The sequence below is a fragment of the Parus major genome, chromosome 4 (assembly GCF_001522545.3).
Source record: "Parus major isolate Abel chromosome 4, Parus_major1.1, whole genome shotgun sequence".
Taxonomy (NCBI): domain Eukaryota; kingdom Metazoa; phylum Chordata; class Aves; order Passeriformes; family Paridae; genus Parus; species Parus major.
The window spans coordinates 19,373,582-19,445,670 of record NC_031771.1 but is presented as its reverse complement, the minus strand read 5'-3'; positions in this window follow the sequence as shown (position 1 = coordinate 19,445,670).

Genomic DNA, 72,089 nt, shown 5'->3' with positions numbered 1-72,089 from the left:
ATGTAGACCAGTGGAAAACTTGATATTTAAGAGAGAGAGAGAGAATGCATTAGGATTTTCTTTAGTCCTTTTCTGTTAGCAGCTTTTTAACTATTCATCCATGAATAATTTTTTGTAAGGTTAATAATACTTTCTGGAATGTTTAACAATCATTGTCTGGCCTTCCATCTTAGACAAACCACTTAAAATAATGTCAGTTATAGATGACATTGGAGCACAGCTGGAGCCTGAACAAAATTTTGTTTTTCAAGGGCAGACTTAAGCTTAAGATAACTCTGTTCCTTTGTGTTCCTGAGGGATTTATATTGGGTTGCTCTAGCACTTGAAGATAAAAGGAAAATTCATAGTAGATGATTCATATTATGTAAATTAGTTAGATTCTGTATTTCTTTAATCATGAGGAACAATCACAGTTGTGTTGTACAAAAATACTCTGACTGTGGAAGCAACATTGTTTGAAAGGTGAAGATGAAAGTACAATTGCTCAATACATTTGGAAAGACAGGCACAGGCAGAGATTTTAGAGATACCTGCTAGCCTGTGGTTACACTGCATATGACACATGTACCATGTATATTTCAGAAAGGCTTGGTACCTATCATACAAATTCCAAAACCGAATGATTTTAATAAGGAAATAATTTTGTTGCAGATACGGTGTCTTGGTGTTATATTTTAGCCTAATATGCAGGATCTCTCCTTGGTTAATGTTCCATGTTGGCAATAAAGGCTATAGGTGGATCTTGTCATCAATACTGAGAAGGAACAGCTACTTGATCTATCAAAGCAAAATTATTTCTTCCAGAAATGCTGAGCTCTTCCATAGCAACTGTTGAAATCCTAAAGCTTTGGAAGGCCCATGACTGAAAAAATCCATGGTATAGATATACACATAATTATTGTATGTGTCTATCAGAGTGGACACAAAACTTGGTGTAATGACTTGTGTTGTAACCATGTGTTACACCTATTCTGCTTTAAGAAATGATAGTAAGTTCCTTTAGACACCTGATATACACATGCTAGTAAAAAAAAAGTGTTTATGTACTTTCTGAGAAACAGACATCACAACAGACATCACAGGATTTTATTCATACATAATTTATCTTTCTGGGCTATTATATCAGCTTATCCAGCACATCCAATAAAAGTGTATGTGATCCATTTGGACGAATTGCTTGCCAGGCACTGCTTTCTTGGTTTTCTTTTTTTACTGCTTTAGCCTAGTGAATGTAAAAAACTGCTCAACTTGAGTATGCACACAAACAGAAACAGCAGACAGGAGCATGTTTTACAGCTTATGTTGTGCTGTTGGAAACCTGAAACCTGTAGATCAATGACAGTGTTTTATTTCTTTTTCAATGATGGAAGAGCGAAAAAGATGAACTACAAGATGATCAAAAAGCATTTTTCCACTGCTGCTCCTTGATATACTATTCTCTGTAATATAAATGCTATAATAAATCATACTTTCTGTTTGTTCCATGTCTTGGGGTCAGTGTTCAGCATACTCAGTGGAACTAGCTTTTTTTCTTTATTGTTCCAATGAAAGACTGTGAATATGCTCCAGCCAGCTTATCTGATTGTTTGTTCTGCTCAGCTAAGCAAACCATGCAAGTGTGCCTAAACGAAATTACCTGATGCAAGTCTATACTGATATCATTCCAGTAGAGACTCTTCCATCTGTTTCCTTTTATTCCCTTTCTTGTGTCTTTTTCCCAGACATTGTTCATTAAAAGCCATTGAAGAGAAGAACAGTCATCAAAAGACATACAGCTGCTTGTAGCAAGCATCTCTGACCTAAATGCTAAAATACTTTAAATGCAAAAAATTGTTTCCTGACCTAAAGTGAATTTATTAAAATAGGCAGTATTCTTGGTTTTCAGATTAATAGAGTGAAAGGATTACTAATTTCAGTCATAGATATCTATCAGATTTTTTTCCTAGCTTTTATGTGACTGGACATGATATTTTATGGGTTTCTTCAAGAATAACTGTAGCAAAAAAATCACTACCTTAATTGGGCTTAAACCTCTATGACTAGAAATAAACTGTGGACACATTTCTTGAAAATAAGAGCTGAATGATAGGCCTGGGAAAGTTGGAATGAATGAGCAACAAATTTCAAAAAGCATTATACAGTTTCTAAGGACTTAAAATATTTTTTTTTCTTTTGGGTGTCTGAACCTATGCCAAATCTTTTGGGGAAGTGCATATGTGAAGGGATTCCTAAAGTGACTGTGAGACAGGGCTTAAAGAGCTTCAAATGAGCTCTCATCAGACAGCCCTCTTGAAGACCAGAGCTTAGAAAGAAGTACTCTGGAAAGTATAAAAGAACAATTCACTTTGATAAGGCATATGATCAACCCAAAAATGTACAGGTAGTTGAACAAAAATTGGAAGGATGTTTTTGTACACTTTAATATTTCCTATTGTTGCATCATGCTCTCAGCTCAATATTTTGTACTTTGCATTCCATGATGGTCTGAAAAAAAAAGGAAACTCAGTTTCAAAGAATTCAAGATTATGAGATCCCCATTTTCCCAGGCAAAACAGTCTCATTTGGCTAAGAGTCTCCCTTGCCAGTGAACGTCTAAAATAAATATTGCTGAATTAGGGATCAGTGTTATTTAAAAGCTTCCCTGAATTGCAAAAACACTAATGAAATCTGTGGATGAGATGGTACCTGCCTGGAGTCATAGATGTGTCTGTCTGATTGGGAAGAAATATTAATCCTATTCAATGAAGATGTCGTTTCTCAAGAAAAAAATACAAGTACATATGCATAGCCTGCATCTAAACAACTTGTGGTTTAACCCCAGCTGGCAACTAAGTACCACACACCCACTCACTCACTACCCCCCAACCTCCCTCCTGCCTCTGATGTGATGGAAAGAGAATTAGAAAAAGGTAAAGTCCATGGTTGAGATAAGAACAGTTTAATACTTGAAATAAATTAAAATAAAGTAATAATAATGCAAAAGAGAGATGAATAACACAAGGAAAAAAAGTGATGCGTAATGCAATTACTCACCATACTCTGAATGATGCCCAGCCTGTCCCTTGGAAGCAATCAGCAGCTCTCAGCCAGCTCCCCACAGTTTACATACTGAGTATGATTTCCTATGATGTGAAATAATCCTTTGGCCAGTTTGGATCTGCTGTCCTGGAAGTGCTGTCTCCTCACTGCCAGAGCAAGGAAAACTGAAAAAGCCTTGATTTAGAGTAAACACTACTAAAGCAACAACTAAAATATTTCTGTTCCCATCATTATGCTCATACTAAACCTAAACCATAACAGTGCACCAGATACTAAGAATAAAATTAACTCTATCCCAGCTGAAACCAGGACACAATTGCATGAGGGTAATTTGCCTCTTTTCTTCTGAAAAACTGAACTTCTAGAATTGCAGGATTACTGCTTTTACACAGGAATAGAATGAAAAATTAACTCAGTAATGTTATCAAATTATCAGATTTGAAGGCAAATTCACATCCTTAATATCTATAAAGGATGTTTCCCTTTCCAAAGTCAATTTCTAATAGGACTTTAGAAAAAATGCAATGTTTGTATTAACCAATGGTTTGCTGGTCTATTTTGCAAAATCAAAGATGACATTCTAAATTTTTCACACTCATAAGCTCTCATGGGCAATGTCTGTTTTGTTAAAAGGCAGAGAGAGAAATTAAATGAGAAGCTTGGATCTGAGTCTTAATTGATTTGAAGAGGTTGGTCATACCAGTTGTGGAAATGGTTTGGTACGATATCCAGACAGATATTTGTTGTGAACATCTAAACCTGGATAGCAAATTATTAGTGCTGTACACAGTACTTTGAGATCCATTTGAGGTAAGACAAAAGCAACATAATCAGTAGTACTTTCAACATAAATTTTTATATGGTACAATTTGTACAATTGAGTGACCTCTGAAAAAGTTAAGAAGTTGCTCTTAGTTCCTGTATCAATGCTTAACCACATTTTATACACTTTTCCTAAATAAGCTCAATCTTTTAATAATGTCAAAGGTTCTCAGATAATAAGGTTTTCCAAAATATTTTTGGCAACTCTATCTCATAATTGAATAGATGATTAACAGATTTCCTTCTCCACTGTTTTGGTCTTTCTTATTTTATTACCTAATCTGAAGTCTCCTGAAATTTATGGGTTCCTGCCCCTCAGAATAATGAGTTTTGTTCTGAGATTCTCATGAATGATGGAATCATAAATTCTTTTTTTAATGACTTTTTAAAATTTTGATATCAAAATTTTAACAGGTAGAACTTCTAGTGTTTTAGAAGGAGCTTTGTATTATTTTCTGATGCTGTGATCTATACTTACTCTCTTATAACTAGTTGTTAACCTTCTGCAAGGAAGACACTTGTCATAATGAATTTCATATTTTTTATTAGAATAGGAAGAAGATATCTCTTTTCACTGTGCTTCCCCCAGTAAAGTGTTTTATGCCCAAAACAATGTCATTAAGCTCAAAGTAGAAAATATGAGTAACTGTTTCACATATTTCACACTAATGTAATTACAGAGGGTAATAGGACATCTCCCTGAAAAATCAAGCTTTTTAAAATCAATCTTTCTTTTTTTCCCTTAGATCAATTAACTGGAAAAAATATTTACTGTACCATTTTACAATTAAACTTATAAGTGCTTTTTGACATCTAAAATGAATTTTTGTTTCTCTTTCAAAGCTGATTGATTTGCCTGTAATGTAGTTTTCTCCCTACTGCATCATACTCATACACTTCTGCTGCTGAAGGCCCTCCTGTAATTATTAAGCATTAGCAATATATTTTAGCAGGAGAAAGAAACCCAGCTGCCAGCCTTTCAGTGGGATAGCAGCACTTCAGAACACATTGGTCCAAAGCTGAGGTGGGTTTTCTAAGGAGACTTCATCTGCATAGGTAAATATGAAATCAAAATTTAAATTGAGTGAAAGATTGAACAGAAGATAGAGTGATGATATGATTGACAGATATAAAAGCATTTTCATTGCAAAATTTATTGGCGTTCCATTTGCCAGAGAAAATTCATAATAATCTGAAATTGCAGGTGAGCCAGTCTGATTGAGAGGTAGCACCTATCTCTTGCAGTGAGTGGCACAGTCTTCTAAAAGGGTAAGATACTGACTGCATAAACAAGGCATTCTCTGTCCTTGGTTTTTAGGTGAAGGCTCAAGGTGCAATATGTCTCAAATACCTTTATGTGTCTAAATAACAAACATCCTCCCTCTAGTTAATTGCCTTTGTGGTCAATGGGCAGAAACGGGCACTTCAAGCCAGTGATTCACAGGACAGATTATCCTTGAATGAGACAAATCATGCCTCAGATGTGCCTCTCTAAGTGTCAAAATTTGGCTGAGATGAATCTTGCCCAAATGCCTTCTGCGAAATGTAATTCAGTCATGCTCAAGTGACTACAGTCAGAGCTGGGCTGGTGGACAGATTCTCCAGGCTAACCGAGCCTCTGAGGCTACTGCTGAAAGAAGACCATTGGGCCCTCATGATCTTAACCTCTGTGAGGTGTCAGGGCTTAAGATTCCATTCCCTAAACTTGCTTTTTTACAAAGTGTGTAAGAAAATCAGTGTCTTTCATATCTATACAAGTCAAGACTTACCATACTTGTGGATATTGACATATACCTCCGTATATAGGTTTACTTTAAAAGAAAAAACTTAGTACCAAAGTAACTCATGTATAATAAAAATTATATATGAAACATAAATATAAAACTGGAAAATTTTACTAGGTAAGTGGAAAGCTTCAATTTTTATGCTCCAGCGTTATATATCATAACAATTCTATCCAGTTGTTCATTCCTGAAACTTGGTTAAAGTGTCATTTCTAAACATCTGTGGACTAGTTTTTATACAAATATATAATTATCTGTGACTTAAAGGCAGACTATGACAAAACTTAATCACTGCCATTTATGCCTTGTAAGTCAAAGGTCATGCTATATTTATATTTGCTTAAGTTTATGGTATCATGAACACATGAATTTGATATGAAGTGGTGCAACAATATTTTGTGAAAATTGCAGAATACTCAGCAGAAGCTGAATGTCAGCGATCCACTGTTCTTTGGGAATTGCAAGAATTTGCAATCAGTTTTAATCCTTTCCCCCAGGTGCCTGTGTGTCAATTTTGTTTCCGTTCCTGGGGATACCTAGGTGTCATAAAGGGATAAATCTGTATTAGTATTTAAACTTCCCAAAGTACAGTAGTGGTTGGGAATTCTTTTCCCCTACTTAACAGGTAACTGAGTTGTAAAACATGGAATGAAGGTGACATTTTTGTTCCATATGAATTCCCATAGCAAGTAAGCATAATGGATTCTGATCCACAGCCCAGATTAATAAGATGATAACATGGGAAATGTACTGCCTGATCCTCCTATGTGTTGAGTTTCTGCCTTCTGACTTCTTTTCCTTTTCCTCAGAGTTTTGTGTTTTTTCATGATCTTAGTTTTCTCTTTAGCTCCTTTTAGACCACTGACACTTGCCTATACATCTTACCTACATGTTAATGCAATAACAACAGGTCTACAGCTTCTTACAGTAAAGGTGGGTTAGGCAGTGGATCTTAACAGAGCTAGGCCCTGGGTACTGAGTAGCTAAACAGCACAGGATTGAGTGAATCCCATATTACAACCAGTGCTGAAGAAGATGCCCATAATGCAGAAAATAATTGAGCAGTTATATAAGGAAGTCTTCTGTGAGGGCTCAGATTATTTTTAATTTGGTTGAGTGGTCTTTTATGGACAAGCTGTCAAAGAGGAAACCATGCATTGGACATGCTGGACGTGACCATGTCATCTTTTTAAATGCTGAACAATTTTCAGCTGATCAGTTTTTATCGAGAACTGAATTCATGTAATAAAGTACACCCAGGCAATTATCATTCCATTGCTACTTTCTTCCCCCAGCTTCAGCCTCAAGATATCCTCAGCTGCTGATTCTCAGGTTTTGCATTAGGGCCTGAAATACTGAGCTGTATCTCTCAGATAAAAATAGCAATCTTCTGTCATTTACCAGCCTGGGAGGTCTCCTGGCCAGACTTGCACAGATTGCATTTCATACCTGTGCTTTGAGTGTGTTTCCTGCTGGAATGGCATCAGGGCACCCTTGGCACAGCTTCACTTGGCTACTCTGAAGAAATGCTCTCACTGACAGTGTGTGATGTGAATCAGAAACACACTGTCCTCCATAAAAACTGGCATGGCTGGCCACCATTTCACTGATTCCCTGCTCTAATCATCCCACGACATCCTTTTTTTTCACTCCACCATGGTTTCTTGATCCTTAGCACCAGAGGATGGTCCAGCCACCCCCAGTCATAGGATTGCCTTTTTACCAGGAACCTGTAGGTACATGAACATGGCAAACCTTCTGGCATCTTAAGACACAGTGGCATACATACAGTCATCATCTTCTTTATCATCTTCCTTATCTTGATCAAAGTGACCACTGCCACTATCACCACCTCCTTGAAGTTTTCCCTCTCTGGCATTCCCCCCTCTCTCTGTTCATAACTCCCTGCCACCAGTCATTTGTGCTGTCACAGCACAAGCCTAAACCTTGATATCTTTGTTATTACAGATGATAACTAGCAACAGCACCAGCTGCAGAAAGCTATAGCTCCTTCACTGCTTTTGGAGCCATACCCACTGCTCTGGAAAAAACGGAAAATAAGTTTTCCACTTCAGGAAAAATATGCAGCTGCATTCTTACTTGTGGGACCATTGCCAGGCTCCAGCCTGTGCTGCCTCTAAGTGCACTTTGCTCACAAGTCATTTGGGAGGTTGATACACACATGCAAGCACACAATCCTTGCAGTATGAGTACACAAATACCATTCCAGTGGTAGTGTAGAGAGGGTTCTGAAATTTCATCCAAGCTGTTGCTGACCAAAGAAGGCTGTCCATAAACATTGCTGCCAAGGAACTGCCCAGAAATACCACCTCAGCCCAGCATCACATTGTGCTGGCTAAGATGGCAAGCTGCAGTGCACTAGGGCATGTGACTTAAACATCATGTCCCGTGTGAGTATGTAAACTTGCTTCATTTGCAAGCAAAAGGTAACCTAGCATTGCTCATGTCCTCTATTTATCACAGAATAATAGAAACATATAATCATCAAGGTTGGACAAGATCTCTAAGGTCATCAAGTCCAGCCTTTGAGTGAACACCACTATGCCAACTAAAGCATGGCACTAAATGCCACATCCAATTCTTTCTTAAACACTTCCAGGGAAGGTAACTCCATCACCTCCCTAGGCAGCCTTTTCCAATGCTTAACTACCCTTGCAGTGAAAAAATTGTTCCTGATGTCCACCCTGAACCTCCTTTTGATGTAGCTTTAGGTTATGTCTGCTTGTCATGTTGTTAATAACCTTGGAAAAGAGGCTGAGCCCCATCTTGCTACAATGCACCTTCCTTTTCTTTTGTTTGCAATCAAATCGGTGTAATACTTCTGATTTTCTAACAGGAACTTGATGAACTTTATAGAATTAATGGGTAGAATCCTGAGCTACTGTAAATTTTGATCATTCAGCTGAAGTGAAAAACCTGCTTTGCCTATCTGCATCTGATCTAAGCCATTTTAAGACACTGTATTTTCTTTAGAGGAAAACACATAGCACTGACCAGACTTATGAACGACCTCTTCCTGTAAGGATATTTTTAAGGGATATGATAAGAAGGCAAAGCACTGTTCTTATTCCTTGTAATTATTATTTTTTAAATGTAGAATGTCAGGAATGGTGAAATTTTGCTATGACAGATATATACACGAAAGCATGATTTCTTAATGCACACTGCCACAGAGGGATTCCTCCTGTTATAGCAGATTACGGTGGTGTGAGCGTAATGAGAGGATGACTGATACAGAAGAGGAATGGACATATCTTGGCCAGTAAGTTTTGGTTCTTTTGAAAATTTGTCAGCTGGGTTGACTATTTGGTGAGTAATGGCTCCAGCGCCTTGGCTGGCTTCCTAAAACCATTCAGCAGGCATCCCTGGGAAGTGCCTCTTTAATCCAAGTCCTTTCTTTTCATCTACAAACTGCCTCGGGATAAGTCTCAGTTGGTTGTGGTTTGGGGGCCCTGGTAAAAGTGTTCAGTGTAGGGAGGCATTGTGCAAGACAGATGGCTCTTATTACAGATCTTTGCATTACAAATCGAGGGTAACCAATCACATGACAGGGGGTCTTGCTCTTGCTTTCTCCTTCCACGCAGGTGTCCTTAGCATGAAGGTGGGATTTCAGGCTCTTTCCACAGCCAAAAGCACAGAAAAGTTACAGGAAGTGAGCTGCCCGTTTGATACCATCTGACTCAGTGTTTAGGTTATGAGCACAGGATAGTAGCTTATCCCGAAGGATTTTAAAGGAAAATGAAGCAAAGAAAACTTCTAAGAGAACAAAAAATCTTGATATCTGTCCATCCATGCTGAGTTTGATCAAGTCGTGACAGTAACTGAACTTGGAGAAGAGATATTATCTGTACTTTCTAACACAGAGTGAGGCTTTATCACAATATACTGTATTTTTTGGTAATTGCATTTTATCCCAATTCCCAACAAGAGGGGCTTTATGTGAAGATATGCGGAATGCTGCTTAGCAAACACAATTCCTATGGATGGCAGCACTTAGCAAACAATTAATCATCTTTTACAGAGTCTGTTTTACTCCATTTTATTGCATCTTTGTTTTTTACTATTGGATATTTGATTAAAGAGACAAGATTCAGGTTTGGAGCCACTGTGTCAGGTTCAGCTGAAGACTGCGGAAGTGCAACATGAAATGTTGCTGATATCCTCAGAATCAATACACCCCTTGGATAACACAGCTTTCCAGATTTTAATCTAGTTGGACACAGCTTCAGTGTCTCTCTGTCTCTTCTTGCTTGTACTGATCACAGCACATTCAGCCCCAGCAGATGGGAAATATGCTCACCACTTGTGGTTGATGTGTGGTTATAAAACATTATAGAGAAAGGCTAGGAGGCATAATGATAAAAGACCAAATTCAGTTTTGGTCCTGTTTTCCTTTTTCTGCATGAACAAAGCACATGGAATGACTTTTGAAGCAACATGTGGCTGTTGCCAGGTATGTCTTACAGCTCAGGTGATACACTGGGAGATGCCATAATGCATATATACACTATATTGTATATTCAGTCTTTCTTTGTTGGTTGTTGTGAACATTTTTAACACTCATTTGTATGCAAGTTCAAACCAGGACACCAGCTCTGGCCCTTAACTTTAAAATATCTCAGAGCTGAATTGAAATGTTACCTGTTGGGCCTGTCTGTATCTGGTAATCATGCCTGCATCAGAGGGTATCAAGTTCTCTCCTTTACACTATTAATTTTAAACCCTAGGCAATATATGCAATAGCATAAGCTTTAGTAAGTCATTCTCCTGTTTTGCCAGTTCCCTAATTACTTCAACCTGCAGTAAAATGTCAGTCTACCTAATTATGTGGTTACTCCTCTCCAGAGTCCAATATAGCCTGCAGGTGTGCACAGTAATGTGGATAGCAGGTCTGACTGACCTAGCACCTTCCAGTTATTACACTGGCCTTTTGCAAGGTTGGCCAAACCTCACATGTCTTCAAGATGCTGTTGTTAATTTGAACTTCATCAGACTAGGCTAGATCTGAAACTTTATCAGAGTACAGGGAATTGTGAGAGTAAGGCTGGAGAATCTTATCAAGACCTAGAATATACCCAATTAAGTAGGTAAACCTTAAGCTTTTGAGCTTTTTCTAAATATCTTTGCAATCTGACTCTGAATTATCTGTTTTAATTAATTCTGTGGATCCAATGTACGAAAGAGAATGTACTGCTTTGCTACTCCTGTAAGGAGTCTTGTAGTACAATTGGTTATTATTCTTTTGCTCTTTTAGAGTTTTCATTAAGAAACAAACAAACAACAAAATGTGCTCCTAGAACAACAGCTCTACACTGTCTCTATTTACTGTCTCTCAGTGATAAATAGAGAAGCTGTATTTAAACCAGCTAAAACTGCTAAAAATGCATCAGGCCCTAACAGGAGCCTAACTCTTCTCAGATTAGGTTTGAGATGCAGCTCTTTATGTGTCTCAAATGAATAGGGAAGTGATGTTTCCAGGTATCTCTCCAGGTTTATATTTGGACAGTGAATTCCATGGAGGCCCTATTCTGTATGGGGAAAGGTGTGCTGTGTAGGTCCAGTACCTGGTACATACTTCCTGTACTAAAAAAAATTCGTTTTCATGCTGAAGAACCTGAGGGGAGTGAACACAGCTCAAGCCAGTTGAATTATTTGAGGATTCAGAAGTGCTATGTTAAACTTGAAGGGATGGGAAAAAAATCTGTGCACTTCCTAATTTTGACCAGAAGAGGAAGTACCATCATGTGAAATATCATTCCTACAACAGTTTTCAGCTGACTGAGAGTACAATACAGATTGCCATGCAACTCCACATTCCCAAAATTTAGTGAAGCTTTGTTTAGAAAGCTTTCCTAGGCTCCAAAACAGGGATAATTTATTATATAAATTAATACATAGACACAAACTGAAAAAAAAAAAAGACCCCAAACTAACAGTTGAAGGAGGTCACGAAAGCTAATAATTTTGTGGCCTTTGCAAATTTTTTTGTTGTGAGAGCCTGATCACTTTGAGTGAGTATACTTTAATTAAAACAATTGAGGAATCAGATGTCCAGTACTCAGGGAATGTTTGTATGATTTTTTGATCCCTATGGAGACTTCTGAAATTCTCAGTCCCAATCAGATAATTAAAATCTAACACATTACTCTTCCAGCCTGCGTTTGAAATGTTTTGTTTCAATAAGGAATGCTACAATCCCTAGGTTTTTAAACGTAACATCATAAAACTCAGATTTATTTATATATTTTTAATGGAAAAATGATACCCTAAAGTGTTTTTTTTTTTAGTATCAAGTAAGCATTTGATCAAACAGAGATTTTATGGGTTTTTTTCCTCCATGTATTATTGTAGTCATCCATCCAATTTTCTGATCAGCCATCCTCACTTATTTTGGAAAGGAAAAGAATGTGGGAAAACTATGGACATAAAATCAAAGGCTTTCTGGATATTAGTATTTCCTGTCTTATACTGATAGTGCATTATGCAGCCACATAATACTAGAAATTGTATAATAAGGTAATATTTTAGGCGACTCCAGGCAGAGCTGTTTTATAAGAAGTGAATCCCATACGACAAAAGTAACCATTTCACTTTAAGCATTTTTGGTGCATTTGAAATGAATAGCTACTGACTTAGGGAAAGGAACAATACATTATTTACTCTCTAACATGATACCACTGCCTGTGCAATGAAAACCTCCAACCAAATTGGCAATGGGAGCTGGAACTCTGGGCTGGGCATAGGCTAAGAGCATCATATTAATTACAGATTTAGATGGTAAGAGAACACCTTCCCAATGAGAAAAGCTGCTGAAAAACCCTGGCCTTTATTAATGGGCCTCATGAGTCAATCTGCAGCAGTGATGTATCATCCTCATTTAAGGAAATGATGTGCTGTGAAAATGCATAATTTTAAAGAGCAAGAGAGTGGATTGAAACAAGTATACACCATAAGGAAGCTCAAATCTCTCATGATGTATGCTGATTTTTGGGTGGTCCCCATTTGCACGGCTGTTTAAGCAAGCACTCTAAATGGAAATGCACTTGACATTTTTGTGACTAGCTGTAATCAAACAGCATTAGAATTCAGCTGATCTCACAGAAGACGATTAAACAAATTTCTTGTTTGTTCCCTGTTCTTTCTAATGGGAAAATGGAGGGAAAAGACACGCTGATGAAAATGATCCCAGATGGAAAATGGTGTCTTAAAAGGAGCTTGGAGAGGAATGACAACTTCCCACCCCTTTTCCTAAAGCAAGAATCCCATCACTCTATTACGCCCATAACCACAGGAACTGGCATTCCCTTAAGATTATCAGGCTCTCTTACAGAATAAACATTCAGCGAAAAGCCTTAGGATTTAGCCTTACTCTGACACTGTTGGGTGCTATAGGAGGGAAAAGTAACCCCTCTGGTTTTCAAAGTAGTTGTGTGCATGCTTTTCACACAGTGAGAATAAACTCTGCTACCTGGTAGCACAGCTGCTTGCTTTCTCAGACCGTAATATTTAAAGCAGTGTGTCTCTCAGCATCTGTGAAACTTGTTACTGCAGTATATGAATAAATTTTAGATAGAGTTCAGTATCCAGTATAAAACATCAACTGGTCTTCATAAAACCTCTGAGCTTTCTAAAGGTTCAAAGTCCTGGCCTTGGGCTACAACAGTGTTTGGGTCTCTTGTACAGTACTTTGGGAGATCAGTTTACTTTTCTGGGCATTCATTTACTTCGGTGAGTGTTTTTTCCTGTAGCTGATACCACTGGGATACCAGAGGATGAATGTCATCCTTGTTACGCTGGGAAAGCAGCTTGACAGAAGGAGGTTTTGCAGGGTTTTCTGAAGGCAGAGTTGATGTGCAGCAAGTCTCCTCTGGGGCTGTGGCTGTAGCATTCCTGCAGCTGGCAACACTTGGCTTCCTGCTCCGCTGCCACTGCGGAACTGTCATCTACCTTGTCCCAGAGGGTGGCAACTGTGCTGGCAGCTCATGGGGCAAAATTCAGGCCACAGCTTATAGACACAGGCCTGGTCACTGTCGTGACCTATAGGATCAAGACTTATTTCCAAATGGGGTGATGCTAGGAGCTGCATTCTTGTGTGTGTCTGGGGAGAAGCCACACAAGGGAAATGGAAAATGTTAGTGGTAGTGGGGCAGCAGTGCTGCCCACGTGGGCCCCTGGGAGCATCTCTATTGCTCTGTTTAAGCTAGAAATGCCTGAAAAATCACTTTTCTCTGGCTGAATACCTAAGCTGGTTAATTATAAAGACCACTTAAGGGTGAGAAATGAGTCTTTCACCTGCTGTCTCCAGAGCAGGGTTCTTACAGACCTTTAGGTGATCTTTGAGGTAAGTAAATAAATCCCTGCCCCTGGTGAACATTCACACAAAAAGAAAAAGGCTCAGTGACTGGGTAGATGGGTAGCTGGCATAGCCGATTTCAGTGCCTGCAATGAGGGGAAAAGCATTTTGGGAAGATAGCACATCTTTGATTTACAACCAGGAAACTGCTTCTTACAAAAATGACAAAGCAACTTGTTAGCTGGTCAGAGATCTGCCAAGATTGGGGTTTGTGAAGTTTAATTCTAGTCAGTGCTAGATAAAACCAGTTTCCTCTCACAAACCAGATACCTTTGTGAGAGATGGGTTCTCTGTCCCTCAGCCACAGAGCCATCTTGCTGCCTTGGCTGGGGGACTGTGCCTGGGGAGGTGAAGGATTGTAGGGCTGGAACTGGAAGCTGGAGGTGAGGAGCAGGACTCTTAGAGAATAGAACCTCTGGCTTATATACATGCCAGGGTATTCCAGCTCAGGGGAAGCTCAGAGGCAGGAGATTGTGCCTTCTTCAAGGGCAAGTTGCTGTCAGTCAGATTCCCTTCAGTGTTTTGCTGGGGTAACCACTCTGAGGAATCACAAATCACCTTGCAGCTCCCCAAAGAACTGGGTGAAAGCTATTTATTCCTGCCATAGATGCAGCTATACCTCTCTGAACAATATTTGTGTAACTATCTTAAATTATTTTTAAATGCTACTTCTGCCTACTACCCTACTACCCTGCTACCAGCACTATTGACTTCATCAAATCCTGCTGTTCAGTTGCTACCTCCAGTTGCTGGCTGATTTGGTTGGGACTAGTTTGGTTTCTAACAGTTTTCTCCAGTTCACAGAAAAATATGGTGTAATTTTATTTCCCTGTTTTATCCCCCAGTATTGCATTTTCTTGTTGTTGTTCTTCAAAGATAAATGAATATCTTATGGTAAATTATGAAAAGTCTATTATTCACCTCAGCTCCCAGAACAGCTCCAAGGATGTCACTCTGTTCTCTCAGGATAGATATTATGTAGCAGTAATTGTTTATATTTTTATTTATATAGCACTTGTCATCCTGGAAACTCTAAGCATTCAGCAAGCTTTCACAATTTTGTATGTATTCATTGCAGCTCTAGAATTTATTTGGGAAGATCCTAGTCAAAAGTTCCACTAGAATTAATGGGGTTTCACATGATCACAGGAGTCAGATCTGATTGGAGTTTTGGGAGCCCTGATATCCAAATCTGTTTATATGCCATGTGAAGACAGTACTGAATATCTCATCACAAGTCATGTTGGTTTTGGGGGAACCAACTTCTGAACAAACTGAATTCTAAGTGTTCCTGGAGCAAATCTCAACTTTCATAGTGTCTTTAGAGGTATCAGGGCCAGAATTTTTCATCTTTACTCTTCAGACAGTTGCTCCAGCTGCTTGACTCCTTTGTGCTTTATTTGGTTAAGGCATTTAGAATAACCTGCATCTACTTAATCTGATCTCTGTACATTGTCCATGTCTGGAGAATCAGATCCTAGTGTCCTTCTCCACTGTTTTTCTGATGGGACTGCACAAGTCTTCTCAACTTTGCTAGGACTGAATGAACGTCTGTGAAGGCAGACAGTGGTTCTTTGTTGTTATTAGTAAAAAACTTACCTTCACAAAAATTTAGAAGTTCATCAGGCAATTACATGGCTGGACAAATTTGTATTTTATCCCCAGCAGAAACAATCCTTCCATTGAAGCTGTTCAGGTCCAGAGAATATGGGCTCTGAATTGATTAATACAGATCTAACGGAGAAGCTTGCAGTGTATGCAACACTGATTTTGACTTGTCTGACTTAATTTTGTAAAGGAAATGACTGCTAAATGAAGTTGACATGAAAGAAAATGAGTGTGTGTCTTATCTAAAAAGTTTTAGCAGATGCAGTGATAATTTGCATGTTGTCAGACACCCAATAATCATCTGTTTATTGAGCATGACTGGTTGGAAGTTGAGGTATATTTAAACAATACATTTAAGATAATAGTGGATATAGATATAGATATGATAATAGATAAAAATAACACATTATGCCAATGTTTACTGATCCACATCTCTGTGATCAATTTAGTCTTATCACCACCCGGAGAAGAGGTGGGAAAATTTCTTTATTTTATCTTCTATGCTTTTTATAGTTGCTGTGTTTAAATATATTATCTGTCCTTGTCTGCTGTGCTTCTCTTTTTTCATTACACAACTATTGTTATAAAGTTTTTTTCTGAAAAAATACTTTCTTGTCCAAAAGTTCCACTTGATATAGCATCTAATATAGAACAGAACAACTTCCTCAGTAACAGCCTCTTTTATGGTTATGATAGAGGTGGGTAACTAGTCTGTACACTTCAACATGCAAAGTCTCTTTTCTACATTTGAATATCTGCTCTTTGTAATCTCTGTGAAGAAACCAATAGAGAACATATGTTCTTCATTGATGAAGAATTGATAGTTGAAGTTCTTGAATCTGTGACCTGTCCCATTGAATCTGTGATCTGAGACCTGTCCATCTCTTCCTTTTCTTTTTTCTGTGATTTTATGGAGAAGAATACATGAACCTATTGTTCCAAGATAGGTGGTTGTTCCTCAAACTGGTGCTATTACTACAGCATCGTGTACTTCCTTTGCTTTTGAGGTTCAGTGTGTGCATTACTATTAGAAGACCTGAGTTGCTTTGGCAAACAGTCACAGAGGCTAAGGATTTTGAGAGAAAAGTGTTACCATGCCTCTCAGAAGCTGTGTTTGTTTTGCTTAGTGTGCCAGGGAAGATGTGAGTTCCCTTGATGAGAGAGGGCTAAGCTCCCTTTGACAGGAGGCAGTGGGGTGGTACCATCCATTTGGGAAGTTACCACAAAGAAACTGAGGCAAGGCAAATTCTTTCCATGTAGTACTATTTTGCATATCAAAGCTTTCAAAAATACTGCAAAAAGGCAAAGAACACTCATAGGCAATTATGACAGCTGTTACAGCAGCCTCCCCTATGAAACATCTTTAGAACTGAGAGTAGATGAAAACTTTTCTTCCAAAATTCATTGTTTAATTCTTCTCTAGACTGACTACTTTTCCTAATTAAAACCCTGTTCTTTGGGTAGACACACAATTTTTTTTTTTTCCTCTCTTGTGGGCTGGAAATTTCAAGGAAGTATGGCTTTATTTAAGTGTGGGACAAATCCCCAGTTTGCATGCTTCAGTGCAGAACACATTTTCACTGCATTTGCATCCTAAATTAATCTACATATTTAAAAACATACATGACCAATTTCTCCATAACTCCTTTATGTTATTTTTTCAGAGTCTCAACTAGGACTAGCTACAACAGTAGTAAAATCTTTTGGGGTGAGTTTTCTCTGTCCTCTTTACCCAAAGCACACTGCAGAACTGTCTCTTTCAGTAGCCCTGGTAACTTTGACTCCAGTGCTTCATTGAAGATGCAACTGCAATTTTTTTCAGCAAGGTTTCTTGAGCTTGAATGACACCTATAAGAATTTTGAGAAATTTAATGATGATAAAAGAAAGATATGCTACCCCTAAGGTTCCTCTAAGGAGATGTACTGAGATGTACAGAGGAGATGTACTCTAAGGATGTACTTGACTGCCTTCTTGGGAGATCTGGGGGGGGAAGAAGAAGCAAATAAAGTGTTTTTCAAAACCTATGTCCTGCGTACCCTGCACGCACACAGAAGCCCAAAGTGATTGGTAATTGTCATGGATGAGTATTTGTGCTACATTATGCCCTTTCATTTAGTGCATAGTGAAAAACATGAGTTGATAATTTTCAGGTGGGGATTCCGTGACTATATAAAGTCATTGTGAAGGATAAGGGACACATAACCAGAGGGTGCTGGAAAACTCATGAATCTGTCCAGTTGTTTAGATTACCAATGCTCTAAAAAAACCAGTGGCATTAGCCTAGTTGTCACAAGCTGGAATAATGGCTACAAAATCTTTGTCATTGAGATTTCCTCTTGACACCTGGCATAATTATGTAGTGACCAGAAGCTGATGTTATTCGATTGTTTAGACACAAGGAATGGTAAAACACTGCACTGAAGAAGATTTGTTTCTCTAGTGGCTGAGGATTTTGGTGAGGATGATAGGGGAATATGTTCTGCTGTTGATTATTTGGAACCTATTAGGAAAGGGTGGGTATTGAACATCCAGGTGTCCTTTGTGATTCTCTGTGCTATACCCTGATAGAGGGTGCTGGTGCTTTATTTTAACATCCAAAAATGGGTCAGCTTTGCTTGCCTTTGTTTTTAAATCTCACCGTGTTTTTTGTGTTCATAATAAACCCTTAGGAAAAGGCTGGATTTTGTCCTTGTTTTGTAATGAACTGTCTTAGGATCAGGTCCTGCACCAATGTCTTAAAAATAAAGATCTGTTCTGGAGAGTTTGACTAGTTTGTATTTGCTGAGTATAGCCAAATGCTGAAGTTAGTCCTCATTCCAGTTTTCTCTTGCCTGTTTCCCCTCCATATTTTCCTATGGTAATATAACACCATAGGCCATGCACCCCTTTACTACAAGAAAAGAAAGAGTTTGATCAGAAACCTGCAGGTGGCTCCTGCAACCAGTCACTCCAGGAAGATATGAAGCACCACAAAGACTTTCTTGGACACGGTTTAAGACTGGATTGAACTCCCACAAGGACCAGTGCAAACTAAAGCAACTTCTGTGCAGGGTAAAAGGTGTATGTTTTAACTTGTTTTTCATAACACAACATATACAAGTCTGTGTATAGGTCTGATAATAAAACCAAAAAAACAAGAAAAGAAAGGGCAAAAAATCCGAAAACACTACTGCACATTCTCCTACACCTGAGGAGGGGATGAGGTCATGAAAACAGGACAGATGTTAGTCATGTCACTTCACAAACTACTGGAAAGTACTCAGTTGCTCCAGTGATGACGTGGACATTAGACCTTAATGGAAGAGAATGGAATAGAAAATTGAAAGCCAGTCCGTGGCTTTTATTCCTGGGCCTAAAATATACATAACCCATGAAAGTACACTCCTGAGGAAATGCACAAACCATCTACAAACAGCATGACAAAACAGCTTTTTCCACTCTCTTCCTAGGACTGAACATTTGTTTGTCACTGTCCCTGCTGCAATGGGTTTTGGCATAGATGCATCCACTGGGAAGTGTGATTATGAGGGTAACATGTCTCCTATCAGCTTGTATAATCTTGTTGATGTGCCCCACCAGAATGCATGTGAAGCTAGTTCATTTTCACACCTGAATCCCCTAAGGTCATAACAGCCTGCATTTAGACTGCAATGTGAGGAAGGGTATTAAGACTTGGGACTTGTAAGTGTAGGAATGCAAAGGACTCTGAGGCTAGAGAGGATTTTGCATTAGTTGTCAGTAGCACTGTCTTGTGTCTGTTGTAAAACATGAGGATAAAGAGACCAATGGAACATAGAAGCAGTTGTGATGCCCTGTGGCACAGGTGTTCAGCATTATTATGAAATTACTGTATAGCATTATCTTGGAGCTAGTCATAAATGAATAAAAATGTAAAACTTAAAGGATTTTTCTCCAAGTGAAACCTTTGAAAAATGTAGTTTCCAGCTGATCCAAAATTACTTGTTTCTTCCTGGATTGGAGACGGATTTCTGCTCATCTTAGCAGGGAACTACAGAACATTTTGCTCCTTAGGCTACAATCAGAAGATCAGTTTCTTCTCCCTTATCTGTAATGCCAAAGATCTGGAATAGATACTTTGGCTTATCACCGGTGGTTAGGCAGTTCTAAACAGAACTCAATTTCCTCTGCCAAATGAAGTGGTACAAAGTAATAACGGGTTTGGATGCAAAGGCTAGTCCTGTGATAATTCATAATTTATATGAGCTATTACAAATACTCCTGAACTGCAGACTCTAAGTGCAAGCTCCTTGCCTGCATTGATAGGGTATTTGCTCATGTTTGATATTTTTGGGGAAATGTTTTTAATGTGTATGCCATTGTTAATAGTTTGGATTTACTTGCACTTCTGTTATTACCTTTCAGCTAAGATATCTCTCATGCAGTTTTAGCATCTAAGCTGTTTAATGCAATATTCTCTCTGTATTTTTAATAGGTACTTTTAAAAGCAAGAGATTATACCAGTCTCTACCTGCTCCAAAATACCCTTTGTTGTAAATGAACATCTCTTGCAGCTACTGATTAATGACAGTTACAGCCTCAACTAAATAAAATAATCCTGAAATTAGAAAGATAAATCTTAGCTTTAGAGAGTCTTAATGAGTGCAGTGAGATGTAGAAACCATGGCCATAAGCTTTAAAAAGGAAATCACTAATAGCATTCTTTTCTATATCTAAATAGTATGTGGAACTTCAGCAAATGTAAGACATGTAGCTCTGTAAAATTCAGATGTGTTCCCAAAAGATGAATGAATGGCTTGAGTAAGAACTGTTTTTAGATCATCAAAAGTGCAGAGGTTTCTGTAGTTTTCTAGTTGTTTTTCTTTTTTGTTGTTGTTTTTAATAACAAAATAAACCTTCACATACTTTGTCAGCAATGCTTTCTGTTTTGGGAAATGGAAATTTTTTATGGACTTGGAACCACTGTCACCTTTCTGATGCTTGGTGTTCAAAAAGGTCATTTCAAAAATTGCAAACTAGTGGCTATTATTGTCTTAATCCTTTTAGAAATTGCTAGGATGTGCTTTTGAATGTGCTATTTCCAATTCATCTGATCTGATTATAATATGATAACTGCTCCTCCAAAATGCATTGTGCAAACTTGTACACTCCAGGAAAAGCCTTTATGCAGGCACAGACCATCTAACAAATGGTGCTGAGGTGTTTCATATGCCAAATGCTCTTGCCAATGCATAATGAAGGGCTAGAGATTAGCTCCTGTTTTTAATGTAGGTTTTAGACACAGGGAAGGATGTGGATTAATATAGTGAAAGCACATATTGACATACAGAATAGATGAAAGTGAAATCACAACAAACATTTTTTCATTTCTCCTCGTGGGTCCTGGCTTGGATTTGGACAATGAAAGAGGAAACAGACTGCACATCTTGACTTTCCTCCAGCACTCAGGTACGGAGTCAACAAAATCTCCAACTGTAATATTGTGGACATTATTTATGCAAATGCTTGTGTATTTATTTTGGGAATTAAGAGTAATCCAAAATGTGCTTTTCAGGGACTTCACAGGGAGCTTCTATTAAAGCACTTTGGTGTTTTTTTGGATAGCACTAGGACACACTGAAATATCACCACCCAGCCTGTGCAAACCAAAGACTTTATCTTCAGCAAAGCCAGCAGACGGGATTGCATCCCTGAGGTAGCCAATATACCTCAGCTGGCTCAACAGTATTTGTTTGTGACTGGAGCAAGGGGATTCACTGTCCTTGGAAATCTTTGTTGTGGAGAGCCCTGCCAGATACACTGAACACTTTAAATATCTGAACAGATGCTTCCTGGAAGGAAGCACTGCCACCAGTGTCAGTAAGCAATCTTACTCCTTACTGTATGAAATCTGGATTAAGCTACTGAGTTGCTGGATTTCCTGAAGTTTTGCTTTTTTATCTTCATCAGTTTCACTTCAGGGTAATGTCATTTCACCAAATACAGATATAGCTCTGCCTTCCTTATCCTTCTGCTCTTTTCTTGGTCAAACACTGCCATTTTCTCTTTTAAGACTCTCTTCAGGTCCCAGAATTTTCCATATTTCTGGAAATGTTGCTCTCTATCATTACATATCGCTCACCCTTTTCACTTTTCAGGCCATCATTACTCATTTCAAAGTCATTACAAGACATTACATCTGAGAATTATATAATAGCCAGAAATGTATAGAGTAGGAGAGGGAAATAGGACCTTTGTCTGGCTCTCTGCTTTTTATTAACAAATACCCTTTGGTAATAAAAACTTCAAGGGAGCTTCATTAGGGTTTAAGAAGAGAACAGTGTGAAAGTTAATTACCTGGAGCCAAGATTCTGTATTTTCCCTTCAGCAGTCCAGTACTATGCTTTAAAAGCAATCTGTGGTGAATTGTCTGGCAAACATTCAATCTTCCCTTGAAATGTTCAGTGTAATTAGACCCTCTCCTGTTTATCATGAGAAGACAAATTGTTTGTGGACTGTTAACAGTTGAGTACTGTAGTATGTCTTCAACCTTTATCATAATTATATTACCAATATTCATGGAAATTTCCCAAAGTGAGAAACGGGAACTTATTACTAGAGCTAATTGCTTGATAATGAATTGCTGTTTTTCATGGTGAAATACCCAATTTATTTTTTCCCCTTCATTTTTCTTAGGAGCCTCAGTATTCACAGTGCATATACAAACCCACTTGGAATCTCTCTATAAAGATTCATCTATCCCATTTCTGTGGCTCATTTTTGTTTCTGTCTGGGGTGATGAACCACTGAACTAAAAAGAAAAAAAGCAAGCTAGTCCAGCTCTGTCCAAAATTAACTGATTGAAGAAACACAAAGTAGTCATTAATTTCACAGAAGCTACTGTCAGCTGCTTATGCAAATAATAATTTTGGAGTTTTTCTTTGCTGATACTCTGTTGATGCTTTAAAGCCACTGTGCCTTTGTGTGTCGCTCTTGCCTGATAACTGTAAGTGATAATGTGTTGCTATGATGCAAAGGCATACTGTAGCCTTGGCCCAGCAAGAATGATAGCAGACATGCACATGTGTGGGTTGGAGATGTGGTGGAAGGGTTGATTTGGGTTTAGGGAAGAGTAATAAACACGTCATCATTTCTGGAGTGTTTTGGTGATAACCCTTGTCACTTCAAGCCTTTGAAAAAGAAAAAGAAATTTGACTCAAAGTTCTTCAAAGTTAATTGTATTAATAGGAAAGTCAGGGGATGGATGAGTCACATTGTTTGCTTTGTCACTTTTAAAGCAGTTACTGTTTTGTAACATTCAGTCATTACAGAGTGCATGTGCGGGGGGCGTTAGAAGATTTTTAATGTAATTGTCTGACCAGGTTCAGAGTCAGATGCAGATTAAGTAAATTGTCTGTAAAACAGGATATATAGCATTCTAAGAGAAAAAGAAAACATATCTCTAGGCCAAGCTGACCATGAATTTTTGGTGAAAAAAAGCAAACTGAAATTCAGCTGCCTCCTTCCAAAGGAAGTAAGGTGAAGGGGGAATACTTAAAAATTACAGGTTTCAGTGAGGCTGCAGCTATTTATTCCAACTGAGGATCTAACCTAAAATATACAGGTGCATTGTGATATTTCATTCTGTGAAAGCATTAAACATGAAGTGGTAAGAATGCTGTCCTATTTAGTATATTGGATCAGACCGACTTGGGCATAGGACTTAGAATATTTGTTTTTTCATTGCCTTCTGTGGTGCAGTCCTGTATGTTAAATTTCACACTGGTGGTGTGCAAAACTTTATAGAATGGAACAGAACATGCCAATTTCCTGCCTTAAAAAAGCTGCATATTTCTCTGCATTGCTGTGAAGTAACTGATCTGTATCACACAGTTCTTATAATAATATATCTATTAATAATTTGTCTCTTGTTCCTGGGTGGAGCACACCTCTGATACGGTGGCTCTTCAAAGTTTGGATTAAGACCCATTTCACTGTTCACCTCCACTGGCTGGTTTACATCCAGTCCATCATGTTCTGTGTGTGTCAAGTGCTGTTCAGACCAACCATGTTTAAGCTTTGTTGTAATACATGCAGTCATTTTATTGCTCCCAAGTCATGGCAACTTCTTTTTTCATAAAGCTTTCCACATAAATGTGCTCTCTTCCCCTGTTCTGTGTCCTGTCTCCACATGTTGTCCATGGCTTCTTCTCCATTGTTCCCCTGAGTGGGCAGAGTTCCTTCATGAAAACATCTTTTGTTTTCTTCCCTGCTGTTTTTTGACCACTTATTTTCTCTTATATTCTCCAGGGTTATGCTTGTTTTTTGTTTTTTTTTTTTGTTTTTTTTTTTTTCTGTATGTCTAGTCTATATTGACTTTCTTGAACATTAAAGATGCTTAAAAGCAGTTTGAGAAACATATTCAGAACTCTTAATTTCCTAAATGGTGTTGTCAGCTTTGTTTTCTGCGCTCAGACAATTTCTATTCCCTGTGGAGGCTGAAAGCATGGGACTGCCTATCTTTTTCTTTTTTCTTTTTTTTTTTTTCAAATGTGACTTGCAAATTGATTAGCTATTGCAGAGTAAACCATGCATGAGTATAAGGCAAAGCCTTGACAGATCCTTGTGCAAGGGGTACACAAAATGATTGACGCTGCTCAGGTACACTTTACAGGGTCTATGGTAGTAAACTAAACACCTTCCGGTCTTTTTTTGAAGTCCTCAGCCAACTTCCATGTCATAATCTGCTTCAGAGTAGGATTCCTGTTGCTGGGATGTGGTGTTGGGGTCCATGTTGTTTATCTGGGCTTTCTCAGAATGTGATCCAGAAGATCCAGTGTGGAAATTGTGTGCTAACCATGAGGAGAGACAGAAGGTGTTAGAGCTGGCAGGAGAGCGCAGTGAACCTCTCCTTGCAGCTCTGTTTCTGGCCTGCCAAAACTGCTGTTTCCCATGTCACCAACCTGCCCTCTGCTGTAACTCAAGGCAGCCTACTGGTCTTTAAAGTGTGCATTTTATACCTATTGAGACAGCATCCAGCAAATAGGCCATGGAAAAAAGGAGGGATTCACAGATCCAAGCTATGTGCAGTCCTTACCAGGAAAGGTTAAGAATCTTAATTTTATATTTTGAAGAAAAATCTAGGGCATTAAGACTATATCCTTCATGAGAAAGCAGCCTAAGAAATTATCATTTACAAAGAGGAACAGGCATGACTGACCTTGGAACAAATTTCCCACACCAGGGGGTAGGTTTGGATTTGCACAAAGTACAAAGGCTGTCTGTGTAGTGGAGGACATGCCAGAGTCTCACTGCCAGGAGATATATATGCTGCATATCTTGCCCACATGGCAGGGGAATATCAGACAGACTGACCCATGCAGCTGGAAAAGCACAGGCAGAGTGTGTGACAGCTCTGTTCCTATTCTGGCTGCAGCAAAAGCTGGTGAGGGCAAGTCAGTCTCCCTGGGTCATACCAGCCACATCAGCATGTGAGTGTGTTTTACAAAAGGAGCAACACTAAGCTGCACATAAACAGCCCAGATGCTTCACACTGATTTTGTGAAGTAATCTGGATGACAGTGGGATTTTTAGACACCAGTACAATGAAAGGGTGTAGATATTGTCCCTGTTTTCAAAGATTTGATCTTTTCATGAATAATATATAGTCGTCTTCATATTTTGCTCTGTTCTGTGTACTCAAATTATCTGGGATGTTTCCTTTGCCTGTAAAAAATAGTGAGTCATTGAATAATGACTGCCATAGCTTGTGCCCAGATTCTGCTCTGCTTGTATGTAGTTAGAATTGTGTGCTCCTTTTTACCCATTGATACCAAATGGGAACACTCAGAATGACCTGCCTTTTTACAAAGTAGTGAGTGTAAGATTACTTTTGTAGCTCCAAGCAGGAACTAACACATGCATCATCACTACATGTTCTTTTGCTTTTTTTTTTTTTTTTTTCCTTAAGTGCCTGCTTGATGAAGATCTTCCAACAGCATCAGCTTTTATAAGGCCTGTCTGGGTCTTGGAATAAAAAATACTGGAGCTCAACAGAAAACATTTGAGGACTTTATAAAATGGTGTGGATGACTCTGTTCAGGACAAATGTGTGAAATATTAGGATCACAAAGCATTGTTTAAAAAGGCACAGTGATTATGACAATAACTATTTTGTACTAGAGCTACTGTAGTATCTGCAGGCCAGATGAGGTTTCACAGGAGCGCCATATGAACAAATGTTTGTCTAGGGACTACTGTAAGGCTTAAGTTCTGATTACTTATTTGATTTCCTCCACATTTATTTGTGAAGATTTTTAGGAAATATTTCCTTTGACTAAAACCTTCTACACTCTTCTGCCAGAAGTCAATAAAAAGCATTTGATGATCTATGCAGAATGACAACCACACAGCACAAATAAATGACACAAGTATGATTTAATTTTTCTCAGTCTGAAGCAGGTAACATCAATTGCAGGAAAACTGAGCTACACAGAAGAATTTGGGGCTGAAGAAAGTCTGTGGATTTTTCTGAAGAGGATCCCTCATTTATTTCCTTATTCCTGGGAAGACAGATTGTGATTTTCAGAAGTCTCCAGGAAAGTCTGTAACTGCATTTATGGTACTACAACGGGTGCTCAGTCCAAGACACGATGACCAATCAGACATTTCGTACCTCTCTAGTCCTAACTCTCAAACAATTCTGGATTTTGGAGGTTTCATAAATGCCACCAAAGTGACAGATAACAACTTGCACCCTTGTAGCAGTTCTGCTACTCTTTGCTGTGCTATATCTGTCTCATTCCCAGTATTTCCAACTTGTTCATTTGTTTTCTGCTTCTCACCCAGATATCTGAACTCTGGTGCAATTTCAAAGTTTAAAGAGCATCTGTGATTTTTGGAACTTGTGGAATGGTTTGAATATTTTAATGCTCTTTCTACAGTTTTCAGTGTCAATAAAACTGTTATAGACTTTTAGAGGACAAATTTATCTTCATGAAAGATCTGCAGGCATTGGCAGCAAAGATAGCAAGTGAATTGGCTTATCCAAAATTATCCAGATTTTATTTTGACATTTTAAATGCAACACATTAATACCAAGTACAGACATCCTAAGGTAGACTTTTAAAAAAATTTTGGCATGCAACTGAGTTTGGTCCATCAGTTGTAACTTATGATTCATATTGTCCTGGGATCATGGTATTCAGAAGCTTACTGCATGATTGTATCTTAAAACCTGTCCTGTTTTTTTCTAAACAGGATTTTCAGGACGTTATTGGCATTTGTTTGGGGTTATTTTAGTTGGTTTTTTTTTCTGGTCAAAGGCTTAACTTCTTATTCTCTTTAAAATGGCCTACTTAAAAGTAAGGCATGCTGACCATGTAAATTGTGATACAATTGCCTCACATCCACTACCAGGCTTGAGGGGTAAGTTAATAGCTTTTATTAATAGCTCCTCATCAGCCAACATTTTCCATGGGAAAACATACAATCTCTAGGTAAAAGTTAGCCTTTAAAGTCACATTTACAGGGGCAGATTTTTTTCATGTGAAGCAAGGAGTTGGGTAAAATGACTAGATTATCTAGTGGTTCCACCACTAAAATGCAGCTACAAATACATTTCTACCCTGTATGAAAGTTGATTGATGGATCTTACCCTCCTGTGCACATCTGACTTGGAGATACAGATGGTTCTTCTCTATAACCACCCCTGTTTCTTGCTAGGCTGTAAATTCTTCAGGGAAAATCTTTATCTTGTCTGTCTAGCTTCAGTTTATGATTGTTTCTGTTTCTAAAGGTGTTGCTTTGTTTTTTATTTTTTTTAATATTGTGTTCTGAAAGTCTGAACATAAGAGACATAATTAAAATATTTATCTACAGTATGCCTTGGTTTAGATTTACAAGTCTTTAGCATGTAATACACTACAAATGAAGAATAATACTTTTTGGATGCTCTGTTCTCCTTTCCCCTCTCCTTCATCCCACCACTAGCAAGGAAAATTTGCACTCGGTACCTGAAGTATCTCTTGTGGCACCTTTATAAGAAGCATCTTGAAGGTTAGAAGCCAGGTCCTAGAGCCTGACTAAATGTTATCCAGTCTTTAGGGACAGTGACAAAGATTCCCATTCATGTAGAGCTGGAATCTTTTACATCGTTTAAGTCTGGTAAACCTTATGATAATAAATAAGAAATACTTTCCTGCTAATATTTCATTTTATGCTTTAAAGTAGACCTGTGCTTTACATTCAAAATTAAACACTAGCAGCTTCTCATTAGTATCATAGGACTTCTGGGAACATCAGGTTTCAGGAAAAATTATTTAGGTTGGTCTGTGAATGAGTTTTCAGGATCAAAGAGGCTGACCATCTCAGGAGCATGGTGTGGGACAGTGCACCTTCGGTTTCTTGGTTTGAATCAGGAGCAGCTGAATTTTTCTAATTTTAAACGGTACCTTAAGTTATAAAGAAAAAAATTTAGAAACTTGAAGGTGTAGAAACAAGCCTTGACAGCAGGTAGTACTGCTGGCCTTGGTTGGAGGAGTTGGATCTGCATCACCTGGGCAGGTACTTTCCAAAAGATACCTGGGAAGATGTATGAATTGAGCACCCCAGAAGGCAGGATTTCACAGCCGGAGAGGCTGGCTTGGTGAGTACCCATGGGGTGAGCAGTGGTCTTGCTTGGCTAGGACATATGCTGCAGGACTGTGTGTGTACTGCACACCCTCTGAGGAGTCTGCAAGTGTTGCATGAGGAATCCTGTAGCCACTGATATTTCTTTTGTAGTGTTTCAAATTCGTGTAGGATTTTTAAAGAATGTAAACATGTGTTGTGCTCTACCATGTCAGTTTCAGATTGGAATTGCTCTGAGTGGTGTTACCACATAAAATGCTCTCTGTTTCTAATGGCTTTTATTCCTGGCTAGTTGGGAGAACTTCATTTACAATGTGTATACCTATAAATAGTAGAATTTTTAAATTCATGTAGTCATGATTTTCTGAACATGCAAGTGGTAGCACTATATTTCTGTCTATGAAATTCTGTTGCTGTTGAGATACTTAAGTACATAAATGCCACCACGTGTGTTTGATTTCAAATCATGACAAAGAAACATCACTACCAAGAGAAGCAAGATTTAAAGAGCAAGACAAAATGCATCACAAACCCTAAAATAGTGTAAATTAAAGTATCCTTATTAGATTTATTATCTTAAAATTGACTATTCAATAGATCTGTAGGTATTCTTGTGATTTTGTTGTCGCAACTGGGAAAATCGCCCCATGGTTTCCCACGTGTATTAATAGGATTTCTGAACTCACATTGGGTCATTATTGTCCTGAAATATGACTGTTTGCCAGGGCTAACTAGACGGAAAACCAGATATATTTGGATAGAGACCTTGACAACTGTTTGGCAATTGTTTGTTGTGTTCATATGTGTATAAATACCTCTGTATATAACTGTGCTTTGAATTTTTTGTCAGTCTGGATAATTGTTTACATTAGCTGTAACCTCTGAACAACATCACTGGGTGTTTTCTTTTCAGAGATAAGTACTGTTTATGTATAGAGCCTCATTTCTCACTTTCTTTTTTCATGGTTGAGATATATAATTTGTGGAGAAATAACAGAATTTGGGAATACCAGTACATGGATCTAGATGATGAGAAAAGACTGCATTCTGAAAGGAATGGGGAATTTATGGGTAACTGGATGGGACTTGGGAGAATTGGAGCATGCAGCTATTATTGTTGTGCTCTTTTAGGCCCTTCACTGAGTCTTGACCATAACTAATTCTCACTAATGGGATGTAAGTAGACACCTTGACAGTAGACTTAAAATGTCAACTTTCTGTTTCCTTGGGAAAAAATGTAGGAGGCCTGAGTTACCCCTCTGATTTTTTTGAATGGATAACCTATGTCCCTTCATATACAGATTTTTACAGGCTTTTTAGGGAGCCTAGCAGGGTTTACTATAGCTTTGGTGAGAATAGAACAGTTTTTTCAGTCAGCTGCCTCCACTTGGACTTGTGATTGTCCAATACTTTTGAAGCATGTCCGGCACACTCAAATCTGTTTTCTCCTGTGAAAAGAATATTTTACCAATACTTGATGCACATGAGGGTGTTATGCATGAGCCCATTTGTCTGAAAATAAAGGACATTGGACAGAAAAGTTGTACCATTTAAATTTGTGTGCTCTCTTCAGAGTCAGTTCTGGATTTTTCACAACATGGAAGACCTTGCCTAGAGTTCAAATTGAATTGCACAAAAATGCAGTAAAAATGTACATGAAAACTCTGCTACAGCCATGAGAATCACAGAGTCAACCCGCTTCAACACTATTTCAAAAGCTGAGTTCCAAATTCATCTCTGACACAAACTTTCTGAATAGATGTAAGATATCTCACATATTTCACTGGTAAAGCAAAGTAATTTAAATAAATCTGTGTCAAATCTTCAGGTTTATAACATAAGAGGCTAAAAAAATTTAGGTAATTTTTTTCCATCTGTATGGAAATAGTATTTTTTAATGACATCTCTTCATTAGTTGTACTTTCTTTTTCCTTGCTAATATTTTGGAGATACTGGAATACTTGACAGGGAAATTATTTCTTGCATGCTTTAGAACACTGCATATGTTTCAATGGAAATATGTTGAGTCTACAATAGCTTTTTTTTATTGTGTAGGAATTATGTAAGAAATACCTAAAGAAACTCTTTATGTATTGATTAAAATATAAATTTCACACACAAAAGTTTTTATACTTTATTTTTTGCCCCTAGCTATATATGTCTGATACTTGCATTTGATCAAATGTTGTAGAGAATTCTACATTAAAAGTTCTGGAGGGAATGTTTTAGATATGAGAAAAGCCACAGAAGACTTGCTCAATATGCGATAGTAGTCTTGTTTCTAAATGGCTTTTGGCATATTTTCCTTTAATACTAAAAAGGGAAGAAAACATCTTAGAAGTGTCTTAGAAAAATGATGGTGTTTTGAAGGCAAGCAATATTTATGGGACCTTGCTGAAATTCTCAGGAGTTTGACTTTGTCCTGCTCTGATTTACTGGTCCATCCAGAGATTTAGTGTGATGGTTCATTCCCAAACAAACCTGTGGTCATGCCTTCCACTGTCTTCCAATCCCACATGCTGCACTAGCATTTAGTAATGGAGTGATTTCTCTGATCATTTTGGGGAGCTGGCAACACTTCCCTCTGCGGAAAAAGCTTTTCCAGACTCCTCTGCAAGAATCAACTCTTCTTTCTCCATATCCCTGTAGAAAATTTCTGTGCCATTCCATTATAGGGATTTGAGTGCCTGTTATTTCAAAGGCATTTTCATCATCTAAGTACGGTCTCCCATTCAATAAATTGAGTGGTTGGTTTTTTTGTTTGTTTGTTTTCCCCCTTGAAAATTTTACACTTAAAATTCAATGGAATTATTTGTATTTCTATTTTATGGCTGCAGGATGTTTACACAACAGTAATGGGGAGCAGTAGAGGATAGAACTCTGATGCCCCATCATCTTGAAAGCATGCTGGCTGCATGTCAACTATTCTGATTTGCTGGTAGTCCTGAGTCTGTCCAAAGGCAGTAATCCTTAACCAATTAGGTTTCATAGAGATGAGATGAGAGTTTGTGGTCAGTATATAAATTAAAATGATGGTGTCTGCTAAAGGTCACAGTCATAGAAAGCTCAAGGGAGTGTTGTTTATGGTGCAAAAGCAGTTTAAATACTGTGATTTAGCTTAACAGCTATGATTCACAGAGGGTCATCAGAAGGAAAGATAAAGCAAGAAGTGTTAAATTAAATGAGGTGTGACCATCTGTTTCAATGCTTGTGCAGAGTGGGATTAAGTTTACAGATATGTTGGTGTGACTGGTAAGGAGAGAATTTCAAATATGGTGTTGGAAATTATGTTGGAGCTGCTGTAAAAAAAGGGGAAAAAATTGAGATAAAAAGGCTACTCACAGAGTCAGTCTAATCACACATCCTGGTGCTTGAAGCTTCTCTGATTTCCTTTTGAGAGTCACTGTTAGTAGTTTTATCCAAAATGGGGGAGCAAAAGTGCCTGTTGTGAACTCTGGTTTTGGGCCTACAACTACATTTCATCTTTTTAAAACAGATTGATAAACCTGGTGTGGGAGGTTGTGCACTAGTTTGTTTTGTACAGCATTTGGCATTGTCCCTTCATAGCAGTACACATGTCAAGGAAAATAATCCTTTGATTGCAGCATATCACAGATCAGCATGTGAAAGAATATGGCAAGATGTGCCTTATTTCTTTAGCTATATTTTGAAAATTAATGCAAATAGAGTATCTGCGTAGTTGTTATTTGCAAAACTGAGCTACTTGGCATGAATACTACTATAAATGTACTACTTTTGTGAGTGGAGATGATCAAAAAATGCTATTCTGGTGTTTGGTACATTTGTTAATTTACACTCAGACCAGAATGTCATCCTGGAAAGATGCTGTATCTTGACCATGATTTGTACAAGGGGAGTAAGATTGCTAATACTGACACCTGGAGCTAACCACAAAAATACCGCTGAAAAAATTAAAAGCAAATTGCACTCTATAATTTCTTCTTACACCACCACTTGGCTCAAACACTGTTTTCCAGGGATTTTTCCTCAGTTCCCAAGTTGTCCACAGTCCTGATGAATATGGTGGATAGTAGGAGAAAAGACAGAAACAACATAAGCAATAATATAATTGATTAATCATGCAGTGAACTGTAACTATCCCAATCTTTAAATTGCCAATCCAATTGCAATTATAAACCAAATTCTCATTAGCCACTGCCCCCATCTCATGAGTCCCAAGGACTGGAATGTTCTTTAATGGTTGGGGGGTGTGAGGGATGCCTCAATACCACGTCTGTTGGATGTGGGCCCAGAATGTCTTGAAATTAGCCACAGAATTGCACAGCAGGACTTGATTTTTAAATCCCACGGAGGGGGATCCCTGGCACATCAGGTATTAAAACACATCAGTGTCTGCACCAAGTCTCAGGAGGATCTTCAGGTCCCGTAGCACAACTGATTTCCTTTGCACACTGAAACAAGTGTGAATGGGTTTGTTGAGGAGATGTGTTCACATACTTCAAAGGCTTTAAAATAAAGTTCTCTCTTGACCACATCCTCTTATATCTGGAAGAATTTTATAGGTAATGCTCCTGCCTTGTTGGGTAGTTCATACGCAGTGAAAAATGAAGTGTTAGAGTTCCCCCACTTGGAACTGCTTCCCCTAATATTCAGTGGAAGGGTGCTGCTATACCTAGAAAAAGAAAACACAAACTTCCCTGTGAGTTATCCCTTAGTGATGAAAGTGTTTTAACTGCTTCAATTTGGTATCACTCAGGTGGAGTTTTAACTTATGTCTCATTAAGTGCTTGCTGCACTGCTCTTGTATCTTCCCACATATTACAGGGGGGTCTCCTCCATTATAATGTCATGTCTGGAGGAAGTGAGGTTGTTTGTGAGAAGTGGACAAGCACCTTTGCTTGTGAATTAGGGAGTACTTAAACTAGATTTCTTTTAGGGTTAAGATTATCATTCTGCTTCTCACCCAGGAGCCATGAATTAAGCTTCTCATTTTGGCAAATAACACTTGGTCTGTTTACTCCAGTGATTTTAACTCTGCTGTCCGGGAAGTACATCCAGCTTCTTGGCATTCCACTGCATTAATATTGAATGGATTTGAATCTCACCTGATTTATGGCCAGTCTCGGATATCTTGGTAGCTGTTTTAGTAGCAGTTTGCTGACCCTGGCAATAGTTTGTGGCTTCAGTTTTAATTAAGAGTTAGCATACTACCTCCTTATCATCATATGTCAATACAAATGTTACATTTTGCTTTTTAGTAGAACAGACTTGTTCACCATTTCTCAGCTCCTCCACTGGACATGAAAGGTCTGAATTACAAGACCTTGTTTCAGGGAACATCATGTCCTGCAATTCTTCCTGTGAGAATCTGTCTCATGTGCACCACTAAGTTCCACCTGAAGATTTTGGGCATGATCATGCTTGCCTGCAAGCTGTGCAATGCCTCTGCCTGCAGCTTTTTTTTTTTCATTTTCCTCAATTTACGAAAAGTACAATTCTTTCACCAAATTTTGTAAAGATAGTACTATTTCATGTTCAGATTTTTTCAGTGACTGATTGCTTATTTTCCCAAATTTTTGCCCATACTTTTTGGGAGTGTGACAGCATGGAGGGAGGGGCATTTGACCTTCCCTACTCTCTCCCCCCTGGTTACAGAACAGGTTTGGGATCAGGCTTGAATTAAATGCCACAAGTCTCTCCAAACATACTACTGTTATTTGAATGAAGCCTCACTTTCAAACAAACCAGTCTGTCATGACAGCATTCAATGCTTTCTCCTGTCAGTGTTGTGACTTGGAGCTGGATTTGCCTTCTCTTTCCTGCAGTCAGAACTGCTGGCAGAAGTCTTGGATTCATCCTCCCACAGGTACAGAGAAAAAGAGAGGAAAAACTGCTGTATCAGTGCTTTGTACTACAGAGACAACTACCTGCAAGAAAAAATATCAATAAATTTAGTACTGTCTTGTCTAAAGCTGTCACCTCTGTAGAGAAAGGGTGGGAAAACCAGAAGCTTGCAATCTCAATAAATAACATTTGCTCTTGGGTGGCTTGTTGGTTTGAGTGATCCTATTAACAGTGGACACAAAAAGCAGCATTTGGACCTGACAACATTAAAGTGTTTATGCTATTTTGCAAAGATTGTGCTGGAGAAAATAACCAGCTGTCCTTTGTCTTAGACCTAGGTTAGTAGAAAAAATTAAGCCCAAATTTCATAATAGTGTAAGGAGGTGTTCAGGTTCTGTGGGGACAGAAGTGAGAGAGATTGAACTTTAGTATCTTTGTAAGCCTAATAATGAATTTGTGGGGGGGTGTGGCTGTGTGTGCAAACTCATGATGCCTGGGATTCTATCATGTATTCAGTTAGTGTTTCAGAGACCCAAAATTCTTTCAAACTTTATTTTGGAGGGCAGAAACTGCATACATTGGCCCATCTTCCACTTCTGGCTATGGAAGAGGGAAAAGAGGAGAGCTTTATTTGGTCACTTCTACAATTAGGTGTCCCTCTGCAAACATAGCTCTTCTCTAATTTGTAATTTGACCTGACTGGTGCTGAGTGATCTAAGAGGTGGGAGAAGTGGCCAAATATTTCAAGACTCATTTTATACCACTTTTCATTTCAGACTTATACCAAATACACTGAGTACTTGTGATCTGGATCAAACGGTCTTTTCCAGATCCAGGAACTCATTTTTAGCATATGTAAACCTAACTTCTTTCAGTTTCCAGGGGAAATCTCCACCATAAATCAAAATTCTTTGGTGGTGGAGCTTTCAAAACCATCTGTGGAAATATTAGGGATTTGTTTATGTTTTTTTATTTCCTGAGAGTCAGTTGATATTCCTTGAGGTGCAGAAGAAAGGCAAAAAATAATGGCTTGGCATGGAAGCTGCTACACACTCCTGGTTGCATTTTAGAAAGGACTTGTTAAAGTATAGGATCTAATGCTCCCTGTTCTTATTCCTTGGCAAAAACTTAAGAGTTAAAAAAGTTAAGAGCACTGGAGATATTAGAGGAGACATGGTAATGAAAGAGCTTTGTGCTTAAAATTTATTAACTGTCTAAACATTTTTCTTTTTAATCAATGGTTTTTTTTTTTTCATTAACTTTGTTTCAAATTCTGAAGAGACCAGCCGCAATGTATGTAAGGAAATACAGTTAAAACCAAATTGCTTTGCTCAGGGAAAAAGCCAGATTCTTGTTTTCTATTGATGACTTTTTTTTTTTCAATTTTCTAGTACAAGTTCTTATATAGACTTTTTCATATGGCTTCATAAACTAGTAACTTTTTAATATATATATTCAATTCAGTATTATAAAAACTTCATGATAGTTGCTACTTTCCTGTTTTTATAGAACTCCAACAGCAGATATACACAAGTTTCCAATTTCCTTTCTAACTGCTTTTGGAAGGTTAAATCCATTTTAATATCAGAAGAACTGAAGGGTTATCACTGGAACAAAATAAGAGAAAAAAAAAATCCTTAGAAGGAGCTATAGTAGCATAAAACTGTGTCAGTGGTGTAGTTGCATGCAGTTTAGATGATGCTGTCACAGCCTTGGGTATGAACATTCCAGTCTGTCAAAGTTTCCTGGGAACCAGCAAAGCTTCCTGTGCTAGAAATTCAGCACAGCCAGAAAAACTGGGTATTTCTTTTTCTCAATGTTATCCCCTTCTGGGTACCAGTTCCTAGCAAACATAAAATTGTCATTAAATTAATAGTATTTTTTGAGTTTTATGCTAATTTCCTTGTGTCTTTTGCTCACAGCACGCATGACATATACTAAGATATATGCAAGTTATTTCTGTCTCTTCAGGAAGCGGATGAGGTGATAGTTTTGAGGAATGGAACAGAGACTTCTCTGTTCAGAAACAACCTGCTTACTTTTTCTCAGTGTGTGAGATGCACTCTTAAGGATAGAAAGAAAGGCAGGAGCCATCTCTGAAGACAGGAGAGCTTGGAAGTATTTTTGGCTGGAGCTAGATAAGGCAGATAAACTGATCAAAAATTCAGTTTTCTTGCTGTGTTTAAGGGCCTTGCTATGGGTCCTAGTTTGCAGGAGCTTGTAATACCCATCTGGCCAGGCTTGCTAAGGTGATGTTTATATTACAGTTTTTACCTCTAAGGGTATAACAGTAGTCCTGGTATGAAATATACATTTTGTATAGTATTATTTAAACTGGCCATCTGAAACAAGAATAGAGTAACCAGAAAAGATGAAGAAAACATGTGTCTTTCATCTTCCCTGTCTGTTCTTCCCAGTCTTTGTGGATAAACAGTGCAGATTAATGACAGACCCTAATACACTGCAGTATCAGCTTTTATTGTTTCCATTTGCTTTTAACTTAAATTTGACCCATCCCAACCCTTTAAATAACGATTTGTCTGGTTTTGAAATAATAACTTTTTAAACATTTTGACCTCTTTTTAAATACTTCTTGGTTATTACAGTTCTTGATCTTTCCTGTGGACAGAGAAAGTTATGAGCTAATGGAAAATGTTGTGGTTCCCTGTTATGTGATTCCAGGGTTTCCTACTGCATATGATAATATCTTATTATAATAATATAATATAATAATACCTTATTATTTTAAGGTATATACACACATATGTATATACATAAAAGTTATAGGAGCTGGCCTAATGAAGTAGAGAATTATGTTTCAAATTTAGATACTAGTGAATTATATTTCTAATTAGGAAATAAGACCAACTGGGGATGGGTGAACCTATGTCTAAAGTAACATACTGCACTTCAGTGTGATCTCTTTGTCTTAAAATAGTACAATGAGTATACACACAATTATATAGAGAAAGCACATTTTATAATCACGAAAGCTGGTTAAACTTTTTCTCTCCCATTTTCTTCTCTGTAATAATAACATGAATTAACTGCCTGGCATCATATTTCTCGGGCAGTTTCTACTTCCAGAAAATGATTTATTAACTGGAGTTCAGCTGCTTTTTTGCTTTTGTTGCTGTTGACAAAAGGCATGTTTAAGCATGTTAAATGGGCTTAATGCAGTGGACAAAAATAATGGCTAAGAGTAGCAGAACTTGCTGCCAACACATATTTTTTCTTTGTAACATTTATAAGGAATAGTTAATCTGACCTCAAAGAAAAGAAACATATGCTCCACCAGATAAGGTGCTAGAGATGAATGAATCTGTCTGCTATGGAGCATTTGTTGGAATAAGAGAGGGAATAAAATAAAAGTGGAGCATGACGGAAAGAAGACTAAGACTAAGACAGCCAAGTCCCAGAAGGAAAAAGTGAAGTAAATCTGGGGAGTGACAAAAATAGCAAATTGAAAGAAGAGAAGGTAGATTAATGAGAGAGAAGGTAAAGAATCAGGTCTGTTGGCAGTCAGCTCTCCCTTTATGGCTTCACTTCACTTATTTTGTCCTAGTTCAGGACTGCAGCTTGCACAGGGTGGGTCTTCTAAAGAATTGGGCTAAAACAAAGTAGTGCTTCTTAAGGGGAATAATTTTTTAATTGCATAATATTAATAAACTGCTCTGTCTTTAGGATCTCCTGACTCCACCATTATATACATATAGATGCACATTTTCTGAAGAGATTATTAATTTTCAGTTCAGTGCCAAACATACAGAAAAAGAGACAAAATAGCTGACTGGCTAGAAGCTTCAGATAAAGTATAGGGTTTTAAAAGGAAGGAAATTAAAAATAAGAAAAGCATAAACAGAAAAGAAAGAGGAGAAAATGAATCTGAAGCACGAATCAGTGTGGCTGTGTAGAGGCGGCATTTCATATCCAGGCTGCTGACTTCAGTCTCCTTCAAAGGCAGTGGTAAAGATAAAGGAGTGAGATGATAGTGTTGATGGACCTGATATCTGGGTGTTTGGACCTGATCTGAATTTCAGGTTCTTTTAAGCAAATGGCTTAGAGATTTAATCTCTGTCATGTATTTTTGGTACGTCTCATTCCCCCGTGCATATGACCAGTGGTGTTATTTGGCCTTAATATATATGACCAAGATTTTGCTTTTTGTCTCTGTATTTTATCTGTTTTCCCTCTTTCTGCTATTACTGTGAACTTTTGGTATTTTTAATGCATTCTATTATGATTGGTTATATTTTCTCTCCAAATGGTAAATGTTTTTTACCATTAGTTTGTAAATGTGATTTGTTGGATCATTTAAAAATATCACAGCTACAGACTCAGTTTTGGTGATTGATCTTGTTAATAAATTAATTTGCAAAAATAGTTACTCAAAAATAACTTAAAATTAATGTAGAGCTGGAATTGAACATGCAAACTTGCATTTGTCCTTTCTCAAAAAATCTTGATGAGTATTTGTATCTTTACTGTGTTGTTCAGCTTCTGAGTGAAAGCTGTGGCCACACGTGGTCCCTCAGTCACCTGCGTAGGAAATATGAACATAACAGGGTGTGTAAGTGACTTTTGCTCTGTATCACAAGACATGGTGCTGTCACTAAGAGTGGCAGTACATGTCTCCTCAGAGTGAGGACAGCTGGGTGGCCGGTTCTCCACAGCAGGGCTGACTCCTGGTGTGCTGGGAAGGGACTTTGAAGTACTTCACCAGTGGATGGAAGTAGAGCAAATCAAATAGGCTTTTAGTCTACCTATAAAGAGAGCTGGGTAATTTCCATGAAATGGAATCAAGACCTTGCTTTTGAAGTGGGCTAGTGAATGTTTCCTGGACAAGAATCTGTTAGTGAAGAGAAGGGAACTGTACCATAACTGAAGTAACCCACCCTGTTTGGCTATGAGTCATCTGCAAATTATGGTCAGTGGGATTTAAAAGAAAAAAAAAAAATCAATTAAAGCAAAGGAGAAGCAAGGCAATAAAAAGAATTTGTTGATATCAGCACTGAGCTTGGGTCAGTCCCTGAGGATAGTGCAGCCTGAGGCTAAGCCAGAATTAAATGTTTTCATGTTTAATAGATTTTTTTTCTTTCCTTGTTTTCTACTAGAAATGCTGCCCTGGTTCACAGTTGGCAGCTGTGACCGGACTGTGGTTAAACAAACTGACATTCAAGGAGAAGAAAAATTGTGCTGGAAGGTAGACACAAGGAGTCAGAGTCACTGACAGGCAGATGTCACTATAAAATCTCTCTCTCAGTGATTGGCATCAGCAACTGAACTGCTCAAAATCAATTGACAAGTGAGGAGGACTAGATAGCAATGTCCATCTGCCAGTATGGAGCTGCCTGGTCAGGGCAATTCCAACTGACTGCATGTTTCAGCACTGTGTAGGCAGGAAAAAAGGAGAGGGATGTGCTGACACTAATGGTTAACTTTCACCTATTTTTTATGGAAAAAAAATCAATGTTGGTACTTAAGACTTTAGAAGATCAAGAAATTCCCATTTTTTAAGATTGACACTTGAAATCTGATGAATTTGAAGAATAGATAGTGTCATTCAAATGGCATTTCTTGCAAGTTTATCAAATTCATATTTGCATTCAGCTATGAAAATTGCAGCAAATATTACTACATGTAATGTGCCAGAACTTCAGGCTGATCTTTTGTAACTAAAACTTTTTCTATTTGTGATTATTGGCAGGTATGATACTTTTAAAATAGCAAAAATGTGCACCACGTTGTGTCTGCAGACAATTACTCTGGCATCCCGGTGACAACATTTTCTGTGTCAAAAAGCTTCTTGTTCAAAAACATGGTCTAAATTTAGTAAATTCTCTGTCAATATGTAAAATTTAGCTTAACTCCTGTTGGAGTGGAAACTAATGTGAATGTTCCACTATTTGACTTTCCATTTATGTGGTTGCGTGGTGCCACAACATTTTTATATGCGGTCAGTTGTTGCTATTTGAGTTATGGTATAGTTGGAAATATGAAGAAGAAAATAAAAGCAGTAATTTGCTCTAAATTGACTTGGCCCTGTTAGATCAAAATGTTTGTGCCTTTTCTTTGCTAAATTGCCTATATAGACATCTCAGTTTTAAGTAGTAAGGAAAATAATGTGCTTTAGGCAGAAGTGGTATTGGCTGAGACACCATTAACTGAAGCTCCTGTGACTCCCAAGTTCTGTAGTTACAGAGTCTCACTGTGGGAGGACACTTTCTACACCTTTTTTTGAGGAAAATCATCTTGTTTTTTACAGCTTCTTCACCGTTTTAAAGTGAAGAAACAACGGGGTTGTCTTCAAAAGTGGGAGAGCTGCATCCCAAATTTCTTCTTCTCTCCCAGCCAGCATTAATATAATGCAGAAATTTATGAATGTACACTTATTTTCATAATTATGCATAGTCTTGAACTAAAATTCTTTTGTTGGTTTAAAGGGAAAGATAAAATAAATGTCTCCTCCCCTGCTTTCCCAGTTTGGAAAGTGGGAAGACATCTGATGCAAATGTCTTGGATCAGTCCTTAGGGACCTGAATCTTCCCTTTGAGGAAAGGCTCAGTTTCCTTGCACTGTTTTTCATTAAGGGTAAAAGAGGGGATTTCTAAAACAACACAGAGACCTACTGGCCTTCCTGTGTCCCTTCCTTTACGACAGGAGACCTGTCTAAAACTTTAGTACTTTTCAGTGGACACAGAATTGTTCAATTGCGCTGATTTGTTCCCAGTCTGTCGGGTTTTTTTTCCTCTGTGTAGCTCTGCTCCTTTGGCTTTTGTTGCAATAGGACCATTCTTAAAAACAAAAGAACCCCTTTTAACATGGGAACTCTGATGAGGAATGCCTTTTCCAAAGCCTGTTCCCTTCCTCTCTCCTCCCTTCTCCCTCCTCCCGGTTTCCCAGCTGGCAGACCTGGCATGGTGACATGTTGTGTCAGGTTGCATCAGTCATGTTGTCTTCTGTGACATTATGGCTCAGAAGGAGATGTGACTGATGAGAGGTGATAGTGTCACATCACAACCGAGGCCTCAGCTGGAGAAGTCTGAGCAATTTTCTCATCCATCATTAAAAGGGACATGGGATGGAGCAGCAGAGCTCTGCCTTACATCCCTTCCTTGCTCTCCAGTCCCTTTCACACAGCATGTTTTCCTGTGCCACCCAAGTTGGCTTGGATCAAGAGCTATTTTTGCTGAAGAAGTTTTGAAGGCATGTAAAAAGGAGCTCTGTGACATGTGTACTGGTGGCATAAATTTATCTGTGGGCAACTCTAGTTGCTCTGTGTCTGATGAACCTTGTCGGCATGTCCTCAGTACTGTCCTAACTAATCACAGCCATCATGTTGTGAGCTATTCCTTGCAATCAGGGAAATGAATTAAAAAGCTCACAAGCTTCCTTCAGGCTCTGTCAGAGGTCCACAGCTCACTAATGCTGCTAAATAACAACAGGCAGTTCCTGCTTGTTCCTGTGTAAAAAGAGCAGCAGTACTTGTTGCAAAGCTGGAAAAAGGAATGTCTGAAACAATGATAGCCCTTGTTAAGCTTCCAATTATATCTTTTATATATATTATATCTTTTATATCTTATTTTATATATATCTATTATATCAAATAGCAGAGATTCCCTCCCTGTCTGCGGTATCTCTTTGTGCTCACCTGCAGCAACTGTAGGAAGTGCTCTCCCTACTGTACACACATACATTTTCTGTAAGAGGGTGTAAGTAGGGCTCTGAGCAAGACTGGGCAGGATAAGTTTCTCTGCTTAGATGAGTTCCACTTTTTCAGATGAATAGTTGCTTTTCAAACTGTTTTTCAGCTTCTTTTCAGATTGACAATACAACGCTCATTGGTGAGCAGCCCATGTTTTAAAAAATATTATTCTGAAAATCACCTAATAAAGCTGTGGATTTTTTTCCTAATATGTGACTGGTAAATAAGGCAATTTTGAGAAAATAAAAGCAGCATACTGCTTGTTACTGCTAGGGGAAACTAGATGAATCATTATTTACCTATTTCTATATCATGACCCTGGCTGAAAATTCTCACCACTCTCAACTCCAAACACAGCTACTTTTCCTTCTCTTTTCAGTTCATTTGTTTATGCCAATAAAATAAAATACTTCTCATTTTCTAGCCCTTTCTTTGTTTTGATGCTTTTCTGGACCATCATTTCAGGTTTAGGGCTTATGTTTTTTCAGTATAAAATGTCTTAGTATTTTATTTCTCTTTTTCACATACCTTTTTGTTTAACCATCTTAGAATAGGTTCTTCTTCTCTTGAGACCACTGTATCCTTCCTTAAATTAATTGCTCTTTTTCTGTCTCCAATTCTGCTTCTTCATCTCTCCCCCACCACCTTTCTTCCACCCTCACCAGTTACTGTTAACTTTGTATTGTGGAAAGAGTAGAGCTGTATTTTTTTGCCCATAATTTCCAAATACCTTCCCATTTATGAAAAGAAAGTTAGTCTTCACTTCTGCCTCCCTGCCTTAGGTCTTACTGACTATTAACATTCTGGAGACACAGAGAGAGGTGTTTCCTAATGGAAACACTCGTGGAAGCTGGTGGATCTGACGCCCACTATGCCAGCTAAGCTACTGCAAGGATGGATTTATTGAATTACACTGTCAAATTACTACAGCAGCCTCAGCTGACAAAGACTTCATTGTTCAGAAGCTCTTCTAAACAGTACTTGCTATGGTGAATGTTGCTGGTCTTGATATTTTCTCTTAGACTAACCCTGGGATATACTTTGGCATTGGCAGCTTTCATTTAGGAGTCTGCCAGGTATAAATAGGTTTGCTGTACTTGCATGGGCAAGCAAGTTGAAACAAGAACGTTTGTCTTTTTTTTAAGGAAATGAAAGGAAAAGCCCATATGTTTTTGATGTTGCTCCTTCCTCATCTCCTCCCTAAGTATTGTTTTTCATTTTTCCAGGACTTTGAATTTATTTTCCTGGGAAAACATGCTTTGTATCTTCCTGGGCACCGCAGAGCAGTGGAGAACATGCCAGCATTCTCCAGGGCTAGTTTTTTATTTTGCCCTGCTTTTACATATCCTCACATATTCATGAGCCTGTGCTACAGATACTGGCAGGCTCCACTGTTGAAAGCTGGATTGTCTTTGCTCTTTTCTCTGGGAGGGGCAAGGATGGGGCATGAGGCAGTGCTGAGGCTTGCTGGTCAGGAGATCTGGCTGGGCTGTACAGCCTGCAATCAGTTTGCAGGGTGAGGGTCCATACACAGGATATCAGTCTCTCCCCAGTCTGCAGCTTCTGTTTTCTGCTTGGCTGCACTCACTGCCTTCCTACTGCCCCTCTGGGAATTGCCCTCTTATTACCACAATTACAATCTGTACACATTTCATTAAACTAATATCGCTTCGCACAGACTTTCTCCACCGAAGTGCACAGCTGGAGGCCCATTTCTTTTCCTCAGCTTAAACACTTTGACAGGTTAAGAAAGCTATTATGGCTGAATAACAGGTGTTGCAAAACAATGTGCATTTGATGTTTAAATGAGAGAGCTTCTTTATTGACTGCCTTTATTGCAGCGAAGAATCTCCTTTTTCAAGATGACTGGATTTTTATTGGTTTTACTGCTTTTTAAAGTGTATTCTGTTGTTTCAGAATAGGTCCAGAGTGACTGTCTGCTGTTATTTGTTATTCTGATGTCTTTTGTTATTTGCACATTTTTGCTGCCTTATCCAGGTGTGGGATACTGGTGCTAAATAGAAAAATCTTATTTTGTCTCAATCTAACGCCAGTCCTAAGTGCTTCCTGTTCCTGGGCAGCTCCCAACGGAGCTATAAGCCATTCTGCACCATTACTGTGCTTATTATTTCTAACCAGACTTGATTCACATCCCACCTATGCATATAGCACCATCTATCCATCCATCCATCCATCTATCTATCTATCTATCTATCTATCCATCCATCCATCTATCCATCTATCCATCTGTAAAATATATATGAAGTGTGCATATTTAAGTTAGGGCTGGGCTTTAGAATGGTTTGCAGAGATTTTCAGACTGTTGCAGAAGACCTGGGCATACACTGGCCCGAGTAAATCCCATTTGTTTGGGAAAATCATAATTTGTTATTACTCTGTGGTGCTATGCAACATGATTAATAGAGTGTGTTCACAGATGATCTAAGAATAGCATGGTGCAAAAAAAGGAGTGTGTGAGAATCAGGTATTCAGTGCAACATGTTGTTTAATTAAACACAACCAATATATTGTAACTGAAAGAAATATGAAAAAGATAAAAAAAGAAGGAAAAGAAATATTTTTAATGTTGGCATTAAAAATGTAAGAACTCTCTTAAAAAATAAATTCATTCCTAATTAATATCACCATCTTCTCTCTCCATGCCTCCCACCCGGTACTCAGGCTCTTATTTACTAAAGCTTTCTGCAAAGCAGGAGCGGTATTTTCTTTCCTGCTCCCACAGGTAGATTTTGCCTAATGAAAGCAGTTTGAGAAGGTTCAGGGCAGAAGAGAATTTAACTGTGTGTAACAGTAGAGTAAGGGCATCATGGCTCTGGTATCATCTTTTTTATCTGTCCTGCTAAATATTTTGTACTCCAATATTGTAAAATAATAAATTAATAATGAGACATTTTAGCAGCCAAAAGTTCAGAGGAGATGAAGTCTTATATTGAAAATGAAGGCAAAATCTGTTCAAGCTGGCTTAATTAATCTGAAATCTTTACCCTGCCTGTAACTCCTGCCACAGATCAGGCACTGATGCAAGGTCTGGCACACTGAGAAGGGAGAGAGAATGTCTGTCTGTTTTGAGGGAATCGTAGGCAGTACTGGGGAAATCTCATAGGAGGTCTTGCTGGCTGGGCTTATGACACCATTTCATCTTGACTGATGTGAATGCCACATGAATGATGTGCAGCGCCAAGCTGCAAGTAGAAGGAAAATTGTGTGCAGATGAAGAAGAAGATGGGAAAGCAACTAGCTTTCATCACCACATATTTTTTCCAGTTGGCAATAAATTACTTCTGCAAGCCTCTGGAAAATTACTTTAATAGAGGAATTAGCCATTTCTCATTATTATGTTGATATTTAGTACATTTAAATTTCTCACAATGCTGAAGAAAAGTGAAATGCTAATTGCTACATATTTTTTTTCAATAAATGGCTCTGTCCACAACTGAAGAAGTCTGTCAGGATGTTGTCAAGAGAAAATGGTGCTGTTTCTTTTGTCTCCTCTTTTCTTCTCCCATGTTTCAAAAGTCAGCCTGTGAATATTTAGTTGCTGTTGCCAGCCTGCATATTCAAAAGCTTGTATCTCAATGTATGTGTAGTTGTCTTCAGTGCACCTAACATATAAGCCAGTCCCTACAGTCCAGTGTATGTTAACAAAAGGGACAATTTTTGGATATCTAGTGGAATTTGGCCCCATTTGGAGTAACTGAACACACTACAACTTATCTAGATTGATAATGGTGTTAGTGAGTTTCAGCTGTGTTTCTTCTTCTTCTTCTCTTGTAACAAAACAAAAACAATTTTCTTTCTCTAAGCTAAAATCATATTTACTCTTTCTGAAAATGCAACCCTCCTCAGCAGTTATTGGTTGTTCCTTCCATTTATTCCATATTTGAAAGGGCAAGAGTTGGGATCAAGGCACAGCCAGGAGGCCAGTGAGTTTTCAACTACTCCTTCCTCTCTCAACTTGTCTTGTTTGTGCAGTGTAACAGGATGATCAGGGGAGAGGCCAGAGGGAAGGGACATGGCTCTTCAATGGAGGAACGCCTGAATTCATGTGAGAAGGAGAACTGGATGGAGGTGAGACAGTGAGAGTGGAGAAGGTGCCTGTAAGCTGATGGAGAGACAGTAATATAAGAGAAAGAAGAGAAGGCAGGGCTTGTATGTGTGTTTGTATTGCACACAGCTAAGAGAAACAAGGGCAGAGTGACCGAAAATTAGGAGACTGGCTCTAGCTACTGAAAAAGGCACAGAAATAGCATTAAAGGAGCAGCTAATAAAGAAAAAAAAATAGGGAGGAGAAGGATATGTTAATCAATATGGGGAACAAAGGAGAGACAAGAGGGGAATAGAACAAATTGAATTAAGGTAATGAATTAGGAAAGGATGTTGTTACTCTGCTTTCATTTACATTTATTTCTCTCATGACTGACTAGAAAGAACAAATTACAGTAGAAGAGATGATTGGAATGGTAGAAACAAAATGTGGATAAGATAACCTACGTACTGTAAAAGAACTTGTAAACAAAATAAAAAGGATCAAAGTGCCTCAGTAGGAGCTTGGGGAAGAGTTAACAGTGGGAAGGGAAATAAATAGTAATCCATAATTTGTAAAGAGTCTTTGTTTCTTTATTATTTTTTTTTTAAATATTTATGGCACTATTTTTCTCCAACCTCCCCGCTTCCCCATCAGCAGTTTTTGTTTGGCCACAGGTTTTGGAGATCTCTTGACCACTAGGGATTTTTCTCTTCAAAACACTTCTCAACTTGGATTACAGCCACTTGCACGCTGAGGACACATCCAGCAGCTTCTAGGAGGTCTGGAAGTTGCTCTTTTTGTGGACACACATGTAACAGAACCTTTTCTGTCGTTTACATACACTTATTTCCTTTTTTAACTGCCTTGTCTCTAACCATGTCACTCCCATATATCTCATCAAGTGTCTTTTGGCTTTATCTGTTTCCTGTGAGAAAGCAAGCTGTGGTCAGGCCATGCATACCTGCACCCCTGGCTCTTTAAAGTGCTGTTTCCATGAGTTAGCTGCACCTGCAGGGGCCCACAGGTACTGCCCAGTTTTTTGGTTTGTTTGGTTTTCTGTCCTAGAGTGTGCCCTCAGTGACGTGGGAAGTTCCAGGGGCCGGTTGCTTGTCTTGTGGCTGACAGGACAGCAGGAGTGTGAGGGCAGGTGGGCTTCAGGCTATGCACAGTGGATGTGGGCAGGGGCTGGGTGCAATGAATCAAGAAACATTTCTGTGCCAGGGGCCAGAGCCTTAGAATTTCCTCTACTTGTACCTATGAGCAGCACCAGGCTGTTTGCAGGTACCGGCAGAGGTAAACTCCATGTAACACACACAGGGGATGAGGCTGTGTTTTTGAGCTGGCCCAGCTGATTTGACACGTAGTGTCTTGTGTCCAGCCTGACCCATCCACTGTTAAAAGTACCAACAACCACATGCAGGTGGTGTAATTCTGACCTCTGTATCCTGGTAGAAATAAGGGGCACAGAGGATGTATTGGAAAGAAAAATCAGACCTTGAATTCACAGAGCTGAGAAAAGAAAATCCAAAGATTCATCAATGGGAATTTTGTGTTAGCACCCCATGATAGCTGTCCCCCGAAGTACTGTTTTTTGTCATTAGAATGCTGTACAAAAAAAGGATATGTTGATAGGCTCAGTTGCTACCATGTAGGAATTAAATGTCTTGGGATCTTTCATAATCATTCCAGTCAAAGCTTGGAAAAAAATTGTTGTTCATAAAAAGAATCTCCTATGGGCCTTCAACCGTAATAAGCTTGTTTATGGAATTATAAATTCATAAGCATCATAAAATTATAATGGAAAATCAGGAAAAATACTGCTTAGAACTGTTTTTCACCTTGTTTGCAAATTTTTTTTCTGTAAAGGAGAGAAAACATGATTCTGTGGGGCTTTGGTGGGCGTGTAGATCCTCCCTATAACCTGTAGGCTCAGATCAGGAAAACTGAGGGAAAGAGAAGTGAATACTAACTGTGAAGTTTGGTAAAGGGTTTATTATTTATGCTCTAATTTCAAATAAAGTTTAGTAGCAGTTGCATATAGTGGGGAACACTGAAGTTTAAAACATCTTTGTAATTTGTAGAAGATCAAGTACTGTGGAATACATGCATTTCTCAAATCAGGCTGTAAAATTTTTAATGGTGAATGAAATGCATCAATATAATGTGCTGACATGTTTAGTTTAATTTTTTAGAACACACTTATTATGCAGATGCTTCTTGCTGTTAATATAAGGGTACGAACAGGCGTGTCTTGGTATACTTTTGTGTAGACAAGTAAAATCCAACTTCAGGGGTTTTTTGGAGCTGATCTTGGGCATATTGCCTTTTTTTTTTTTTTTTTACATGGGGCTTTCTGCTCAGAAGCTTTAAGGGAAGATTCTCTTAGACCATACGTAGTTTGTGTAAGTTTGGAAAATTCCTGCTCAAGAGCCTTTAAATTAAGCATGCTGGGAAATGAACAATACCCAGAACTGTAGTCACTGACTCTCATCTTCCCTTGTGAATCACCATCCCAGCAGTGCATAGTGATTCTTTTGCACTCATTATTGTCTTTTCCCTCTGTCTGGTTTCAAAATGTGCATTATCCCACGTACTAAGCATCCTTCTGGGTTAAAAGAGAAGAATTTCTACTGACAGAACATAAGAAAAAGTATTTTAAGTTTCAAGTAATGGTTCTGAAGAAGTTCTGGAGAATGGAAATTCTTTAACTTGTCTAAAATATTCACTGAGATAGAATTTAGGATTTTGGCTGTAGATGATTGTCAGAAAGCAATGAAAGTACTATGAAAGTCACCTGCTTTTTTTAACACTATTTGACATTCATGAAAGGACAAATGAGCTTTGTCATGAAAGCACAGAACTGTTATCAAGTTTTTGGTTCTTCTACAAACTTCCAGTAGAACTTAATAAATGGCTTTAATCTATTCTTTTCCTCCTTTATTAATCTCTTTGCTCCTGTTCTCACACTGTAAAATGGGGAAAATGTTGCTTCTATGACACTTGCACACCTCTTTTAAGCTGCAAACATTTAAAATGGTCATTTTAATTTTAATGGTCATTTTAATTCCTTCAATTTCTTGATGTGGTCCTTGTGGGCCTAGATACAAGTTAGATTTTTGGCACTGAAACAATGATAAAATATTTGCTTAGATTTGTTTAGTTAAACTGACCAATGGCATCTTCTGAACATCACCAAATGCCAAAACATGGCATTTGAAAAAAGGAATATATTACAGGAACCTGCAGTTTTAATAAAAGTTTAAATAAAAATAGAAGGGCCTATACATTAAAAGGTGTGGAAAATGACAAGCTCTGACTTTTGCTTTAGTGACATTGAACATCCATGATGATAAATTACACATGATGAATTTGTCAGGAAATTAAAACACTGAATAGTAGGCATCAAAATGCTATCAGAAGAATCTTCTGTCCAGTGGGATCATTGGCACTAGTGAAAGGATACCTTTGACAATATATAATTTTAAGTGGACTGTGTCATGACAGGCTGACCAGATGCCAAAGAAAAAAGCCTAGGGGAAAAAATTATATGAAAGAAAGGCAAGGTAATTATTTTATTTGTATATCTTCCTATTTCCTTTAAACTGCTGACAGTTTTAAACCATTTTGAATTGTTTTCTGTTCTAGATGTGGTGGCTTTTTTGCTTTTTTTGCTTTTTGTTTTTTTTAATGTCTTCTATGATCAGTACAGGGTTGTCTGATAAGGAGCTGGGTAAAAGTGGACAATGAGTGCAGTGCTCCTATTGAAGAGAATGTAGGAAAGGGCTGCTGCCCTGCAAAAACTCCTGTTAAAACTTCAGTGTTATGGGCAGCTGTACAAAGGGTTACACAAAATATTAACAAAGGCTTGAGCTAAAATCTGCTTGTGAAATCACAGTCTTAAGCCAACAAAGCAACCTCCTGTGTAATCACCTTTGGGCTCTGATGGTCCTTAGTGCACAGACAGGGGAGCTGGGATGTAAGCACCAGCCTCAGCTGTTATTTCAAATCTGCATGAGGAAGCCTCTGGGGCTGAGTCCCATACCTCAAGGACTAGGGAGCTAAGCACAACCTAATGTTGTAGGAAGGTTGTGAGAAAGTTTTTCAGAATTTTTTCCATTTTTTCTATTCCCATGATGAAACCACAAGTGACTTCCACCTTGTTTCTCTTTTGTAGGCTGTTCAGCTGACTTTTAGATGAGACCCAAAATCCAACCAGTGCATAAAATCTGAGTTCAGAACAGATTTTCTTCTTTTGTGTAGGCTTGCATCTTTCCTGATGCACATCACTTGGTCAGAAACTGCCCAAGAGCAAAGAAAAGCAATTTTGTCATCTTCTGCTTTCATAGAGTGTAAACTAATATCTGCAGCAAAAAAGCTATGTCTATGGTTTTATGATCATACTGTGTGTGAATATAATCACTTTATCAAAGTGATTGCAAGGTGCTGCAACTCATATCCTGTTCACCAAAATGTGTATGCCTGTTGATTCCAAAGCTTCTGCTTCATTGTTTGTTATGCTGGCCCAGGATCAAGTTTTGTGTCTGTAAGATGAGCACAGCTTATTTAAAAAGAAGCTCTGCTTTATCAGTTATTGGGGAGTGTTGTCTGTTGTTTCTGGTGAGGGTACTTGGTTCTGTTCCAGGTTCTGTTCCATGTACATTACTGTATTGGGAGCTTGTTGAACTAAAATAATTAAAAAAACTTGACTAAAAGAGATGTACTGGACCATTAAGAAATGGATGTAATATGGTATAAAGAAAGTTTCTACTATGTGAGCTCTTTAAAAAAAAAAAAAAAGAAAAGAGTAGCAATTTTGGTAGTTATGATATTTTTCATTGATGCCTTTGTTTTGAGCCTTGATGTTAGGAAAAAAAAATTGTGCTACTTACTCCTCATTGTAACAATAATAATAAAGCTTATTTTATTCATGGAAACTCATAAAAGAAATATCTACAGATATATTTCTGTATCGATTAGCTCCATACCTTTATTGAAACAACATGAAGTAAATTTCAGAATTTGGTCCTAGGACTTGAAAATATGTCTGTTAGAGGGTCAGCTTCCTCCTTCCAAAGTGCATGCATTATGTGCATTATTTAGAAAAAATCAGTGCTAAAGATAAGGAAAAAGAAATTAAAAGCATAGTTTTGGACTTCTGCAGATCATGGTGTGGCCTGAGGTGGGGGGATGCACCACCACACACAGAGAGCAGAGGCAGGAGGTGTAGGAGTCTACTGTCTTGTACTCTGGCAAAATGGATCCTTTTCTGTAAGAGAGTGTCTAGTCTTTCTCATCAAGCTCCCTTTGCTTGGGTGTCATCTTCTCTTGGCTCTTTATAAGTTTCCTTCAGTGAGGGTGTCATCACCTCTCAGATCACTTGTGTTTCACAGTAAAACTCTGTATGATTATATAGATGTGTCTATATATGTATATACTTGTCTATATAGGTAGACAAGTATATACATATATATACTTGTCTACCTATTTTAGTTTTTCAGAATTGCATAAGGGGCTCTTTCCCCCTTATGCTAATTTTTCCCTGTCAGTCTTTAACATTAATATTTGAGTTTCTGACAATCTTGTCTATTCTGTGCTGCTACCCACATTTGTTTCTTACTTTTGACAGCAGTTTGTTGTGAAGGAGTAACTCCTTGAACATGGGTGCTGTTGACTCTTCTGTAGCTCTGGTAAAGTCATACTTTGTGGTCTGATCTTTACAAAAATTCAGGAGAAAAGACAAATATGGCAGTCAGTCCTGTGGAAATCTGGAGAATATGGAAAAGCTTACGGTGTGCTCACCTATTGCCACTTCACATCTTGTCTGTGGGTTGTGGTTTGGTTGTGGATACTGTGGTGTTGACAAAGACTGGGGATATGGCCCAGCGTTTTACACTTGCATTCAACTCATCTAATTATGAATCACCTTGGCTTAATTTCAAAAGCTCTTTTAGAACAAAAAAGATGCCTCTTTCACTTAATATAGCACACTGCAAAAATCATCCTTCGACTCATTCAGTGGAATGGAAGAAGCAAACCAGAGCTGCACAGCAGTGTTTGCTCTTGGTGAAGCAGGTGGGAGAGGTGCAGAGGGCGAAGTGTTCCCTGCCTCCCCCTCAAACGGCACGTGGCAGGTTATCCTCGGTGGCCATGAGCCCTCTGCCACAGCAATTATTTTAAAATGATTGTTTCTCTCAGACCAAATACTGTGGCACAAGTGTAGGTGCCTTGCTGGTGCCACATTCAATTAAAAGGACACAGCTGGGGCACTCAGGGGGCCGGCAGTGCCCTGTCTGATCTCATCATTCAGCAGAGAGCAGCCTCGGGGGCTGGCTCTGCTGCCAGGTGGCCCAAGCACGCTGCCCATCCCAGGGTGGCTCGGTGGGGTGGTCTCTGTGCCAGGGCAGCGTATGGCAGTGAGGGGTGGCTGTGGTGGGGCTGGCAGGTGGCCGGAATGTGGGGGTTTGGCCCGGGTGTGGTTGGGGTAGCGGTGAGCTCTGATTGCCGCGATGGGCAAACAGATGTCATTTTCCACACTACTGGTCCCAGCATGTGACAGACACCCAGCACTCTTGCAGAGCCAGGAACAGCTTTAGGAATGGGGCAGCAGCCCGAGGACCCGGCTGAAATTGGTTCTTCTGAAGAAAACCATGTGCTGAGGATGGTGCACGTGTGGACATACAGGGAATCAGCCATCTGACTTTTCTGCTTATTGTTTTCCATTTCTTGTCTTTGATTTGGTTGTTTAGTTGTGTTGGTTTTATTGCCCCTGACAATTAGATCCCACTTATTCAAAACTCACCTCAGAAAGTGGCCATGTGAGCCAAAATGCCTCCTGCTGATACACCCAGTGGGCTAACACTGGTTAGCTGAGCTCTCTCCTGTGATTATTTTTTCATGGTAGGGTAGCAAATTTGAAAGCAAATGGTTGACATTGTGTCAAGTTCGAGGCCATTATGATGTCTTAGATGGGGCGAACATGACTGTTATTTTAGAAATCAGTTTGTCAACAAACTGAAATTCAGACCAGAAGTCAATATATGAGTAGTGTTTAAAACTTTGTCATAAGGAGTGAAAGGAGAGAAAAAAACTGATAGAAAACATTCACAGAATCACAGAATTGTTGATAAGAGGTAGTTTCTTAAGCACTAAAGAGTCAAAAATTTGGCTTACTATACCTCAAGTTATTGGGCTGAATGTCATGCGTGCCATGAAATATATTACTGTTACATGACAGATTAATTGGACTATCTCAGGAAAATCTTGCTTGGAAAGTTTTGGGTGTTTTTTCAAAACTAGAAAAAAGCCCTAAGCCAAAAAAACCTCCTAAACTAACCCAAACAAGAAAAAAAATCAACCCCCCCAAGTGTAAAAAAGGAAACAAAAAAGTACTGCTTTCTGAATTTGGCATAAAGAATAGGACACTTCCAAAATAATGAGATAAAGAGATGTGGTTTTTTTTATATCTTTGGCTACTTTTGGAAAGATAAAATAAACACACTGCAACTTATTACTAGAACTGGCAACTGAGATTTGGATTTCAGATGTCTAATCTGTGTCAGTAACTTGTCAATATTAACAGTGTTGGTAGAACTGATTGTTGTGCCTATCAAATGTGCATATCTTCTTGTCTTTACCTCACTTTTGAATACTCTTAGCTTTGGTTGTCATCCTATAAAGATGATATCTACAAACAAAAACATTATGGAAGCATTTCAAAAAACTTTACAATACCTGGAAAACCACATAAAATAAATGTCCATGAAGGAACAATTCCTCAATATTCAGTCAGTGTTCATTTAAAATTATTTTTAATTAAATGAACTTGAAATTTCACATGTATATACAGTGTGCAATCAGAGCAGTGATATGTTTTTAGAATAAACTTTTTTTGGGAATTGCATGACACAAAGTATGATGAATTATTCTTCAGCAGAAAAATTCAGAAAATTCAACTTCCTTGGATATACCTTTTTTTTTTGGAAAATATTTTTTTAATGTTTTGTAACATGATAACATATTCCACTTCTTTGTAATTAAAATAAATAAAACTTAAAGGGACCATGTTAGCCCTTGACCCCAGCAGGGCTGCAACATCAAAAGCATCTTTGGCCACAGTGATTAAAAGCAAGGAATTCCAGGTTAGGATAAAAATGAGTGTATGTTTGACTCACTTTGTGTTCCTGAAACATTGTTGCTCTCTCTGTAGATATCTTTTTGATGTCTCCTACCACTTAGTGCATTTCAAATCAGGTATTTTTTTTTCTCCCAACCTGTAAAAATGAGAAGTCCTGGAAGGAAGAATATGAAAATAAATTCTTCTTTGGGCAAAAAAACCTAAATGTAGTTATTGTGTGCTGAAGTCCTGTTTGGGTAACTTAGAGTAGGCTTTGAATAAATCATTTGCACAGGAAAACATTTCACTGGAAGTGGTGATGATACAGTACAGCACTGAGTCAAAATGAGAGTTCTGATTTAGTTGCCATTATGGTATTCTTTAAACAGGAAAATCTTTGATTGTGTGACATTATTCATACTGTATTCTTCCAAATTATCCAGTTCAAGAGATGTTTAACACTATATCATTTGATAGTGATGAGCATTTCTGATGCAAAATTGACAATGTATTTTAACTGAAGGATATATTACTACATTATGAAAACCCTGAGTTTCACAATGAGGTGTTACCGCTTCTGTTGAAACCACTGGCTGCTCTGCTTACTTCTCTAAGGAGCAGGGAAATCTCCCCCTTGGGTAATGTGACTGCAAATGTGGAAAAAGAGCCAAAAATCCAAACAAAACATCCCCAAAGTCCAACATTCCTTTTCAGTGATTCTACTTTGAGAATGGGCACAAGCACACTTCATATTTTAACTGGTTGTGGTTTTACTGGTTGCCTATAATGGCTGCTTCACCAGTATTTGCTGAAATGGTTCAAAAGTGCAAACCCAAATCCCTGAGTCAACCATCCTTGACTTGTCCTTGAGACTGTGGAACCTCTGAAGACTTACTTCCCTTCCTGTTGGTAGGATTGTGTCATTTGGGAGAAAACCAGGGTGGCCACAATGCATCCTTGGACCAAAAAAATCTAATCTTAAGTGATACTCAATCTTTGCAACCTCCAGCAGAACCTGCAGTACCTGCTCCAATGTATTCATCATTTTACAGCATCAGACAACAAATATGGGTATGTTTGCTGCTGTCTACTGTTGAGGCCCAGGAGTCAGCCACAAGCATGACTGTAGCTGAGCCCTCGAGGCACAAAGGCAGATGGGGAGAGATGCCCCTCAACGATAGAGTGAGAAAAGGCCTCCCTCCCATAGACCTTTGCAGACACATGTAAATAATTCTCAAGATTTGACATTCTATTGGTTCACCAAATCCATGTCATCCCTGTTTCATCCCTGTTTGCCATTTATGGCTAATCCCTAGAATGTTCTTGCTTCCCCTGATTCCTATTGGCCCCAGTTTGCTGCCTTGCCCCACCCCCGTTACTCTATTGGTTTCCCTGGTCCCTAGCCACACCTTTGCACCATTTTCCCTTCTTCCAACTGGACCCTGACAATCTTTATTTAATCCTTTGCTTTAAGATAGTTTTTGTCTTTGTCCCTGGACCCTTTTGGAGATTAAACCCTTTTTGGATATCCAAAAAGGACAAGGGCCTGTCCCTCGCTCCTTTCTCACTGACAGTTTCATTGGTGGTGTGGTCTGGGTCCTGAAGGCACAGGTTGCATCCAGGGATTCACTGTGGCACGCACCACAGCAGTCTACAATGAGAACTCGTCTTTATCTGATAGGCACAAGGCTGCAGACTCTGCTCTCTGCCTGCCCTCTGTAAAGAAATCTTCTGCATTGGTCAGCAGTCAAAGAAAGAACATATGGCAGGCTTTCAAAGTAGTGAAGTAATAAGAGAACCTAAATAATACAAGTGAGTGCAGTAGAAGCACTTTTTTATCTCTCTGGGAAATGCCAAAATGTCAGTTTCACTCCTTTAGTGCTCAGAGTATTGAAGAAAATTCCATCATCAGTTTTGTCTCCATTTTTTACAAACTCAAGTGCTTCTCTTTTCTCCACCTCCTGACTCAACATCCATCTATCCGCAGACACATGGTTCCCAGGTATCCACCTCTCCTGTTTACACATTCACTCCTCTATTTTAACCCATCACGCAGCTAATAAGAAAAGTATATTAAAAAAATATATGTCAAGCAGAGGCATTTTAGATATCCCACACTACCTCAGAGTATATGAATTTTTCATACATTTTCAAAGTTTTCTTCTCAGCTGTCAAGATGAGTTATGTGGGTTTGTAGTACTCCCTGCTGTAGGGATGCAAATACTGTAGCTGGGGGAGTGGTAGGTGAGGAGCTCCGGTTAATAATCTGTGTTGTTTTCTTAGATTGAAGACAACTTAAATTCATAAGAGATCTTGATACTCTTTTTCTAGATGAGAGGGTTGAATGTAACACAGTGAAATGCACAGCCTGTATTGCAATGATACCGTATCCCAGCACTGAAATGCCAAGGAGGTTCTTCACACCAGTTTAACACATGGAAGATTTGAGAAATATAAAATTACAGTGGCATTTCCTCCCTCTGAGGAGGTGAAGGTCAAGTTATAGTTCCCCCACAAAGTAAAACTATTAATATGTAATGCAAAAATAGTTTATAGTATTCAGATGGAGTGAACTAAGGAGAATTTTGGCTTTTTTTATTCTCTTTTTTTTTCTGGAGAAAACAATTCTTTAAATAGTGTGACTATGGTAAAAACTCACTATACAGATTGGTAGAATTTGATACCACACAGAAGGGAAGAGTATGAAAAGTGCATTATCTACTGCAATATACATAACTACCACATGCTAGAGCAGACTGGGAAAAGGAACTGGTGTTTGGACAGTTTCACATCCAGAAATATGAAATGGAGAATTTGACCCCTTGCTATCTTGTCCAAGGGAATGAGACATTCCAGGCACAAAACTTAGTATTTTCAGTTGCTGTATGATAGATAACCTAAAGCCCTTCTCCTCATGTGGGGAACACAGAGATGCCAGTTCCTGAAGCAATAGAGCCATGCACACCCCTGAGCAAAACACTGCAGGAAGCAAAGGGAGTACAAAGTACCAAAGGCAGATTACTGTGAGCTCAGCAAATACAGTACTGTATCTAGTCAAGACATAAATATTCAGGAAGTGGCAGAAATAATCAATATGGATGACTGGAAAACTACAGGAGGAAATGAAGACCAGGAGAAATGCACTTGAGATGTTTAAATTTATTTTTTTTTAAGAAAATATTTTGCCAAAAAATATTCCACTGACAGCTAACATCTTATTTTCAGGAAAGCCCTTGGGATATATCAGAATTGTTAGCTCTGAAAGAGAATGCATAGGAGGCAAAATAAAAAGTACAAAGAATTTATCAAGAAAACAGATCAAAAGTGGAAGGAAAATTACATAGGATGTAAATATAAATTATTAGAAGCAAGAGGTTGATGAGAGACTGCAGTCACTGTGGGGAGACTGCAGTCACTGTGGGGCCATAAGGCCATAAGGAAACTTTTCAAGAGCATGTGATATTTACATCACAGTGACATCTTAGAGCCAATGTTCACTAGGCTAATTGGCAAGGAGGCTTGGAGGCTTTGTGGTTTGAATCATAAACATGATTTTATTTTTGACATGACCTAGATGTCTTATCCTTGGTGGTGTTCAAGGCCATGCTGGATGGGGCCCTGAGCAGCCTGGTCTACTGAAAGTCATCCCTGCCAATGGCAGGGTGGTTGGAATCCCATGGTCTTTAAGGTCCCTTCCAACCCAAACTATTCTGTGACTCTATGATTTTATGTGGCTTGCTGGGTAGTTGGAAAAATAACTTCTTCCACACAGCTTTACACGTTCAAGTATCAATTGATGAAAACAGAGGACATAAAGACACTTACTGAAAGACTTTTGTCTTCATCTTGCTTCTAAGTAGGAACAGTAATGAACAAAACTCCAGTTCTGGAAAACACCTTTACTTTAGGAGGACTTAAAAGCCTGGCAGAGAACAGGGTAAGGGAATTATAATTTGAATTCAAATGCATAATTTAGGGCAAGTTGGCTGTTGTTTTGGCCTTTTTTTTGTTAATTTTAGAGACAGTTTTGGAACCTGGATTGAAGAATACTGGCTTTGAAAATGAAGAGAGATTTGATCCAGTTGTTAGATCAAAGCTTTCAGTACTTGCAATGTTTCTTCTACAGCCATAGTAGCCCAGGACTACAGATGTCTTCCTATGAATCCTACAGGATAGATAAAACCTCAGTAAATCTTCTGGAAATGTCAACTGGATCTCAAGATATGAAAGAACAGTAGAAAACGGATAAAATTGTAGAATTGAGATGAGTTGTAAATGTGATCCAAGTCTACAAAGCTTGGATCAGGATACAGGAAGATGAAGGTAGAAACTTAGATATTTAAGTTGATGATTTCAGCACTGAAGTTCACTAAATTTCAGATTTATGTTCCACAAGTACAATATCTAGAAGCTAATTAGACTTTCTGGTTGTACAGTATTAAAGCAAATGAAGCTGCATTATTAAAGAACCTTAATATTGATACAGAAGTCAACTTCTAGGAAAATGTAATAACAGACTTCTGTAGAGTGTGATTTAATCAAAATATGCTCACTTGGTCCTAACAGTTTTCTCTTTAATCCCTGAAGCTTTGACCCTCCTGTGTGACACGCTGCTGATTTGCTATAGAATCTGAACTCTTGAAAACCTTAGAGAGATATTGGCCAAGCAGGTAATTTAACTGCCAGCATTGTAATATAATGTGGACCTGCTGAGAATAATAGATTGATTAGCTGCTGATTCAAGATAAATAAGATTTATTTTAGCTTTAAATTTTAGCTTTCCAGAGTTTAAAGAAAAAGTGGCTTTTTTTTCTGTTTATTTTCTTTGGAGGCTGTGTGTGTGTATGTTCATGCGTAGGCAGAGGAAAAGGGAGATTCCTCAAGTTGTTATCAGTTGTGAATTCACCATGATGTAAAGCTTTTAGCTGGAAAAGAACTACAGGATAAATGAGAAAATGGCATATGTACACATGTAACCTTTGAATTAGGAGAGATTCAATCCACTAATTAAAATGAAGTTGGGGGAAAGCTGGACAGATACAGGGAGTCAGTGCAGGTTAATGAAAGGAAGGTCATGTTTCACATATCCAATTAACTTCTCTGAGAAGGAGAGATGGTCAATGGGACTTGACAGGGGTAGAGAAAAAGATATAAAGTATTATGGCTTCAGGAAAGCTTTGTGACACAGTACTACCGAAAAGGCAAGTACATTTCATTAGCCAGTATGGGATTGATGGTGGAATTAGTCATTGGATAGAAAAGGGCTTGGAGCTTGGATCACAATGAGCAGCAAACTGCTGTTCACTGGTTAACAAGAAGTGATGAATGAACCACTGCAGAACTGGTGTCCAGACTGGGTCAGCTTTCAGCACAGGGGAGAACTGTAAGCACAGCAGACAGTGAAGCATTAACACTTGTAGAAAACAATAATCTTGGCCTAGACAATTCTCGTCAGTCTGCTAAAGAGAACTGCCTAGAGGTTAATTAAAAAATAGTTTCCTTTGATAACATATTAAATTATAACCTAATGGAGATTTTATGTTAAAAAACAAGGGAAAAATAAAAATTAATTTATTTAAATCACTTTGAGCTACAAGTCCTACTGCATCTGAAAGTTGTGTTAAAGGAAGATAACAAATTTGCTGGAATATTAGAGATTTTCAAGCCCAATGCACAATAGATGTTAGTGATTAAGTACCTTGAAATATTAAGAGTAGATTTAAAAGATTTCACAGCACATGGATTCCTGAGCTCCAGGAAATACTGATTAACTGAAAAACGTGAAGTGTGGAACAGAGTCATTGCTTTATTTTGAGATTCCCTTAGGGTACATGGAGACACTGCATTTGTGGTTGTTGTTGGACACTGCGTTGCACTTTGGGAAAGGTATGCTGTGTTTCTGTCTGCATGGGTTAGTGCTGAACCCCTTGTTTGGTAAAAATAAAGGATATTGAAAAAAATGTACAGAGTAGTATTCCTCTAAAAGTTTCCATGTGCTGTCAGCTATGATGCATTGGAAAATCTGTGTGAAACAAGGGTTTTGTGCTGGATGCCTATGTTCAACCTGCTGGCTTTCCTTACCAGTGCTGTAGCTTTCTGCAGAAGTTGTATCCTGGACAGGCAGCAGGCCCAAGAGTTTTATCTTTTTGCTCTATTGATATTATGCTACCAGCAAAACGTGCAAATTAAGGAGAGAGATTTTTCTAAGCATTTGCAATTGATTTATCTGTGCTCCTTGCTGGAAGTCAATGCTAACATTCTCTTTGGCTTCAATGGGACAAAAGAAATCTGTACTTTTTATGTCTAAAAATTCAGCACTAATGCCTTTTTTCTTGCCTTTGGCCGTATATATAGATACAAAATATTTTGACTGATTTCAGTGGTAGTTATGCGTAGGTAATCAAGGGCAAAATTGACTACAAAATCTACAGAAGTAAGAGAGACCACGGGTGTGTGGGAATTAGACACCTCAGTCTGTGTCCTACTGGGAGTCTTCTATTAAAAATACCAATATTATACAGATTCCAACAATGTTAACTGCATAGAATGAGGTGTATACAGATGTAAGCATCAGGCAGTTGCCTGCACACCACAGCTCCTCTCACCAGCCTAGGAGAATGGAGAAGACAATAAAATAAAAGATGTAAAATTTATGAGTTGAGGTATAGACAATGTAATAGGACAGAAGAGAAAGGGAAATAAATAATAATAACAAGAAAAACAACAACTATAAAAGAATTAGAATATAGAAAACAAGTGATGCACAATGCAATTGTTCATAATCCACCAACAGATGTCCAGCCAGTTCCTGAGCAGTGCCCCTCAGGTATCTTTCTCCCTACTTTATATACTGAGCAAGGTATGATATGGTATGGAATATCCTCGTGATCAGTTTGGGTCAGTTATCCAGGTTGTGTCTCCTCCCAGCATCTTGTGCCTTCTCTGGCAGGATGGCACGAGAAGCTGAAGGTCCTTAATCACTGCTTAGCAACAACCACAACATCAGTGTGTTACAAACCTCATTCTCTCATCCCAAATCCAAACCACAGCTCTATACCACTATCAGGAAGAATATTAACTTTATCACAGCTGAAACCAGGAAACAGGGTGGTATTTCTGCACTCTGTGCTGTTGTGAAAGCAGCATTCGTAAATTAAACTCTTCAGGCTAATGAAGTTTTCTTTTCCTTTTTGCGGAGTAATAACATTCCAGTGAATTGTGCTTGGCTTGGCTGGAGGGTTGGCACATTAGTATTGATCTTTGGATAGCCATAGAAGCCTGTACTTAAGATGATTATCTGTTCTTCTGTGGTGTAGGATGCCCTTCAGTACAACCTCAGTTTGAAAAACTTCTGTTGTGTCTTAATTGACTTGTGCTCTGGAGCTTTGAGAAAATAAAATAAAAGAAAACATTCTCTTCAGAAAAAGTATCATGTCTTGTCATGGCTTGGTTGCAGAATTTCCAGATGTAGTAAAGTCCAACAAGATCCTGTTAGCAGCAGGCGTCTCAAAGTGTCTGAAAGCAAAACTTGAAGCACTTTAATTGAATCCTACAGAGACCAGCAGCTTCTGTTTCTCAGTTCAGTGACAACATCTTGTTTCTTAAGTGATATTTTTCCATTCAGTAGTCAAGTAATTATGAGGCTAGTTGTTATCTCTCTTTTTGTCTCATTTCCCTCCTTGTTCCTGAGTACTCTGTTTCCTCATCCAGATCAGCTGGTGCTTGGTATGCAGTGGCTGCTGCCGCCTGCCCACCTTGGATAGCTGCGGACACCGGAGTTCTCATTTCCTACCGGGCTGGCTATTTCTCCCATCTGTGTCTTCTTGCCTTCTGCTCACTGCTAGCTCTCTAGCAAGACCTAAATCATGTCCCAAGCCCTGAAAATTGGACTTGGGCTCCATTTTAGAAAATAGTGTTTCATCAAATTAATACCTGGGGTAAAATTATGTGCATTATTAATCTGTTCACTTGGACACTCAGAGATACTTTTATTCAAAACCTGAATCATCTTTAGAGTCTCTGTAAATATTTCCTAAGAGCTTGATTATAGGAGGCAAGAACCAAATGTTGTTAGAATTGTTGTATCCATACAACAATTGTATCCATAGAATTGCATGTATCCAACATGCAAACTGTTGATAACTGTTCAGAAATTGCTTTGACAGTTAGACTAGAATCATTAGCTTTTTGTCCTGTAAAATTACAAGTATCAGCTGGACTATGAAATTTTGCATGGTGTTGACAGGTTTTTTAGCATAAATACTACTTTGGTCAGAGAAATTAATTTACAGCAAATACTGTTTTGTCTGCAGTATTTCTGATATTAAAACCCACCAATGTGAAATATTGTTTATTTCAGAATCAGACCTCAATCCCCAGTTGCAGTACCCTATGGAAAAGGTGGCTTCTGTCTTATACTTGGCTGCAAGTAAATGTAAATAAATAAGAAAATATAATTTTCAGGACTGGAATATATTTTGCTTTAGGTACAGTATGTTAAGTGAGCAAAACTAAACAGAACTTCTCAAGTTTTGACATTAAAATATCTTATATTGATGGTTCCCCCCAGCCCCTCTTGCATGTTAATGATTTTAAAATTAACTAGGGAAGAGGCAAAATTCCCCAAATAAATGCTTCTGCTCCTGCTTAGTGTGACACCTGAAAAATCTCAGCATGCTCTATCTGTCAAAACCACAATTATTACATTTAAAGGAAATATGAAGGTATTTACACAAATTTTGGAGAAAAAGTGTACCAAATTGTAGTCAGACAGTCATAAGACTGTATTTTTAAAAGCAAGGAAATTAAGATAACTGATTGGATTCTTCACTTGCATTAAACACTGAAAGAAATCCTGTTCAAGTGAAAGAAAGAAATGCATGGGCAAGGACCTACTCTCCTGTGCCTGGTGAATTTTCTTAAGGTTGAATTTTAAATCTTCTTTGTAACTGTAGATTAGGTCTAGGATTTTTAAATGTTTAGTGAAAGATATTAGAACTAGCGTGTCTCTAAAAGAAGTCTTTCTAGCACTGGTTTGCTATCAGAATCCAGTAAAATCCAAGCATACCATTGGATTTGCAGGACAGTTTTGGGAGAAGGCAGTGATGTAACCTTGGTGAGGATTTCACAGAGAATACAAGTGTTTGTTGGGGAATAGAGTAAAAACTCAGAATTTTGCTGGAACAATTTCAGCTGATTAAATTTTACTTCAGAATGGCATTTATAGGTCCAAGATTAATTTTCATCTGTCAAATAGATGCCTCCCCCCCACCTCTCTGAATTTTTCCAGCTGATTACTGGATTATATTTTTGAGTAAAATATATAACATATATAGAGTTCCTGGGCAGCAAGGAATAATAAATATGACTAAATTTCCCATAGGCAAGTCAAGTGTCTTACATCTGAAGCTGGAGGAGGTTACAGAACCTTGCTTACAGAAGGAGGTGTGGGCTTTTGTTTTGATTTGCTTTCTGAAGAACTTCAAAGTGTCCTACATTCTTTCAGAAATCTCTAGCTGAATTTTTTCCTGTATAGAGGAGGAAAAGATGAATTAAATATCTAAGGTCGTTAAGGTAAATATCAGCTGGAGATGGGAGATGAGAAATTAGGCATTTTTTTCCTAGAAATTTAATGGTCTTAGTACAAATTTGTGCATATGGGAATAGCAATTCATAGCTTTGTGAATAATGGAAATATGACTGTATGGATGTCTTGTGTATTTGTCATGAATTACTTGTCTGGCCCAAGTCTTTGGTCAGGATGGCTTTTGAGTCTTCTGGAAATTTTCAGTGGTTGGAACGTAGTCTTAGAGAAGACTAGAATTTGGATGGGGCATGGCAGTACAAATAAAAATGTACATGCTACTTTCTATTTTAAGTAATTTGCTAGAGTAAAGAAAGAAGAAAAATTAAGCACTTGTGATTTTTACTGACTATACTATCCCTAATGACTACTCCTGTCATCAGGGATATTGCTGAAAATTCCTAATAATAGCTTCTATTTGCTTTTGTAATACATTGCTATAGACATATCTTTTATTCCTCCCCTCCCTTCCCTTCCTTTCTTTCTTTAGTTAAGGATGGATGGATGGGATACATTGGGTTGGGCAAGACATCCACTGAGATATCTGATCTTGTGTGCCATGACTTGGGTTTGAATTTTGTCTCTGCCAAAGCCAGCCAGGCTGCTCTTTGTCTACATCTGCTCATTTGCTGGTAGAAATATATAGTTTGTTTTGTATCAACTCATCTCCTCCAGAGTAGGGGTGCTAATAATAAATGAAATTAATAGCGTCAAAACAAAGCAAGAAAACCTAAAAAAACCCCAGCATCCTGTACTGCAGAGATAAATTTTTCCTTCAGCACAAAGTCAGGTGTTCTGAAGCCCTTTGAACTGGACATTGGTTAAGTTGTGTATTTTCTCTTACTGCTTGGAGAACAAAAGTTAGGTAGCTACTTGGGACCTTCTCAGTAGTAATGGTGTCACAGATGCTGGAATGGTCAGAGTGTGTTGCTGAATATGAGAGCTTGCCAATGAAAGCTTATAAACTTAGTAGAAATTTCTATCATGTTATTCTTTTATGCAGCTGAATTTCCACTTCAGTGTCCATATTTTAGGAGCCTTCTGAAAACAATTCCACTCTAAATCATCTGTTTCACTCCCTCAGATTGATATCCTTGCCCTGTTTATAGAGAGAATCTAAAGAGTGTTATCATCTTGGTTTATTCTACCTCTCTTTATTTTAGCAGTCATCCTTCTGTACCATTGACTATCAGTAAGAAAAACCACACTGGCTTTTAAGAGTTCCTGTGCATATCCCAGCCTGTATTTGTGTTCACATTTTTTCCTTTTCAGGAGCAGTCTCTGCTTGCTGTACATCTGTTGCAAAACAAAAGATGACAAAGTGGTTTATAGTTCAGTTTGATTTATAGATAAAGGCTTAAATGGTAACATGGTAAAACAGACAAAACCTGCAAGAAAACCTGGCAGATGAGATGCATTAAATGAAAGAATGGCTATAAACAGCTCAGATGACATGTGTGTGTACCAGCGTTGTCATCAGCATGCATGAATTTCACTGCAGAGGCTGCTATAATAAGATGTGTGCAAAGCTGATGACTTGAAGAATTTTTCTTCTTCTTTTTTTCCCCTCCAACTGAGGAGACATTTGCCGGGAGCCTATGAAGTAAAATCTCTGTATGAAATCATAAGAATTTGTTTCTTTTCATGTCTGTATGATACAAGCAGGAATATGACAAGGCATACACACACACACAGAGCTCCTTAAGAAAGTCTGTCTTTGGTGCTTGATGTTATGGGTATAAGACTGAGGTTTGGCAAGAGGCCTTGTTTTGTTCTCTGCTTAAACTTCTCTTTGATATTGTGAACGAGTGATCGAGACAGGCACCTCCAGCTCCCCCATCACACCTGATGATGTGGTGCCTTTCCTTACGACACATAGGGGAGGCTCATGTGGAGCAGTACCCCACTCTTCCTCTGTGAAGTGCTGTCTCTGGGCATTAGATGAGCAGTGAGTCTCACCTGACAGGGTTAGAAAGGCTATTGAAGGATGCCATAGTGCAATTCAGGTACTGTAAGGCTGCTGCTACATTCCATCAATGCCCTTGCTTCTCCATCCTGGACAAGTCTGCTTTCCTCAGCCTTTCCTCACACCTGGAACCATCTCACTGGTATTGTGCTGAACATGTTCCAGTTGTAAGGTCTTTGTCTTCTGGAAACCTGGTGAAGAACACCAGGGAGTATTCTCCTGTGTATAGCTGGGTGGGTTTTCTGCACAGATCTGACCTCAGGTCAGATCATTTAAATAAAGCCACGCTAGTTCTTCACAGCTCCTAAATTTCTGCACATGCATTGTGTTGGCACAACTCCAGATGAGACCCACACTGGTCTTTTTAGGGGAAAAAGCAAGTGGTCCATTTGGACCAGAAACTTTACAAGTACTAACTGAGTACTGATTTTCCTGCTCCTTTATAAAACAGGTAATGGCTTCCCTTTGCAGATGAAAATGGAGGCATATAAATGATAAATAAGTATCTACAGAGGCAGTGTGAATCAGAGCTGGAGTAAGAGCTTGGCCATGCAGTAACCCTACTGCTGTGACCATACTTGTAGGCTTCTTTCTCTTAAAAGTTAGTTACATATTTACAGCAGTCTTAATTGCTTAACTGTACAGTAGAATTCCATACCTAAAGAACCAGGAGGGGCAGAGATGTCTTGTATGCATAGTTCTGATACTCTGAATTTTTTGCCTTTACTACATTGCCAGTAAATCCTGTAGGCATGCAGTTTCCTAGCCATTTGCTCCTGTTCTCATGGTGACAAGCAGTCTCTGTGCTTATACCTGAAGGGTCTCAAAACCTAGTTTTTCTTTTTACTGCACCATCCATAGTGTAGTCTGGGAGATATTATCTAGCAGTGCCTGTCAAGAGGTATACTTGTGTGTTGAGGAGTATGGGCTATCTAGCCACTGGGATTAACTGCTGTCTCCTGCTGGAACACAGCTAGGGCACTCATTTAGGATGTGAAAGACTCACTATAAAAGTATTGGTCACCCAGTCTTGAAGTGGTGGTTTGAACCAAGCTTTCCCAATCATAAGAAAATCCTAGCTCCTAAAAGCAAAATAATTTTTAGGAAGGATTTTCTTTATTTCTTCTAGAGAAGAAATTTTTCACTGTATATGAGATCTCACAAAAGCAAATATTGTTAATATCTGTAAAAATGGAGGGGAAAATAATGTAGAGAATCATAGGTAATTCAGGCACTCCTGAATGTACTGGTGGTTTATTCTGCAAGGCTGAGTCTGCAATGCATGGCACAGGTTCAGCAAGAATTTTCAGCTTAATGTGAAGGGCAAACAACCCAGATCTGGCCTTGCTCTATGTAGAATTTCTCTGCTTCATCCTGTGTATGATGATGATCTGTTTCCTGGCAGGCAATGCAAGTGTACTTGAGCTGCCTCTGTTATGCCTCGAGTGAGGTGCTGGGCTCTGGCTGACTTGGGTCAATGCTTGCCAGCAGTTCAGCCATGCTCACACAGCGCCTGTAGGAGCTGATAAATCTGCAGATCTGGAATGGCTGTAGTGGAGCTGTCCCTGGCATCCCTGCCTTCATCACCTGCTTAATAACCTGGAGGGAGAGGCTTTGGTGAAGGTCAGTTGCCTGTAAAATAATTAGGCCAGAGGGAAAGAGAGGGAATAACCCCACAGTGCTGCTGTTTAGAGCACCCATCTGGAAGAAAATAGGAACTCTCCTTTCCAATGAATGTGGAAGTAGTCCCTACAAGGATGTGTAGGAAGCGTGACTTTTTTTGCTTCAGGAAATCACTTTTGGTGCAAAGGGCTGAACTTTGAAAGCAGGCAAATAGCTGGGAATTTCTCATGGAAGTCAAACTAAAATCTGGATGAGACATCATCCCTCTCCTTAGCACTTTTTGATGTTGGTATAAAACAATTCACCAAATACCTGAATCCTGCTCTCAGGTATTTCTCCTTTTTCCCACTCCTTCTCCTGTGTCCTATAATAAGTAGCCTTAGGATGTAGCATCTATAGCCATCAGGATCTTTGCCATTGTACTGCCTGTTTCTTATGTGTTAATAAAGTTTCACTGTAGCAAAGTTTGTTTACAGTACTTGTGAGCCCTCATCAAATTTGGTCATTTCTTCTGTGAGATTCTGAGCAGAGCATCTAAAATTGACAAAGTGCAGGAAATCCTCTTTTTATGCAGTCTAGTGAAACAAGTGGAAAATGGCCTATGGGTTGAAAGAAATTTCTTTGTTTACCATTGCAAAGCCATCTCTATGGTGAGAAAGCTTTTGTTTCAGCTGCCTATATTTTCCTCTAGAGCTGATTTTTTTTTTTTTTTTTAATTTAAAATTATTATTATTTTTTTTTTGTCTAGATGTGGCAGGTATATGTCCCAAGAACCATTCAAGTCCTAGTGGTGCTATGCTCTGTGTTACTGCATAGTATGAAGAAGACTTTGATCTAAACAGCTTAGTTTAGGAGACAAGGCAGACACATGGTGAATGAAAGGAAATGAGTCCCCCTGCCCTCTCCTCCTGCAGGCACACTATTTATAGAGACATGGAGATTATTTGAAGTGAATGCTCTCACTGGGAATTTTGGCCCTGGTATATCAGCTGAGATATTGTGTTCCTACATCTCTGAACTGATCATGCAATGCTAGAAATAAAAGCAGTGGTGATGGCAACTCTCCTGCTGGAGTTTTAAGGGAGAATATTTGAAGTGAATATACCATTTTATTTTTAAAGGTAAGAGTAAACATGAAAATTCTTTCTTTTTAGTGTTCTACAAGTTTCAGCAGAGAGAGGAAATTTAATTCCATCTCTAGTACTTTGTAGTTTTCCCTTAATGGCACATTTCATTGTATTTCTCAGAATTACCACAAAAAGAAACTTCTATTATTTGAAAATATCATTATTATCTGTTATTTCATGCAGAATGCTTTTTAAGAGTAGGTAGAAAATATGACTGTTGAATACATTAAGAAAAGAGACAGGAAAAACAGAGGTGTTGTTCACAGTTTTTAAGGAGAGAGTACACTATTCTTTTTTCCTTTTCATTTTCTCTGTGAGGCATGCTAATATTCTTAAACAGGGTGAAGAACTGTCTTCTAGTTTTTCTGTGGATCCTTTTGAGTAGTATTTTTGGAGTTTGTTGGTTGCTTCAGTTTTTAATTAGTTGTCACTACTTCTGCAGAGCAAGTATTGTTTCTTAAGTATGAGTGCTCAGGACTGCTGCCTCACAAACTAACATTAATTCACACCTAAAAATGTGCAAAAACTCACCCTCAGTTGGTACCCACAGTACTAACTAACAGCAGAAAGAGAAGATTTGGACAGAGCACAACAGCTTTTCTGGTGCTGGAAAATGTAAAATAACTGTCTCAAAAATTCTTTAAACTTCATCTTCACCCAGTAGACTTCTATGACTGTCCTCTGACCACAGGGATTAGAGAATAACTTGGATTGGAAAGGGCCTCCGATGATCTCCAGTGTAACCTGAGGGTCAGCTCTGGAGTCAGTCCAGGTTGCTCACAGATTTATTCTCCTGGGTTTTGAAAACCTGCAAGGATAGCACAATCTGCCTGGAACCCATGCCACTGCTTGAGTCTTCTCATGGAGTAAACATGTATTTTCTAACCCAAATACCTCTATGCTCAGTTTACACACCATTTCCCGGTGTGACACACTTTGGTGTGACAAATAGTTTTGGTGGCAGAGAGGCTGGGAATTCAGTAGCTTACTATGTCTTCTCTCTTTTTGCTTTTCCCTTTCCCTTTCTTTTCACTTTCCTACGGTGGGAGACTGGTCTCAGTAAAAGGTAATTAAAAACCTCCCAGATAGGCAGCAGGAAAAGCAGCAGCTTTAGCCTGAGTTTGATTCTCTGTCTATAGCTGCACACAGAATGAATTGGGATTGGTTAGCAAGGTAATTCTGCAGCTTTAGGGGAATAAGGAAAAGGGAGCACAAGAAAGTGGAATGTGTATAAAGCTCTCTTGCTTTATTTGGAAAACAAAGTCAGTGGAGTACTAATTAGTGTCTATGGTTATTGCACATTGCACACTGTCAGATTTAACATCATTGTACTTTACATATACTTTCAGTAATTACAAAGGACAGTATTGCTTAAATGTCCCTTCTCTTGCAGGACCATCCTGATGAAAATTAGCAGCCATCAGGCAAAGTATTATAAAGCAATGATAACCTCATCCTAAGGAAATCTCTGTTAATTTCCATGAGTAACTTGTTAAGCAAGTGACTGGAGTGGTATTTCTCAAAGTTGAGAAATTTTAAAGGTGCTTTAATTTGGCACCAGCACAGTGCAGCTGCATAACATAAGCAGGACTAGAAGGAAACATTAAATTAAGGCAATGACAGAAAAAACCCCACCTGCTTATTTCAGTTGGGTTTTTAGAAAATCTAAAGAATTAGTATTTTTGTGTTTCAAATCTGTATAACTTTTGAATCTCAGTGTTGGAAAATATTTTTTTGGCCAAGAGCTGATTCTCTAATGGTTTGAAGATGACCCAATATAAGGGAAAAAATGGGATAATTGATCTGTCACTCTACAGGCAGATATGCTTATTTGCATCTGTATATTATGAATATGTGTATAATGGAACACTGCAAGGTAATTATTATGAACTCTCCAGTGTTACTGATACCTAGGAAACATGCTTATGAGTATTTAATTTCCTGTGCTAAAGGAAACTTTAGGATACTTGTCCTAAAGAAATCAGCAAATCTAATCCAAGCAGGTAGAATTAGGCTCATGAATCGGCCTTTTCTGCATCAGAGCCAGTAAGGTGGCAGTGAAGCATGGCTGGCTCCAGATCTAGCGGCTTTGGAGTCTCTTAGCGCTGAACCTCCACTTCATTTTCTTTTTCTTTCTTAGTGAGACACTGAAACAATTTGTTCAGGAAAATTGTGGATGCCCCTTGCCTGGAAGTGTTCAAGGCAAGGCTAGATGGGGCCCTGAGCAATGTGGTCTTGTGGAAGGTGTTCCTGCCTGTAGACATGATTTCTGAACCTGAGAGAATTTCAAGCTCTCAGGGACTGACTGTCCCAAGGGAAAGTCTTGGGAACCTTTTCTTGCTCAAGGATTATTATAAGGAATTACTTTCCCAAAACAAGACACAGATTTCTGAGAGTGTTTTCTCTCTTGTCTCACCAACGGGATGAAGGAGGTGTTGTTCCTTCTACCAGTCAGGATGACCTGACTGGAACTGCTTATATACGGGCTCTAAAACCCAGCAATAAAGGCTTTTTCTTTTTGCCACATGAAAAGCATCTGTGTGTGTGATTATCTCAGAACCCTCGCAATACTTTGTGTCCTCTAGTGACACCTGCCCATGGCAGGGGATTGGAACAAGATGATCTTTAAGATCTCTTCCAGCACAAACCATTCTATGATTATAAAAAGCGTCTTGTTCCAGACAAGTTACTGCAATTTATGGCCTATTTTCTTCTATCATAAATGTTACAAAATCTCACTGTGCCAAGAGTGTAAAGGTATGTGACTTCTGTGATACCTATTTCCAGTGCAACAGGAGGAGAGAGGGGGATTCTCTCCAGCTTGGGTAGAACTGGCTTAATATAAGCCAAACATTTGATATCTCAGAAAGTTTTTGCCAATTAATTCCTCTTTTCCAACTGACTCGTAGTTTAGAATTAGAGACAGTGAACAGGTGGCCATGTTTATAATAGAGACAAATTCTTTGCACATTGGCAGTATTTCTGCATTTAAAATGTGTACTGTATTTATTGCTAATACAAAAATGCTTCCATAGAAAAACTGTGCTTTTTTATGGCTGCCTGTTCATTTAAAGTGTGCTCTAATATGGTAGGTATAGAATAGAATAGAGTTGTAGTAGAATAAAGCGATATCCTTCATCATTGAGCTTTAGAATATTTATTTTTTCTCTTGTTTTTTCCATGTGAAGGACTGAGTCTGCTGTCAAAGTGTTTTGGGCATTTACAGACAGAAGTGCTATACACATGTTCAAAATGTAAATTATAATTTCTTAGCTCCAAGTTTTCATTGATATTTTTGTTCCAGATTGCAGGGTGCAAGATAGAATTGGGGGGGATCCTATTTAAGATAATCCAAACTTGTTGCACTTTGCTGGCTTTGACTACATATTACATAAGCATCCAACAGGGCAGCTTAAGCACTTCTGATGCCAAAATTCCACCTGTGAAGAGATAATAGAGAGTACAGAAGCATGAGTTAGGATGCTTCAATCTGTTTTCCGTCTGCATGACACTGGGTAAAGTCCCTTATAGGGTAAAATCAGTTAGATATGAGTTCTGCTGTAAAGAGAAAATAAAGCAAAATATCTTTGAGAGATTAGAAATACTGAATCAGCCCCATTTCAGGTCCTTGTGCTGGGAGAAGAAGGTGTATATGGAGAGGAGACAAAAGGAATTATATGAAAGTGATGAGGAAGGCTGGACAATTATCTGCAATTTTTTCATAGACAAGATGTTACAAAATTAACCCGGCAAAGAGCTGTAGGGCAAAAGAAAATTTTTTTGCAAGTGAGGCAATGGAAAAAAAAAACAAAGGTGTGGAGAACTCAGGGAGAGACATCTATGGAAGCAAGAGTCTCCTATAATCACCTTACCTTCACTTCT